The sequence below is a fragment of the Haemaphysalis longicornis genome, unplaced genomic scaffold (genome assembly GCF_048455015.1).
Source record: "Haemaphysalis longicornis isolate Haplotype H1 unplaced genomic scaffold, Haemaphysalis longicornis Haplotype H1 scaffold_7, whole genome shotgun sequence".
NCBI lineage: Eukaryota > Metazoa > Arthropoda > Arachnida > Ixodida > Ixodidae > Haemaphysalis > Haemaphysalis longicornis.
Genome location: NW_027526422.1, coordinates 135300256 through 135363124, shown reverse-complemented (window position 1 = coordinate 135363124; position 62869 = coordinate 135300256). Strand labels below are relative to the sequence as shown.

Sequence of the window (62869 nt, the reverse complement as noted above, 5' to 3'; positions counted from 1 at the left end):
CACTTTGTCGCCCTACTAAAACTTGTCGCCTTACTAAACAACTTGAGAACAAGCTTAGGTTGGCTCACCTGGCCATGGAACAAATACTGATCGGAGAAACACTTAATGACGGTAAATGAGCTTCCTGGATCACAGATCAAACTGTAGTAGAAGATACCATAGTTCAAATAAAGAAAAAAAAGGGGGGGTTGGTCTAACCAAGCACTTAGCCGAAGTGACAATCGGTGGACGACCAGGGTGCAGAGTGGACGACGAGAGACGGGTATAGCAAAAAAGGAATGCGAAATATTCAACGGAGGGACGAAATAAGGAAATTCGGAGGCAAAGACTGGACTCGATCGGTGCGAGGAAGGACCGGTTGGAGGTTGATGGGAGAGGCCTTCGTCCTGTAGTGGATCTAGAGGGCTGCTGATGAAGATAGAGATGCAAAAGTCGTGTCTCCGACGACGGGAAAGGGGCAGCCAGCTCTGCTGTTCCTCCAGCCTTGCATCCCTAGTACAAGCTGCGACATCTTTTTTTAAGTATATTTTTGTAATGAAGGCGCAATGTTTGAAAAATAACGTATAAAACAGGTTGGAACGCGCCAAGCGCAAGGCAAAAAGTCCTCGTGCTTGTCACACAGGAAAATAGCGTACTTCACCAAGCTTTATCACAGTAACATTCTCAGGTACATGTTAAACTGAATTGAAAACGATGAAGACATAGCGGTTATCGCGACGGCTTTTGACAACTGACCAAAGCACGCGAAGCCATCCCTGAACTAGCTGTCTGGTAGATGCATCCTGTCAAGTCAAATTAATCATTACATCGGTACATGCTATGCGTTATAATTAGTAAACATCAGGCAGTCGGTGTGTGATAGACACCCGCTAACTGATGGCATCTTTCAAAGTTCATCCGACCAGTTTTTCAGACACCTTTTTATAACTCCACTTTTCTGAAATCCTCGGCAAATTGCACCTTATGCGCATACGTACATAAAATCATAAATAGTGTAACGTTTTCATCCAGCCGTGTTTACACATCAAAGCCGATTTTAACAGGTATAGATATAATTAAAATTTATTTTGCTCTAAATGCGTAAACTCAATAACGAGATCTATTCAGATTCAGCGATCTGTTCAGATCTCTTCAGGATTCAGATATATGCGCTTCTATGGCAGACACACAGGCGAGTTGTAAACTTATCAGAAAAAAGTAGTTCAGAATAGTATTGGCTTCAACTCAAGCAGCATCCACTGTAAAAATGCAGTACTGCCCATTATAACGTGCTTATTTTACACGTTACGACATAAAATGAGTCACCAGTGCTGGCTTAATGAAGTACCGGATATTTAACACATGTGGTATTTTCTGAACGGCTGGATAGAAAGAGTACTGGTTGTTCCTCCATCCTTTGCCGGCAACCCTTAGACGCCTGCAAAACATATCTAGTTATTTTTTTTATTTGGGGATAATATGAAAAAAAGCAACTTCAAAAAAATTCCAATAATGGGATATTGAGTGACGTTGGAGCAGTTGTAAGCGACTATAGCGCAAGTTGGAGGCAAGGCAACGAGCAAACCGTTTTAACATTAACAAAATCCACGTATTCCAGTTAACCTGGACAGTGAGCGAAGAAGAATCCAACTATACAATTGTTTCATTTAGTGCCAAGTATATTACAGTGGTTTATATGCTTCAATAGGCTTGCGTTCCAAAAAAAAAAGCAAAAGCATTTCCCGTTTTTCAATTATGTAATAATTTCTAAGCACGGTTTCCGCTGCTTACTACCTTAGTGAACAAGATAGGCCGACAAAAAAAAATTGACTCCAATCCACGCTGTGAAGGTGGTTGGAAAGCAAAGCTTGAAAGGACACCCAGAAGAAGTCCCCATGCAACGTCACTTAAATTGACACATGTGGCTCTACAAAGAATGAAACCAGAGATTCTGCCAGCCGTTCCGAACGCAGCAGCAGCGTCGGCCACGGCCGGGCTAGAGTGGCGGACGCCGCCGCTGTAGCCCGGCAGTGAGTCGGGAGAAAGAAAACGGAAAGGAGCTTCTTTCGAAGGGTGAGACAGCGCAATGTAGCGATCCTGATGTGCTAGCTTGGGGCTACACCACCGCGCGACACAAGCGCAGACACTGAAACAATGCGGAATTTCAGCGTAGTGATTCCCATTTATACCGATTTAAACAATTTATTATAGTAAGTTTGAAAATTGTGAGAAAGCTGAGGGAACTCTTATAATCGCTCTTGATCAGATCCAGTTGCTACTTTCCCCTTTTGTAATAACTCTTAAAAAACAACCGAATTGGTAATCACCAATTGAGAAAACGGAGTACCGTTCGTGGCAAGCAGTGCGCAAACTGCACTGTTTCTCTAGCGGCCAGATGTCTGTATGGGGTTTGTACATTTTGTTTTTCCACCCTGCAAACCAATCTGTAACGTAATATATGTTTGCCGTACGAGCACTTAATTCCGTCGAGTGCGCTACCGTGGAGGTGCCTTCGATCAAGTTAATCCCGTCGCGTGAAGGCACCGCGCAATTAACGCGAAGATTCACCGAAACAGGGCCAAACAACCGCCGCTGAAGCAGACGACAAAGTGGTACCACGGATGCCGCCGCCGGCGGGCAGGCACTCCCGCGCGCGGAACGCTGGGAAAATTCGCTGCGCGATCTCTAGTGTGCTCTGTGAGTGAAACCCTACGACCCCCTCCCCTCCTTCCCCCGCCACTGCCTGCGACGATTTAAGAGTTTCTTGTACCGCACGCCTCGAAAGAACCGTTGGCGGGTAGAGCTAGAATGCTGTGCTTTGAAACACTTGAAAAGTCCTTAAAGCTCCCCTCCTATATCTACAATGACATCTATCCTTTAATACTACCGATCATCCCGATGCACATATTCCCTTCCCTGCAGACCGTCACATCTGACAGTGACATAGCTCTACCTCTACCGCATTCCTCCTAACTCATACCCACTCATCTGCACCCAGTACAATGCGCCCATCAGTACCCCTAATCTTCTCTGGATATGCCCGGCCAACCCGCCCCCACCTACCTCTACTTCCGTTCAGCAGCGGAATTGCGCGTAGGGCAGTGGGAGCTCACCGGAAAGTTACCCAAGATAAAATTGTTCTCCCTGGTCAGCTCCAAATAGGTACGCCGGGGAAGCATTCAAGAGGCGGGAGGAGGTAAATGAGGAATCCCCAGTTGACTTCTGTATTAGGTTCTTTTCGCTTAAAACTGTTTCATTGCGCCTTGGCGAGTCGCGTGTGTGTAGTTAATGCTCCAATTTCACGCCCCATGACGCTCTGCCTTCACTATATCTACAACCTATATCCTGCAAACGAACCCAGCCATTATATTGCTGAGGCCATTCTAAAGCGACCCAACACAGCAATTCTATTGTGTTGAGGCGCCCCGTAGAGGAGTGCTCAGGAGTAATTTTGACCACCTGGGGACATTTAGTGTGCTCTTAAATCTCGAAAACAAAGGCGTTTCCGCTTTTTAACTTATCAGAAGAGCGGCTGCAATATCTTACTTGTTACGTAACACAGGGAAAGTAAACCTTGTCTGCTATCGCTTCCCGCGGATAAAAATTGCGTAACGTGTTCATATCACACGCAATAAACAACGCGTTACGACCATTTTTTGAGCTGCCCTACTCATGTAAAGTCCCAGAAATATTGCACTTAAAGTATCTGTATTTTCTACAAGATTGCTGCAACCTGGAGGTTGAGTAGAAATGCGCCACACTATGCCCGGTATAAGGTACTGCAAGCCACCACACGCAGTGTCATTTGTCGTGAGTTACGAGAAAAAGGTGCAGACATCTAAGTTTGGATCCGATTATGTAAGGTGCGAGAGCGATACTTCAAATTCCCCGGAGCGTTTTCGTACGCAGGTGCTGGATTTTCAATCTATGCTACACCAGAACCAAAGGTCATCAAAACGTGAAGAAAAGCAATGAGGGTTTTTAATCACCGTGGCCCAGAAGAGACAGTCTCTGCGCTTCTGTAGCTTAAAGGAGTACTGACAATAAATTTCTCGCTTTCAGTTTTTATGCTGTAAAGAATACCTGTCGGCCCAGTAATTACGAAAATCGAACCGAAAGCCGTCAGCCGCCAACACAGGATTAATTATAGCACGCTAATTGCAACCAGTTTTTAACTTAGGTAGCCGCGCGGGAAAATGGCCGTTCGAAGGCCAGCCTGCAAACGGGCCAGTCTGACGTAACGGTCTCACCCGTGACGTCAGGGACGTTCGCCGCATCGTCTGGTACGATTGCACATGGTCCGCACTCGCCGGAGCAGTCGACGTATCGTATGAATCGTCAGACTCGGATGAGTCGCTTCCACCCGACAGACAGAGCAACTTTATTTAGCCAGGCGATTAGGCCGCCGATGTCTTCGCCGTCGTCCGTTTTTTAATATCACTGCGGGTCGAACCGGCGCAAACCGTGATAGCAACAGCTTGTCGCCACTCTTATAATCAATCTGATCGCGAAAAAGAAGTTCCACATGCGAGAAAGTAGATGTTAGTGTGGTGAAACATTGCGCAAGGGGTTGTAATCAGAGCTGAATTTAAAAGCGGCGTTCCGATATTTGCCGCGATGGTAAGCCTGCCCTGACCGGCAACAGAGGTTCGGCGCTCGGACCCACCACTGCCGGCACCGCGGTGTGGCGAACGGCCGAAAGATGGCGCCACCTGCGCGCTAGAATCAAACAGGTCACGGCAGATGTCTTGGTCACCAATCGCTGAAACGGCAATTATCGCCCAAAATAAAGCTCAGTATGCGAAAAAGGTGATGATAGTGTGGTGAAAAGTTGTGTAAGGGATGGTCATTCTAGGTTGTACAGATACCGGCGATCAAATATTCGCCACGATACTAAGCGTGAAGTTCCCAACACCCAAGCTGACCCGAGCAACGCCGAGCCTGCTGGCTTGGGCGACAGTTCTTGCGGCCGTTTGGCGCTGCAGGTCGTCGCGTGGAAAATATTGCATCTTGGCGTCGTCGTCGATTTGCTCGGACAGCCTTCCACGGGCAGTACTTCGCATTCCGCGAGCTTTCCATAGCACAACTTGGGCGAGCTCGGCGACGCACACCGCCGCGTCGCCGCGGTACGTGATGTCAACGCGCACCGCGCGTCGACATCGCGCACGCGCATCGACGACGCGCACGCGCGGTGCCGGCACCGCGCAGTTTTTGGCACCAGTGCAAGGAACACCATGCGCCGGCCACCAACTGAAGAGCAAAGACGTCGAACACGCAAAGTGCGCAAAGTTTACTAGCATTGCTCACACAGCTGCACCCATACGTCTCCTGCCCAAACCAATACCACTGACAACAGCAGGGCAGGATATCGTTTCCGCTTCCGAAAACGACTATATGACGTCACACTGAACCGGCCAGACATGCCGGCCGGTGTTTCGTCACGCCGAAAGCGATTTCGCTAGTGCTGCCGCTTTGTGGAAGCTCGCGGCCGGGACAATCAAAATCGATTTTAGAGGTGATTCCGGCATCGGATCGCTGCAAAAATTTCCGTGAGGCATCTGTACTAACTAATGAAGCGAATTATAACATTTTTAGGCGTCAAAATCTGGTGTCAGTTCTACTTTAAAATGTGAGCGTGAAAGATTGCGGAGGCGCGGTGTTGGTAAGTTTTTGCGAGGAGGCGTGAGTGTCAGTGTATGAAAATGTTTATTCTGTGATGTCTAAGCCAGGCTGATTAATTTTGATTTTTTCGAAGAGAGAGAGAGAAATATAGAGAATATCTTTGTGAAGAGAGAGGGAGAGAAAGATAGAGAATATCTTTGTTCAGGAAGAAATAGTTGTGGTAGGGAAATGGTGTAAACAAATGGCGGGGAGCTGAAACTTGGAACCTGAGCCTCTGGCATCAGATGCAGCAGCTCCTTCTCTTGCCCTCTCAATCAGATCGCACTGATCTTGAGGAAGCGAGCTGGCCAAATCTACCTCCCAAGTCTCGAAGAGGTGAAATATGTTTTTTGTTAGCGTTGTTCTCCCCTAACCATACATACCCTTGCACTTGGCTAAGTTGCATGCTAGAGGGTGGATGTTTCTCCTATATTGACAGTTTTAAGGTAATGTCTCATGCTTCCACAGAACACCTTAACACACATAGATTTTAAGATACTTGTGTCGGTTTTTCGCCCACTGAGTTCGTGATTCTTCGGCACTGAGACCTCGTAGGAGCAAGGGGGAAGATCGTGTTTCTACGCATAGGATGAGGATTCGCTAACGTTTTTTGAGGAAGCCAGTATGGTGGTCGTAGTCACAAGGAGCACGGTATTTGAGTTCATGTGCCTTTGGGTCAGTGCGTCGTTCTCTTCCAGACCACTGCGTCCGGATGTCCAGTGACGTTTCTAACTTTTTCTATTGTGGGTGGGAATAATGAACCGAAGATCTTTGGTATTATTCTGCAGTGTCCTTTGAGAGTCTGTAATGATGTTGCGGTTCTTTTTGATACTTGAACTATTCGCATTGCCAATTGGATGGCTCCACTTTCCCATTGCTTCTTCTTGTATATTGTAGGGTTATGCAGTCACAAGGATTGCCAGAGTAGTTAACTACCAATATTCGGACCTTGTGCTTTTGTACATCCACGAGTCGGTGTATACTGTGGTCTTATGATATTGAAACTTTCCCCGAATGAACTTGATTCTGCCATATCGCCTCTTCTTGTGTATGATTGGATCTGTGTTATTGGTACAGCAAAATTTTAAAGCAAAACGTTCTACCTCTACCAGCCAACGGTTCCTTCGTGGAGTGCGGTGCAAGAAACTCCCTACGTGGCTGCGTAGGCGGAGTACAGTTTTCACTCGCGGAGCACAGTGTAGATGGCGCGGCGAATGGTTACCCAGCGTTCCCCGCGCGCAGGCACCTGATCACACCAGCGGGTGCGCCGGCGGGAGGACGATTTTGTCGTTTGCTTTAGCGACGGTTGCTTTGGGCGTGCTTTGGCGCAGCCTCACGACCATTGCGCGCTTCCTTCACACGGCTTGATTAACGTTTTCGACAGCACCTCCTAGGTAACCCGGACCCGAAGGAATTAAGTGGTCGTACGGCAAAGATACGTTAAGGAGTCATTTGCAGGGCGGGAAAACAAAATGTAGAGACCACATACACACATCTGGCAGCTAAAGAAACGCGGCCTTTTGCGCACTGCTGGCGAGGAATGGGACTGCATTCTCAAAATTGGTGAATACCAATTCGGTTGTGTTTGAACAGGTATTACGAAAGGCGAAAGGAGCAACTGATTCTGATGAATAGTGGTTATAGACGTTCACTCAGCTTTCTCGCAATTTTCAAGCTTACTAATCTAAATAGCTTAAATCGGTATAAATGGGAATCACTAAGCTGACATGACGAATTCTTTCGGTGTCCGCGCTTGAGTTGCGCGGTGGTGTAGTCCCTAGCTAGCACACCAGGATGGCTAGCTTCCGCTGCCTCACCCTTCGAAAGACGCTCCTCGCCGTTTTCTTTCTACCGACGTACGGCCGTGCTAGAGCGGAGGCGTCTGCCGCTTCAGCCCAGTCGTGCCAGACGCTGCTGCGTTCGGGACAGCGCCCCCGCGAATCTCAGGTAACGGCTGGCAAAATCTATGGTTTCACTCTTTGTGGAGCCATGTGTGGAATTTAAGTGACGTCGCATGGACCATTGTTGGGGCTGTCGTTTAAAGCTTTGCTTTCTAACCACCTTTACAGCGTGGATTGGAGATATTTCATTTTTTATGATGGGTCGCTGGCACGGTGTGATGTCTACCATGGCGTGCTGCAGTTTGTTTTCAAAGGGAGGGCTGGCGGTAGGGGGTACGATGGCCCCTCCCGATTTTTTTCCATCCTCCTTATTGTCGCTAGGAGAGTGGTTTCTTCGATTTTTTGGAATGCGTTAGGAAGACAAGTTGAGGACATATTCAGCATCCTTATAACGAACATCCTATTTAGGACGACTGCAGGGTGAATGACCGTCCCATTGACCTTCACCCGATCTTGTCCTGTGCTCCCCGAGTGCATCACTGCAAATAAAAACTAGCCGGAAATTGTGTTTTTAATAAGCGATGTGCCATAAAAACTTCCTGCAGAAAAGCATTTACTTCCTAGGTATGGCCTAAAAATGTAGATTAATCACATTTTTATTCCAGTAACCACTATGAGGAGTATAAAAGCGAATTAAAAACTTAATTATATACTTTTTCCTGATGACATTTCAGGGCTGTGTTTGCTCCCGAGCCAGCAAAAAACTCCCCAGGTGTGGTAATCATGTGAAGCGGACGGGCGCCATGTTAGTCTTGGGTTCTTTCCGTGTATCGGCACATCAACGGTGGCCTAATGCTAATTAGAACGAGTGAGCAAGATGCAATGGCTAAATGCAGGTACAAAACCGATAGCGTACGTTTACCCTGATAGATTCTTCAGCCAGCGCGATCACAGGCAGATAGCGTAGCCGTGCGTTTCAATGTGTTTATTTGGTTTCAATTCTTTTCAATCTGTTTATTTGACAGCAGCAGCTGTTGCTAAACACTGCTGCTCGTCGTTGCAACAATTGCAATGTTCATCTGCTCCACTTGCTTCCGCGCTTATAGCTGATTCAAATTGTCGTGCCAGCGCGCCAATGCAGCCGACTGCAGCGACTCAATTTGCCCTGCCGGCACGACTGGACTGTGAAGCCCGGATGTAAACAACGAAGAGCGGTTGGTGACGCGGTGGTGCCCGAGCTTCAAGCCTCGCCTTGGGCCATAGTCTTTTTTCGGGTTTTAGAGGGATGAGTAATGCCAATTGGTGGAAACATTTCTATGTGCCCTTGTCACACGAGGAACGGCTGCTAACAGCCTCGGATACGGCGACAGCAAGCATGCTTTAGTACTTGCAAGTACTGATGTGGGAAGAACGTACACATCAGTCGGGCAGTTGCTTTTTATGGCTATAAAATGATTGTACATAATTTTAAAAATCACCGTAATGTTGGTTACGCTTTGTTTTAACTTATTACCTTATATGCTTTTGTGTAAAACTACAATTTTGTCCAGTTGGTATTTGGCCATTACCAAAAAATAAATCTGTGTTAGGAATGTCACAACCATTTTCATTCTTGCATGATAATTTGTACTTTTCATGAGATATGAAAGTACAAGGGTAGCAATAAAGCTTCTATTTATTTTTTATTTAAGCCGCATCCATGCTGCAGGCCTATTAAAAAAATACAGAAACCAAGTACTCCATTCCAAGCTTTGAGAAAGCGACCATTGTACTTCAAAATACCCCCCCAAATGTCAACCTGTCATTAAAGCTCTTTAATTGTAATTAACATACTGTTCTTTCTTTAAGTAACGGCTCCAAAACGTTTTGCGAGTGCAAAAAGAAATTTTTTGGCACGACTAATTTCTGCCTCGGGGGACAAAAACTCCCTTCTGGGTTTCTAAAAGCTACCCAAGAAAGCGTAAAACACTACCATAAGGTCCCTAAACCTCGGTAAAAACTCCATTAAAAAGAATAAAATGCTCCCTGAAACACTCCTGAAAACAAACCCCAAAGTTGTATATATGTTCCCCCTAGGGAGGGAGAATATCCTTCTCAACCACCTGAAAACTCCATAAATATCACTTAAAACCCCTCTCAGGATGTTATAAATGTTCCATTTTAACCTCCTTAAATTTCCCTAAGCATTTCTTAAAACTCCCTAAATACCACCTATCTATGTCCTAAAAAGCACCCTGTTTTGGGGGAGTAAACAAAACCTCCGAATCCCATGTTTTAAAAACCCTAGAAGGAGGATCACTAGAGGACAAGTGATATAGAACCTCTAGGGAGTATATATATTTTAGAGGGATTCTTTGCTCCGAATATTCTTATTTTATTCCTGCATCGAGAGCATTACCTTGACGTTCTTCTAGGCGCGTCTCTGTGTGTCCATGCGCTTACCCTGGCGGTCACCCCCTTCGTTAGTTCGTCTCGCGGTCAAAACTGCGATGTTGAGAAGTGCCTTATATGCAGTCTTGAAGATGGTGTTTCTTGCCCTTTCTTCGGAGCAGGTAAGTTTTGGGGCACGGTAGGCGCTGCAATATTTGGGTCATAATTAGTAATTGCTTGAGTCGTATGATTGCTGTTTCTCTTTTTTCTTGCTCTGCTCTCGGTTGGACGTTGTGTTTGTGGGCAATTGATTGAAGTTTTGTTTTTGCCGATTGTGAGTTTTGCACTACCGCTTGTCTTTAGAGCAACGCAGAGCATTCGTACGCGACTGTTGTCTGGGAGGACGTAACTACCTATTTAAAAAGTGATTTTTAGCTTGCCGGGTGGCGCCGTCTGAAGTTTGCCAAACCGAGCTTGCAGCGTAGACGGAACCGTGGAAATATTGAGAAGTATATAGAAAGCATATGTGATTAAACTCAATATAGTGGGCTTTATTTTAGTTTTTTTTTATCCTTATAACATATGCCTTTCTTTTTCCCTGAGAGACCAGAGTTAATCCTTTCCTCGTGCTTTAGTTAGGTCACGTAATGTTGGTCCCGGCATAAGCCCCGCTGGAAAACGCGCCGAGGTGGCCCAGTGGATAAGGCGTTGAGCTACTGATCCCAAAAACGCGGGTTCAATTCCCGGCCGCAGCGACCGGTTTTCTGATGGAGGCCGAAAATAAGAACATCAGTGTGTCCAGATTTCGGAGCTCCTTAAAGCTCCTAAAGCCGTATAAATTCTTCCGGATACATCCTCTATGGCATGCCTCGTAGGCCACGTGCAGCTTGGGGGCATGAATTACCGGAAATCTGTATTTTTATCTTGTGTTGTAAACACGCTTTGGTGTGATGCTGTAAGCTGCGGACACGGCTAGCGGCCGTGTCTGGCAGGCATACTACCACCGACTGTGCATAGAACAAACTTCACCGCGCAGGTGCGGGTTCGGCACCTGCTAAAAAACTCCCGCCATCTCCACGAAGTGAATGATGATGAGAGGGGCGAAGCTAAAACGCTAATCGGTAAAACCGGGAAACATTTACCCACACATCATATAAAGACTCGACACGTCAAGCTTTCCACCGCTCCGTTGACAAGCCGGTCGACGACGTCGATGTTTGTACTGATTATGTAGCGCTTGTTTGGGACGATAAGAATCTCCATGGGTAAGTGGGCGAATTAGGTGTGTGACATTTTAGCCACCTTGGCCGTCGCCTTCTGCAGAGCGTCTTGTGTCGCGTACCCCCGGTACGAGTCTTCAGCTCGCACGCGACGAACGACAACCTCTTCTTCTTCCTCTCCTTCTTTTTGGATAGCAACGAACGCGTTGAACGTTATGACCTCTTCGGCCAATCTTTGGTTGGCCAATTCCTAGGGGGATCCTGCCACAATCATCATCAATGTGCCGTGTACAATGTGCCTTTTACGGCCGGGACAGAGCCTGAGCAAGAGGAGCTTCGCCCCTAAAACGCGAGTCCCTTCCTCTGTATCCGACTTTGTATCATTGTCCTCCTTTCCAAACTAATGTTACCATTGCGCCGCTTTACACGTTCAGTGCATGCCTCGAATCTTGCTGCCTCAGTCGTAGCTTGCGGGTGACAGCGGTGAATTTTATTCCATGGACGCCGGGTGGGCACGGATAATAGCGGACGGCTATGAGCCACGGGGAAATAAAAAAATAAGCCTAATAACGCTATTGCGTTACAAGAATGCTAGGTTCATGTGTTTTTAAGCACAATACTTGTATTAGAGCCACACTTGCCTGAATGTGGCGAGTGATGGGAAAAATGTTTGTTTACGAACGAAAGGAGAAATTTACAAAGCCATAAAGTTTTGCTATGAGACCTGCTATTGGAAGAAAGCGTGATGACTGTTTCAAAGATAATCGTTTTGCCTGATAGTTAACGTAAGAAAGATATGTGTCTCAGAGGCTATGTTATCTTTCGTTTTGAAAGGGGCCTCTAAAACCAGCTTCACTACACGAGGTCGTCGAATGTGGGAAAACGGGCGCTAGAACATGCAAAGCTTGTATTAGCGGCTGCATTACTCCATTACACTCATTTCTGAATTGCCCCTGAATGAAGCGTAGTGCTTTTGTAAACAGAAGGACTAAAACTACATCACAAGGTACAGGAAGCAAAAACGAGACATTGAGTCCTCATTCCATTCAGATGCTTCAGCCAGTTGTCGAGCCCTGCCGAGATAACTCTTATTCCGTCTACAGTTTTAAATCGTGTTTACCCAATTTTTCTCATAATTACTGAAATTAAAGTTTGCAGGGCAATTCTTTTTTCTATTGTTGAACAATATGGAGAGTTTTTTTCAAGAACACAGCGTTCCCAGTACCTTCAGCGGCGATTTCACAAACTATGTCTTGATGCAGAAAAGGCCGTGCCCTAAATAGGGCCGCTTTAGTAGTTATATAAATATTTCGCGCTGAATTTTGTGCATAACAACATTATTCACCGGCGCTATTTAAATCGCGTTCACACACGTTGTAATGCGGCGGCTCAACGAACTGGTCCAGCTCTAAATGGCCTCCCTGTGGTCAACACGCAGAGTTGTGCGGAAATGTTTCATAGATACCGATTGTGGGACCATTTGTATAAGCAAAAAGGAATATCTTCAATAGGTGTTCGTATAAATTGCTCACTTTCTTTACGCTGTGCAGTCTCTTTCAAACCAAATGAGCAGCCTGAAAAACAATATATATCGGGTTGAACCTAACACCTTTACAATACGTTTGCCTCTCTCTCTCGCAGCAGGAGTAAAGCAAAAATAAATTCAGCACTGAAAATGGCAACTATTTCCCACAGGCCCCACGCTCTAGAACGTTCTTTAAATCTTTACAGTAGCCCCGAGGTCCTTTAAATTCTCGTCAGAAACGTCGGACCTCGCGAGTGATGATGGCATTCACGTATACTGTGCCAAGGACAGGGTGGATCTCCTCTTCCTTCTTGCCCGCTCTAAGCCTTGTTTGACGCGGCGCTTAGTTCCTTGTTATCATGCAAGGGGCTGCCGATGGCGCTCACTCAATCGTCAGTTTATTGCCTACCATTTCACCAATTACGCATTCCTTATTCTTATCCAATCCCTATATCTGAATTCAATCTCGGCCTATCGTTCCATCTCGATACTAGATTTCTCGTATAAAAGGGGGCCAGAAATGTCCGAGGATCAGCAGTTGGACCAACATCAGCTGAAGAGACCATGGTAAGCAGCTTTCGTGCTGTTCTCGCAAAACGTTTCGATGTTAATGTGGGGGAGGGGGGAGAGCTCCTGGAGGTACCACACTTTAAGTTACGACCCCCAACCTTCTGCCCGCTTTTTGCAGTATTGTATAGGGATTAATTGTATAATAAAGCAGAACCAAAGCTTTTCTTGATGTAAATGGGTAGTTATTAAACCTGTCAAAATTGCGTTTAGGAACACATCAAAGGATTGAAAACTTCAAGAAGGAGTTCGGAATTAAACTGCTGGGCTACCTATATTACGCCCAATCTGTTTTCTAGTATAGGAAGAAATGATAGTTATTCCGTCCTTTCATTAGAGGCTATTTACTGGTAGAGTTTGAACTGAGTGATCCTATTCTAAATCCAATTCAAATCCTACACTATTGCGATTTCTGAAATTTGGAGGTCGGCCTCCCCAAATACATGCGTCTAAATGATACAGAACAATTTTTCGGCTGATTCTGGCTGTGGCCAATGTGAAAGTTGTTTACAGTGGGTTTGAAAGCAATTTATACTTCGTTACATGCTTTCTATTGGTATTCTTTTTTCATCGCGTGCGATGTGTGCTTGTTTTGAACGCAGTTAGCGTGCCTTTAGCTTGTCAAGTAAAGGCACGCATTTATGTAAAACTTTCAACAGAAAACGAAATCAGCAAGTGATCGCGTGAACGAGTGCAACGTTGAGGGTTAGGTTAAAACGCTACGAAGCAGTAACGCAGTACAGTATCTACCGCTTTAAAATACAGAAAAAAATTTCTGAAATTGCCCCTATATTACACATCAGTTCTCATAGTTTCGACTTAGTGCAACTATTTATTTTGCTGCCCAACTGCATGATGTCGATAACACGACCAATCAAGAATATACTTTGACACTCCCTAAGCCTCCCTCGGCAGTGTACATGTATCACCGCTTCGCTGATATTTTTATAGGGGATAAGAAATGTGGACATATCATTTGAATACCATGCGCTTTGGAAATGCTCGAAAGGTATCTGAATAAAGGAAGGAAAATAGCAAGTAGGCTGAAATACAGTGCGTCTTCTTAACCAATCCTCAACAATCTGGCACTACAGATCCGCGCCTGCCTCGTCCTGGCTCTGGCCACCAGCGCCTTCGCTGGCTACACCGGATTTGGTGGTTACGGTCTTGGCTACGGCCTCGGCTACGGCCTCGGCTACGGTGGCCTTGGCTACGGTGGATTCGGCTACGGTGGATTCGGCTACGGGCTCTCCCACTACGGCCTCGCCCATGGCATCGGCTACTCTGGTCTTGGCCTCGGCTACAGCTACGCCCCAGTCGCCAGCTACGCCGTCGCTGCCCCAGCTGTCGCTAAGACTGTGTCCACCTACCACGCTGCTCCTGCCGTGACCACCGTCCACCACGCCCCAGCTGTGGCCACTGTCGCTCACGCTACCCCCGTCGCTACCTATGCTGCTGCCCCCGTTGCCACCTACCACGCTGCCCCAGTCGCCACCTACCACGCCGCCCCAGTCGCCACCTACGCCGCTGTGCACCACGCCCCAGCTGTGACCACCGTTGCCCACGCTGCCCCAGTCGTCGCTTCCTACGGCGTGGCTCATGCTGCCCCAGTCTACGGCTACGGTGTTGGCACCCTCGGCTACGGTGTTGGCCACTACGGTTTCGGCTACGGTCTCGGATCCTACGGCCTGAACTACGGCTATGGCCTTGGCTCTCCATTCAACTACGCCACCCTTCTCCGCAAGAAGAAGTGTAAGTACTTCCCAATATACTTCTTTCTCAAATATGCTCTGAAAGTGGGAGAAAGAAATTATTGTGCATTACGGCGTCCTCAATTTTCCACAGTTGTAACTTCCCATCACGAGTGCTTCGGCGTTTTCATAAATGGTCACAGAGCAAACTGCTGATGCCTGCGTTGTAATGTTTAGTATGCCTACCGAGAAAGAAATGGTGATGTGCGTGATTGGCCAAAATGTTTCTTCTTGCTACCTAAAAAGAATATACTTTTTTGGATCATATAACGTATTGCTTTAGGAATGCCGTACACGATATAGTAGACGCTGTGTGCTCCCAGTAGCCCAAACAAACGTCTTTCACATTGCACAGCTTGCGAGTATGCGGTATTTCTTTCTTGTCGTAAAGATGGAGATTTTAACTTTTGTCTGTTTGCTCTTTCCAGAAACGCCTCCAGGAAGTGTCTCTGCATTCATCGTCGTAACCTAGAACATCTAAAAAATTTAGGCAGAGAGTTGTCTTCTGCGTTCTTACTAGAACACCAGGTCGATGCCACAATAAATAAACGATTCCTTTTATTTCCAGTTTCGCGACCCTTCATTTCTTTGCAGTGAACCAGCTGTGAGACTAATTGCGCCATTTGTATTGATGCCACGTATGGACTGACACTTGTGTGCTTTGTTGTTTCACACCATGTCTTAGACTACACTGTAGCCTCAAATTGATCTGTCCCACTGCACAGCAGTGCATTCACAGTTCTTTCATACACCCTGTTCGCGTTTTAAAAGCAGAGCTGTTTGAAAGCAACTGTCAGTCCATGCCACGAATGAACTGACAGTTTGGTGATTCCCTCTGGCGCGCCATATTTTGAACTGGACTATCGCGCAAAATTCACCAGGCCCACTGCACATTAGTTGTACATGCGCAGTCTTTTCATATGCCCTGTTCGCGTTTTACCCACAGACCTGTTTAAGCGCTTGGTTATGCCTTCCCTTGCGGTATAAGAATACTCCTTGCTATGGTGAGAATTTATAAGAAAAAGTAATGATTCACTTTAATTCTACACAGCACGGAAACACGTAAAAATACGTAAGTGGTGACATGGAAATTGCACGTTGATACTAACTCCCAGTCCCAGAAAACAGCTCAGAAATTCGAAGTTTTGGCATAAAAATGGCGGTCACGAAGAACGTTGATACATGCTACGACATTCCCTGAGCAGCAAGTGCAAAACCAGAGAACCACCGCGTGTTTAAAGTGTCGATGAGACGCCTGCGTAGGAAACTTCACGTTGAACTTTCCACCTACATTGCAGACATTAAAGATGACACCATGAAAGCTAGAGAGAAGTAAGAAACAAAAGAGAGCCACAAAGTAGCCGCCATGACAGCGAAGTCGACCCTCGTTGTGGTGGGAATACCTTGTGCGTGAGCTCGGCAAGTATCTATATTTAGATATTACGTTGCTCACATGCACAGTTCCGCACCGCCGCAAATGAAATACAGAAATAGCACCTTGTTCCGTATTGAATCAGCTTTACTTTGAAGATTAAAATTAAGCTATCTGTTAAAGATTAGCTTCTGACAGTGACCCGGTCAGTCGGCCTTCAGTAATCCGGTGTAGTCGGCCTTAAGCATCTTCCTGTTCTTTAATTACGCAAACGAGTGTGTTGACCCAGGAACAACAGTTTTAAAACCCGCAAAGTTGTTCTAGGTTCGTGAAAATAATCAGATTAAGGCAGAGCGCCAGGTCTCCCGCAAACATGATGGTGCGCGATTGACCACGTGTTTGCCGGGGCGATTCATTGAACAAGCGTTTCTCGTTACGTCTTTTATTCTCCAACTAAGTAGCCGGTGCTTCACTTTACGTGGATTCCGACCTATGCTCGAGATCACTCAATAATTATTTGAGCATGTTACTGGGACGCGTAGATAGTGACTAGGAACGAACGTATTTGTGTGAGACGCGAACTTTTCGATCAAACATTCGGTGACGTGCTTTATTACAAGTGCAAGTTGAAAGCGAGCATCCACTGGCAGGGTACTCATTTATCCAAGCGAACATCCAAGGCGATCTTAGATACCAAGGTCCGCACGGCATCCGGCTATGCAAACTAATAAGCACATTTGGGGAGACTTTTCACATATCCACCAGTGGTCAATAATCCTATATATCCTTCGTGAAGGCAACTTTGCGGGCCTCTTTGTGACGCCGTGTGTGCGGGAAGTGCAGACTGCCGCCTGATGTCATGCGGGAACCGTAGAGACCCACACCACCGCCGTGAAATATGCGAGGCCACCGCTTGCAAACTGATCTGGCGGGATTAAAAGCTCAATGTAGGGCATACAGAAGCTGTTGAGAAACCTTTTCCCGGAATCTTTTCTGCTTGTAAGACCCAACTGGCGAGCAGACTGTGAAGAGATTTACTGTATTTAAATCTTTTTGGCAACGCAGTGTCTAGAGTGCCATTCGACGACGCTCTAGCAAGCGCTGCAGGCATAAGTAGTGAATCTGTGATGACATTTGAATATTTATACTTGGCTAGCACCGCCCCTAGAGTCTGTAATTATGGTTTAGGGTTCCGTCATTGCTTCTTGAGGCCAATGCCGGTGGTTCAAGACCAGATGTTACCTCGCTTATTTTTCTCACATCTAAATTGAATTATAATTTTATGTCGTAGGTTATGTTTCGGTGTTTTAAACGGTGGCTTTGTGTCCGTTACTTTATGTTAAGTTAGTATGTGTTAAGCTACCTTAATTTACCTTGGGTAGACCAATGTAGTCCCAGACAGAGCATGTTTTTTACAAAACGCCGGTGGATGTCGATATAGCGGAGTGCTTATAGTACTGATAGACGGCACTCTTGACACAGCCTTTTAGCAAACATGTAGGGTCTTTTAAATGTTTCCCAATTTTAGCTCGCTAACATCTTGAATAAAAAACGTATATTTAATCAAATTCCATACGTCTCATTTTTGCGCATTCAACCAGAGAAATTACACAGCAACCAATTCTGGGAGCCATACACGTAGTTCGAGTTCCTCTAAAAAATGCGCTTAGAGGAAGATTGGAAATAATAGTCGCAGTTGTAAACTGTATGTTTAAAAGTGGGATACGTCGCAGAATGAAGTATGTTTGGTGTTTTCATCTAATGCAAATAACAAATAGGCGTTAGTCCTCTCTCCCAATCAAGACTGAAGATGCTGTTCGTTTCTCCGAAGTCCGGTGCCCACCAGGAACCCAATCGCCCGGGCTCCGGTTGATTTGGCAGGAGGCTCGCAGGGCGCTGGTAAGATCTCGGAGATGGCAGTCGAATTGACGAACTCGAGGTGTTTGGATTTGATGAAGGGAAATGAAGAAATGATTACAACTATTTTCATTAGAATAACTGAGTACATGAGTAATATAGTAGAACCGGACAATTGGGGTAGTTGGTAGCTGGTCATCTTGAAGGTGGAAGCGCTCACACAACAGGGACGGAACTAGGAAAAAGGAGTTAGCGCCGTGTAGTCCCTGTTTTTTCTACTTTCACCCCTGTTGTGTGAGCGCTTCCCCCTTCAAGGTGAAGATGAGTAATAATAAGGGAAATACTTCAAACTGCAGTTAAACGCTATAGCTCCAATTGCGTACAAGTCACTCGAGCTTCAAGTCACAAACCGCACGAGAAATGACGGCCGGGTTTCTGTTTTCGCCGCAGGACCCGTCTAGTTGCCCGGTACACTGCTGCACCCTAAACATCCGCCACGATCCTCCAGTCTACCTCTCGCTTAGGGGGCTCACAAATCCCAACCTAGCTTAAGCGGTCGAGACTCCTTCTCTCGCCGGGAACTGGCTAGCTGAGAGCTCAGACAAGAACGCTGTTTAACGGCCAACATTCGGCCTTATAACACCTCAATATTACTCTCTCTCGGCAACGCCCCTCTAGCTTTCATACACGTGTCAGGAAAGGCCCAAATTCACGTAGACAGCTGTCACTCAGCCATTTCTCGAATATTCGGTAAGGCGCCGCCACCTTCGGGTCAAAAGCCGGTGCGCGGGCGAGCAACCACGGGGCGGGGAGTACACATGCCTCAGAAGGGAGGAGTTCAAAAGGGCGATGACTCCGCGCCGGTGCCGGTGCCCGCGGAGGCCGCAGACGCGGCCACGGAGACGCCAGCGCCATCTCTCGCCCCCGCCGCGGATCCCCCCTCGGCGAAGTGCGAGGAGGTGGCGCCGCTCATCGGCACCCCAGCAAAGAAAGAACTGAAACTAAAGCGTGGCAAACTGTTCGCTTGGCGACGCAGTGAAACATCCCCCTCGCGAGGGGCACGATCAAATGCAGAGTATTTCCGGAGCGCACGACGTTAAGTAGTTTGCGTTACGTTAATGTTGTTGCACTTGTGGCAACTGCTGACGAGAGAGCGCTCGTCAGCAGTAATTTCAATGAGTCAAGGATATAAGGCGCGTTCGTAGCCTTCCATTCTGTGTCGGCTTTGTGGCGCAGTGGGTAGAGCACCATGTACATTGCGTTCCGCCCGCAGGGTCGAGGGATCGAAACCAGGCGCCGGATAGTATTTTCTTTTATATAGTGTAGGGGGAGGGGTGCGGACAACGACGGTGCGAACTACGACGGGACAACGCAGGTGACATCGTGAGTTACTGAAATGCTCTGCATTTAAAAGCGGCGTCTGCCGAAAGGTAGCCATTCCGACGGTGGTGCGTGACGATGCGATCTTGCTGAAAAGCCGCCGCTGCCATGCGGTCAGACAACGATAATTACCCCTTCGTTGTTCGCTACGTCAATAATAGCCCCGTTTACATTGACCCTACGAGGGCGCGTTGAGTCGAAATAAACAGGTTTTTTTTACTTAACCCCCCATGCATAAGCGGACGGGTTGGGTCGGACAGCAGTCCCGGCGAGTATAGTCGACTCGGAGGCAGGGGGTGGGTAGGCTCACTCGTCGGATTGAGTCGGCGGGCAGTAGGGAGCAGCATACTGCACTTGCGCGGTTCTAACGCGCCCCCAAACGTGACGTGCAGGTAAATCCGTCCACAAAAATTCAAAAAAAAAATAATTTGACACTGACGGTACTGCGCAGATGGAAAAGACATGACACCACGCACTTCGAGGAGGAAGATTTTATTTGGCGTATGCAGCTGTGGAAGCGAAAAATGATTGTGCTGCATAAGATTGCTTATCCAGCTCCTGCTGGAAATAAAGTTATAGCTGTAAACACTGAATCTATTTGCGGTTTCAAGTGCCTTGACCTTCATAATTCTAAGCACCACGGGCTAATTGCAGCAGCACAAAAAAATGTGCAACAGTTCACCAAGGTATGCGATATGTCATTGAGGAATTAGTGCGCCGAAAGTTACTGACGTGGTGTTGACTCATTGCATTTATTTGATTGGCTTACATTTTGCGGGGACTCCATGTCCGTTCCGCATGGCAATGCTGCCGGCCGCTTTAAAGCCTATTTAGGTTTTGAGCCCGATTGTAACGAGCACACAATAATTAAAGGAGTACTGACACTAAATTTGTCCCTTTCGGTTTTTATGCTTTAAAAGATACCTAGTGGTCCAGTAATTACAAAAATCGAACCAAAAGTGGTCAGCCGCAAGCGCAGAATTAATTATAACGCATTTATTCCAATCAGTCTCAAATTCGGTCGTCGGGCTCCAAACAGCCGTTCAAATGCACGACGCAGAGTTTGACATCACGGTTTCTGTGACGTCAGGGACGTTTTCCGCATCGTCTGCTACGATTGCACATGGTCCGCACTCACCCGCGCAGTCTACACGTCGTGTTAATCATCATACTGCGATGAGTCGATGCCAGCCGAGAGACAGACGGACAGAACAACTTTAGTTGGCCAGGCGATTAGGCCGCCGACGTCTTCGCAGTCGTCCGTTTTTATATGTAAAACATCTCTTGCTCGGGGCTATGACCGTCCGTCGGCGTCCGTACGCCAGCTGTGCGATAGCGTGCGCCCTGCTCTTCCTCTCTCCCTCTCCCCACCAGCTGTGCAATAGCGCGCGCGCTGCTCCTCCTCTCCTCTCCTCCTCTCCGCGCGCCGCTCCCTCTGTTGCTGCATGTCCGATGAACTGAATGGACGCCAACAATTCTGTCAGCGAACTGGCGAAAGTGAAGCCGCTTCGAAACGCCAGCGTCGAGCAGCGGATCCCACACTGCGAGAAAGCGAAGCCGATTCGGCACGCCAACGTCGCCAAGCGGATCCGGATGCGGTTCGCCAATGAGAAGCCGCTTCGAAACGCCAGCGCCGCCAAGCGGATCCGGATGCTGCTCGTCAACGTGACCGCGCCGCGAAAGCTGCCGCGCGTGCGACTGGGGATTGGGGAACTCCGAGATGCTTTGCATCACCACATATTCTCTTCGGGGAGATGGTGTAATTTTTTAATATCGCTGGGGCTCGCACCGGCGCAGACCGTGATAGCAACAGCTTGTCGCCACTCTTCCAATCAATCTGATCGCGGAAAAGAAGTTCCACATGCGAGAAAGTAGATGTTAGTGTGGGGAAAAATTGTGCTAAGGGTTGTTATGAGCGCGGAATTCAAAAGCGGCGATCAAGTATTTGCCGCGATGGTAAACCTACGCTGACCGGCATCGGAGGTTCGGCGCTCCGACCCAGCACTGCCGGCACCGCGTTGCGGTGAGCGGCCGAAATATGGCGCCACCTGCGCGGCAGAATCAAAACAGACCACGGCAGATGTCTTGGCCGTATTGGTCACCGATCGCTCAAAGGGCAATTATCGCCAAAATAAAGTTCGCACCTGCGAAAAAGGGGATGATAGTGTGGTTGAAAATTGTGTGAGGGATGCTAATTCGCAGTTGTACCGATAGCGGCGATCAAATATTCGCTCCGATACTAAGCCTAAAGTCCCCAACACCCAAGCTGAGCTGACCCGAGCAACGCCGAGCCCGCTGGCTTGAGCGACAGTTTTTGTGGCCGCCGCCGCGCATGAACTCAGTTCAGGTTTCGCGCTGCATGTCGTCGCGTCGAAAATAATGTATCTTGGCGTCGTCGTCGATTTGCTTGGACAGTCTTCCACTGAGCAGTACTTCGCATTCCGCGAGCTTGCCATAGCACAACTGGCACAACTTTCGCGAGCTCGGCTACGTGCACAGGCCGCTCAGGTAAGACACCGCGCAGTTTTCGGCACCGGTACAAAGGAACACCATGCGCCGGCCACGAACTGAAGAGTAAAGACTTCGAACACGCAATGTGCGCAAAGTTTACAAGCATTGCTCACAGAGGTACACCCAGGTCTCCTGCTCAAACTAAGACCACCGACAGCAGCAGCGCAGGATATCGTTTCCGGTTCCGAAAACGACTATACGACTTCACCCTGAACCAGCCAGACACGCCGGCCAATGTTTCTTCACGCTGAAAGCGATTTCGCTAGTGCTGCCGATTTGTGGAAGCTCGCGGCCGGGACAATCAAATTCGATTTTCGATGTGATTCCGGCCTCGGATCGCTGAAAAAAATGTCTGTGAGGCATCTGTACAAGCTACTGAAGCCAATTATATTATTTTTAGCCTCAAAATTTTGGTCTCAGTTCTCCTTTAAGGCTACCTTTTAGCAAAAGAGGGTGCGCGTTGGAATCGTGAAAATACGGTAACTCCTTTTCTGGGACCCCTCCGCTCCCCTCACCTCGATTTTTTGGCCAGGGTTCATACAAACGCGGGAGGGGTCGAGGTAGCTGAACCCGCCAGTCGACTCGACCTTTTCTCGGCGAGTCCATAGCCCCGGATACATGGACTCGACGAAAAAGGGTCAAGTTGACTGGCGGGTTCAGCTTCCTCGACCCCTCCCGAGTTTATATGAACCCCGGACAAAGAATGAAGTTGAGGGGAGCGGAGGGCTCCCGGAAAAATAGTTACGTATTTGCACATTTCTAATGCCCACCCTTTTTTGCTAAAAGGTAGCCTAAATATTTGTGTGCGCATTATAACCGGGCTCAAAACCGAAATAGGCTTTAAAGCGGCCAGCAACCTTGCCATGCGGCGGACACGAAGTCCCCCCAAAATCCAACTCAATCCAATAAAAACAATCCGTCAACCCCACGTGAATGACTTTTGGCGCAATAATTCCTCAATGGCATGCCACGTACCTTGGTCAACTGTTGCACATTTTTTTGTGCTTCTGAAATTAGCCCGTAACACCTAGAATTATGAAGATCAAAACACTTGAAATCGCAAATGGTTTCAATGCTCCTCGGTATAACTATTTTCAGCAGGAGCTCGATGAGCAATCTTCTGAAGCACAAGCATTTTTTGCTTCCACAGCTGCGTACGCCAAACAAAATCTCCCTCTTCCAGGTACGTGGTGTCATGTCTTTTTCATCGGCGCAGTACCGTCAGTGTCAATTTTTTTTTCGAATTTTCCTTCGCGATCTTACCCGCGCGTTACGATGGGGGGTGCGTTACAACCGCGCAAATACGGTATTCTGCTCCCCGCAGCCCGTCGACTCAGCCCGACGAAGCAGCCAACCCACCCCCTGCCTCCGGGTCGACTGGACTCGCCGCGACAGCTCTCGGAACTAACCCGTCTGCTAATAAATGAGTGTGTCGAGTTCAAAAAACATGTTTATTTCAACTCAACGCGCCCTCGTCGGGTCAATGTAAACGGGGCTCATGTATCTGGGGCTAATACTCGGTACTTGGCGGAGCCGCCTGCATTCTTAACGGGGATTATTTTTGCGGCATTCCTCTGTTAAGACAAGCCAAATTGGCGACGGCCGCCGCGAAGTACCGGCAGTGCTTTGCCGCTAGACCGAGCGGCGGGGAGTTATCCTTCCACGCGCCAGGCTGGGGCGCCTGGCCTCTGACCTCTTGAGTGGACCTTAAACTCCCCATCGTCTGATTTTCACGCGCTATGAGAAACATAATCAACAAAAATATGGTTCGTTAGAGTGCTTGCAAAACACAACTGATGCACCGAACATTATTCCCGCAATCATTGGCAAAATGTCGAAGAAACAATCCGCCTTGTGCCGGGCATCTCCTGCTTGCCGCCAAGTCACGCTAAGTGGAAAACAAATGCAGTGCTCTGCCGGCATTAGAAATATCAGTAAATGTCCAACTCCATGTTAAACGTTCCTGGATCATCAATCACTGCATAACATAGAAACTCTGATGTCATCAACTACGACCGTTCATCCACCCAGAAGACTCGTAGCGAATCAGGACAGCTTTCGTTTTTTTACTAGAGTCCCATGGTGTAAGGTCCACTTATGAGTTAGCGGCCAGGTGCCCGGGCTGCGCGTGAGAACGCGCCGCTCTGTCTGGCGACGTAGCACTGCCGACACTGCGCTGCAGCCACCGCTAATTCGTCGCGGCGTGCGCGGGAGACGGATTGTCTGGCCCTTCGCATTCCTCAAGGATAATCCCCCATTGAGAGGGCAGACGGCGGCGCCGGATTCCAGGAACGCCTGCCGGACCTGCTGGGATTACCGGCGTCTCCATTGTTGTCGCGCCCTGGTCAGCATGACGCACTGTCGCCGTCTTTCGTTTTTCGCCCCGCGGGGTCGCTCGAACTTGCTCGTCTACGAGCGTGCCGTTGACCCGAAGGTGGCGGCGCCTCAATGAATATTCCGTGGCGTGCTGAGTGACAGCTGTCTACATGTATTTGGGCACGCCCATACGCGTGTACGAACGCTACAGGGGCGTTCCCGAGAGAGTGTGATCTCGAGGTTATATAAGACCCAACTTGGCCGTTGGAAATCGTTCTGGTCTGAGCGCTGAGCTGGCAGTTCCCGGCGAGACAAGGAGTCTCGACCGTTAGCGCTAGGTTGGGATTTGTGAGCCCCCTAGTCGAGGTTAAGATCGCGTCGGAGGTTAAGGGTGCAGCGCCGCACCGGGCAACTAGACGGATCTTGCGGCGAGACAGGGTCTCGGCCGTTGTTTCTCGAGCGGTTTGTGTACGCTCCGAGAATAGGAAGAGTTAGACGGAGTTGAGGAGCTCGAGTGATTTGTGCGCACTCGGAGCTAGCGTCTAGCTGAAGTTTGCAGTTTTTCTTTTATTATTCATGTAACCAGTTTTCCCACTGTAAATAGCTGCATATAAACCATTCGTCTCATTTAATCAACCCCAACGCCTTGAGTTCGTCAATTGGACCGCCGCCTCCAAGAACTTCAACACCATCACCCAGCCAGCCTCCTGCCAAATCAACCGAAGTCCGGTGTCGATCAGGAACCCAATCGCCCGGGCTCCGGTTGATTTGGCAGGAGGCTGGCTGGGTGATGGTGTTGAAGTTCTTGGAGGCGGCGGTCCAATTGACGAACTCAAGGCGTTGGGGTTGATTAAATGAGACGAATGGTTTATATGCAGCTATTTACAGTGGGAAAACTGGTTACATGAATAATAAAAGAAAAACTGCAAACTTCAGCTAGACGCTAGCTCCGAGTGCGCACAAATCACTCGAGCTCCTCAACTCCGTCTAACTCTTCCTATTCTCGGAGCGTACACAAACCGCTCGACAAACAACGGCCGAGACCCTGTCTCGCCGCAAGATCCGTCTAGTTGCCCGGTGCGGCGCTGCACCCTTAACCTCCGACGCGATCTTAACCTCGACTAGGGGGCTCACAAATCCCAACCTAGCGTTAACGGTCGAGACTCCTTGTCTCGCCGGGAACTGCCAGCTCAGCGCTCAGACCAGAACGATTTCCAACGGCGAAGTTGGGTCTTATATAACCTCGAGATCACACTCTCTCGGGAACGCCCCTGTAGCGTTCGTACACGCGTATGGGCGTGCCCAAATACATGTAGACAGCTGTCACTCAGCACGCCACGGAATATTCATTGAGGCGCCGCCACCTTCGGGTCAACGGCACGCTCGTAGACGAGCAAGTTCGAGCGACCCCGCGGGGCGAAAAACGAAAGACGGCGACAGTGCGTCATGCTGACCAGGGCGCGACAACAATGGAGACGCCGGTAATCCCAGCAGGTCCGGCAGGCGTTCCTGGAATCCGGCGCCGCCGTCTGCCCTCTCAATGGGGGATTATCCTTGAGGAATGCGAAGGGCCAGACAATCCGTCTCCCGCGCACGCCGCGACGAATTAGCGGTGGCTGCAGCGCAGTGTCGGCAGTGCTACGTCGCCAGACAGAGCGGCGCGTTCTCACGCGCAGCCCGGGCACCTGGCCGCTAACTCATAAGTGGACCTTACAACTCCCCCCTTTAAGAGGGTTACTGGGCCTCTTGGTTCAGTCAATCCGAAAAGAATTTAAAAGGGCCACTCGTTTCATCTCTCCTTCCGCAATAACAGCGGCATAAAAAAAAAAAAACACGTGGAAGGAGCTGGGTAAAACCACGAATGAGCCCCCTGCTATTTCTGCAGTTCAGCTGATCCGAACTCTGTCTCCCCTAATCTACAAACACAACCTATTCACTAGCCGTCAACAGGGCCGGAATACTCTAGCAAACCGGAAACACAAGGAAAAAAAAATGCTAACAACACTAAGTGCGAGTAAAAAGAAATGGGGTCGTGTCTCCGGAGCGCGTAAACGCCACGAACAACGAGACAACTCAACCTAAAACACTGATGCGCGCTATAACTGCAAACACGCACAATAATTCCGGCACTCGACAACAAGAACAAAAGGAATAAGAACTGGTTAAGAACACGGGCAACTTTGCAGTCAACAAAAATAAAACGTTAAGAAAGTTTGCATTGCCACTATGCGCACGCGCGCAAATGTTCTCCGTGACGGCGTAGCATGATAACGTTCCTTCAAGAATGTTCAGCTGCGTTTTCGCTCACTTGCGGTGCACAGAAAGTTCAGTTCGGTGCGCGGGTCGATCAATTCGGTGCACGGATCGAGCACTCAGGCATCTCGTCGCGCACAACCGCGGCACACACACACAGACACACCACCAACGAAAAAGGACGGGTGAACGGGAACGTTCACGTCCGTCGTGGCGGTGTTAAGGCTGGGAGGCAATTCAATGGTGGCCCCCCCAAGCAACATTGTGAAGGCGCGACAGAGCGTCCGCGTTCGCGTTGTTTGCTCCCTTCCTGTGAGAAACCACAACGTTGTAGCGTTGCAAGGCTAATGCCCACCTTGACAATTTAGCCCCATGAGGCGTACAGGTCGTCAGGTAAGACAGAGGATTATGGTCAGACACGACATTGACTTCTGCCCCAAAAACCCAATAATCAAACTTTTTCAATGCCCAAATGATGGCAAACGCCTCGCGCTCGATGGTTGACCAGCGGGTTTGGGTTGGAGTGAAACGGTGGCTGGCAAAAGCGATGGGCTTCTCGCGGCCCTCTTTCCCCATCTGCGCCAGACATGCCCCGGCTCCCACCTCAGACGCGTCAGTAAACAGCCAATAAGGCTGGTTCGGGTCAGGGGTGTTTAGCGCCGCGGCTGAGCAAAGGGACTCCTTTAGCTGCTCGAACGCCCGCTCGGCCTTGCTACTCCAAGGAATCGGGTTCGGTACACCCCGCTTTGTCAGGGACGTTAGCGGCTCAGCTACCTCCGCGTAGTTGTTGACGTACTCTCTGTAATATCCGCAAAGGCCAAGGAGGCTTCGAAGCTCCTTCTTAGTCTTTGGTTGTACGAGACCTCTGATTGCGGCCAGCTTTTCCGGATCAGGACCGTGCGTTCCGCTGCCCACTACGTGGCCGAGGTACTTAATGTGGCCCTGAGCTACCTGGCACTTCTCAACGCTCGCCTTTAACCTTGCGTCCGTCAACAAGCCGAGGATAGTGTCCACGTGCCTAAGGTGTTCCTGCCATGAAGAGGAGAAGACGGCAATGTCATCCAGATAGGCCGTGGCGTAGGACCGGTGTTTGGCGAGCAACGTGTTCATCATCCTCTGAAATGTTGCTGCCGCATTTCTGAGACCAAACGGCATGACGCGCCACGCGTACTGCCCGTCGTGCGTGACGAAGGCGGTTAGGTGCTGGCTCTCCGGCGCTACCGGCACCTGCCAGTAGCCCCTCCGCAAGTCTATGACTGTGATAAACCTCGAGTGACCCACTTTCAGGATCAGCTCCTGCGGTGGAGTCATAGGAAATGCATCGGCGCGAGTCATGGCATTTAGCCTGCGGTAGTCAATACACATTCTCCACGACCCATCTTTCTTTCCGACGCAAACGACCGGGTGAGCATGCTCACTTTCCACGGGGTAAACGAGGCCCAATTCTAACAGTTCGTCTACCTGGTGGGTGACTTCTTTCCTGAGCAGCTCCGGAACACGGTAAGGAAAAGCCCTCTTTGGCTCATAACTTCCCTGCAGCTCGATTCGGTGTTGCCCCACCGCGGCGAGTCCTGGCGTTCCATCGAACAGGTCGGCGTGTTTTGCAAATACGCTTGCAATTTCGGAGCCCTCTCGCTCGCTTAAGTGTGACAACTTCTCGATCGGTAAGGGGAGGGCACTTCGACACGGCGGCATAAAGCGCGGGGCGCACTCTACGTACCCAAACTCGCTATCTTCATCGAACACTACCCCCACGTGACTGACGCGACAGTAGTAAGGCCGCAGGCGGTTCGCGTGCACCACCGAAGTTCTCTTTTCCCCCATGTCGAGACGGTATGAATGCTGCCTCTCCTGTGCAACAACCGTGAATGGGCCCAACCATCTCGGGGCCGTCTTACGTTTACCCTCCGTGTCGAACAAAAGGACCTGTTCGCCCACGCTGAACGTTTTGTTACGCGCGGTCCTATTGTACGCCTGTGCGTAGCTGCCCTGGCGCGCGCTCGCCGTGAGCCCCGCCACTTCCGCCGCTACTTCTAGCTGCTCGCGCAGCTGCCGTAGGTATTTCGCTGGCTCCTCTTTTAATGTGCCCGGTACGGGCAGTTCCCCTGTCCAACTGTGCTGGAGGATCGCAAGCGGTCCTGTGGGGTTCCTGCCATATAGCATGCGAAACGGGGCGACTCCGGTAGTGTCGTGCGGGACCTCTCGGTAGGCCCACAACACGAACGGTACTAGTCTATCCCAGTTCCTTGGATCCTTCTCGATGACGTGGAACAGCATGTTCTTAAGTACCCTATTCCAACGCTCCACCGTGCCATTGCTCTCCGGGTGTTCCGGTGTCGAGAAGCGTGGCGCGCAGCCCAACCTTTCCAAAAAGCTTTGTGTCAGTTGGGACGTGAAGTTAGTACCCTGGTCAGAGCATATTAACTCAGGGATGCCAGTCCTGCTGAATATTGTCAGGAGAGCCTCGCAAGTTGCTTTCGCCGTAAGTGACCGCAAGCACACGACTTCGGGCCAGCGTGTGCAGAGGTCGACCAGACAAAGCGCATACTTGTGGCCCCGACCCGACGGTACGTCCAGGGGACCGATGATGTCCACGTTTACTACCTGGAATGGGTGGTCGGGCCTTGTTAGGGGAACAATAGGGACCCGGTCGCTGAGCCGTCTATCTGCCCGGATTTGGCAGCCATGACATGTTTGGCAGTGATGGGATACGTCTGCCTCTAGGCCGGGCCAGAAAAAGCTATATTTTATCCTAGCCTTCGTCTTTTTGGGGCCTAAATGGCCTCCCCATAGTGACTCGTGGGCCAGCAAAAGTACCTCCGCGCGTCTCTCTGAGGGCAGCACAAGTTGCGTTACCTTCGCGCCGGCTATAGTGTCCCTATGAAACAGCAACCCGTCAGAGACAAACATGCCCGCTTTCCCTCTTTTCGCGTCGGCCCAAGCTTTCTTTAGGCTGTCATCAGTCAGCTGAGACGCCAGTAGCCTTGCCCGTGGGCCCTCAACTTCGCCTGCCTCATCAATCTCCTCGGCCGGAGCTTCGGGTGCCGTCTCTCCCGTAATCTCACACACGGCAGCCGCCGGTTCCGAGATCGCCCCGGTGCCGACCTCGCAGTCCCCTCTTGAGGAGGCGAAAGTTTCAGCCGTGCTGTTCGCCTCCCGGTTGGGGTGACATTTCGTCAGCAGCTCCCAATCCTCTCTCGAAAGCAAACAGTCTAGTCCCTCGGCGAGATTGTTGGTGACAGCACAGATTAGCTGCACCTTGGGGCTCCCGACCACCGACACGGCCTGCCTCAAACTCACAGGCAGGCTGACCACTCTCGCGCTAACCGACTCGCCAAATGCTGGAACTAGCCTGATGGTGCCCGATGGCTGCATAGCGTCCTGCGGGACTAGACTTTCTCGTACCACCGTAACTTCGCTTCCCGTATCGATCGTCGCGGTAACTGTCTTGCCTGCACAGTCGAGTTCCACGTGCTGTAGTCTAGACTTTCTCAGCTCATCAATGCTTCCGAGCGCATTTACCTCGGCCACGAGAATTCGCTGCCCCCCGCTCGTGAAGCCGGCATCCTGAGCCTGCACTGCACTTGCGTCCTCTACTATCACCCTCTGCACGTGCGCGCTTCGCCCTGGGTTTCCTGGCTTCTCAGCAATTTTCGGGCACAGCCGGAAGTGTTGGCCCTCTCCCTTACAGACGCTACAAATCCACATTCGCTTGCCACTGTTGGTATTGCGCGGGGGCACTTGATCTCTGCGCCCAACAGCGGAGCCTCTCCCCTTGGCCTGCTCGAAGGTTTGCAGCACGTTAGCTATCTCTGGCGGCTTCAGCCACGTCTCTGCTTCGCGCAGGCGAACGTACTCCAGTCCCTCAGCGCTCAAACTGTTCTTCATTCTATCGGCCACCATGAGGGCCACTACCTCCTCTTTTGTTTCGACCTTCCTCGATTTCAGGTAGTAGTCAAACTGGGTGCCGACGCGGGAGGCAAATTGCGACCAGGTTTCGTCGTTACGTTTCGCTGCCTTTGCAAATCGGTCTAGGTATTCTGCGGGGCTTAGCCTAAGCTCCTGCAGCACGGCCTTTTTTACCGCTTCGTAGTCATTGCACTCACTGTCCCCGAGTCCACGTAACATGTACCTCACCCGTTCCGACAACGCCGGTACCACTAAATGGACCCGACTCGACTCCGGCACCCCGTACGTCACGAACAACCTTTCAACTTCGTCGAACCACAACGGAATGTCCGCATCGCACGGCAGCTTAAGCCCTTTCGGGACCTTTGCGCACTGAGTGACCGGGTCTAAGCCCGGCCGTCTACCCTCGTCTGAGACCGAGCCCGTAGGGGTTTGCGTGCCCGCCCTCGTCTCCAGCTCCAACCTTCGCAGCCGCTCATCGGATTCGAGCTTCAGTTTTTGCATGCGTTCTTCCGATTCTCGCGCCTCTCTTCTCTCTCGCTCCGCCGCCTCTCGCGCTCTTTCCTCCGCCTCGCGCGCTTCTTTTCTCTCTCGCTCCGCCGCCTCTCGCGCTCTTTCCTCCGCCTGGCGCGCTTCTTTTCTCTCTCGCTCCTGAAACTCCAACTCCATTCGTTTAAGGATTATTGTTTCAGACTCCACTTGGACCACCCCTCCTGCCGCCGTTCCCCCTTGAGGTGGCGCCTCATGTGTTTGACGATTTCCGTCTCCTTCCGCCATGTTCGTCTGCATGCTCCGCGTGACTACCATGCAACCCCAGACTCAGCCTACACCGCCACAACGAAGCGCAAGAAATCCCACTCACCCGCACATTCGGTGGTCGGCTGCCGCGTCGCTGGCTCCGGGCGCTGGCTTGGCTCTGCCGCTCCACTCCGCGCGGAGCTCGGCTGCTGCCGATGAAGGCGGGCTTGCGTCCGCTTGCTGCCCGTGGTTGTGGCCTGGTGGTTTCTTCTGCCAAATCCTGTCGGCTGCGCCAGTGAAGATCGTTTCCCCGAAGTCCGGTGTCGATCAGGAACCCAATCGCCCGGGCTCCGGTTGATTTGGCAGGAGGCTGGCTGGGTGATGGTGTTGAAGTTCTTGGAGGCGGCGGTCCAATTGACGAACTCAAGGCGTTGGGGTTGATTAAATGAGACGAATGGTTTATATGCAGCTATTTACAGTGGGAAAACTGGTTACATGAATAATAAAAGAAAAACTGCAAACTTCAGCTAGACGCTAGCTCCGAGTGCGCACAAATCACTCGAGCTCCTCAACTCCGTCTAACTCTTCCTATTCTCGGAGCGTACACAAACCGCTCGAGAAACAACGGCCGAGACCCTGTCTCGCCGCAAGATCCGTCTAGTTGCCCGGTGCGGCGCTGCACCCTTAACCTCCGACGCGATCTTAACCTCGACTAGGGGGCTCACAAATCCCAACCTAGCGCTAACGGTCGAGACTCCTTGTCTCGCCGGGAACTGCCAGCTCAGCGCTCAGACCAGAACGATTTCCAACGGCCAAGTTGGGTCTTATATAACCTCGAGATCACACTCTCTCGGGAACGCCCCTGTAGCGTTCGTACACGCGTATGGGCGTGCCCAAATACATGTAGACAGCTGTCACTCAGCACGCCACGGAATATTCATTGAGGCGCCGCCACCTTCGGGTCAACGGCACGCTCGTAGACGAGCAAGTTCGAGCGACCCCGCGGGGCGAAAAACGAAAGACGGCGACAGTGCGTCATGCTGACCAGGGCGCGACAACAATGGAGACGCCGGTAATCCCAGCAGGTCCGGCAGGCGTTCCTGGAATCCGGCGCCGCCGTCTGCCCTCTCAATGGGGGATTATCCTTGAGGAATGCGAAGGGCCAGACAATCCGTCTCCCGCGCACGCCGCGACGAATTAGCGGTGGCTGCAGCGCAGTGTCGGCAGTGCTACGTCGCCAGACAGAGCGGCGCGTTCTCACGCGCAGCCCGGGCACCTGGCCGCTAACTCATAAGTGGACCTTACACATGGCTCCATATAGGCCAGCTATACAGTGAAATGTCGTTACTTCCAAATTCAATACTTCAAATTTATGGATAACTCGTGTACGATTTGGTCCCGCTAAGTCTCCACAAAAGTCTGGGTATATAGAAACCCTTAATTTAATTCGAAGCCGAGTAGGTTCCGCCACAATTTGAGCCATTATTCCGGGACCTATTCCTGCTTAATGCACATCATCTGCTAAACTACCGATTATTGTCTGCGTATCGCAAATAAAAAAAATGGAACAACTTTATCGCTTCAATGTAAAATCTGAAAGCAAACGTCTTACCCTACAACACACCGCCACCGAAATTCTGGCACGTACCCTGCCCAAGAACAAACCACGGTACTCACATAATAAGCTTTACCCTTCCTACCTTCCTGAATACACTTCACTTAAACAGTATAGACGTCACATCCACATCCTTATCAGCTCTACGTACGTACTGCTTTCTGTAGCGACACGCCTTAACAACCGCCAACACTTCTTTTTTTCATACCTGCCTGAAGATTGTAATGCGTTTCCTTAGCGCACAAACCCTTTGACTTCTCTGCTTCTTTGATGCTCATGTCGTTTCATATCTTGTACTCCCACAACGCCAAAACCGAATTTGTAATTTAATCCTCTAGTAATGCGCATCACTGTATCAGTGAACATCGATGCCTTTAGAATGTACTTTTCTTTTTCTTCTGGTAGTGTTTGTCACCTCGAGTTCGTATTGCCCCAAGATTTAGCGTTTTACTTGTCACTAGCTTCAACACTGTCCTGCTCGAGCTGTTATAGTTGTGACATTGAAATAGATTACCCGTGTCTTGAATTGGACATGTCTGGCGCCGGTTTCTTCTTCTTTTCTTTTCTTTGGTTGTTGTTGTTGTTGTTTCTTCTTTGAGGGGGTAGTCTCTCTCCTCTTTCTCTGTTTTTTTTTCTTTTTTGTTTCTCTATCGAAAAGCTTTCTTTCTTTGTTTGTCTTTTCTTTCTCCCTCTACCCCTGCTGCTCTACCCCTGCAACAAGGCTTTTTCCAGTGGCGTGTCCAGTTGCAACTTGACAAGTTCGCAGGGTTCTGCCGCCTACCAGCTGCATCACGTCGTCTCATACAGTGCACCGGCAAACGACGTCCCCTGTTGAAACCTGGCAAAGTTGAAAAGAGGCTTCAGTATAATACTTACATACTGATGCGTTCGCACTATCATACAACACGCAAACTTCTGCCGCGATGTGCAGAACAAACGCGCACATTTTTATTGTAGCCTTCAGTGGTGGTTTTGTAGAACGGGACACAATTTTCAACGCTTCGTAATGTGCGCGTCGACTGTGTGAATTTGAGGTATACGATAGTTTTCGTCGTTTTCGAGGTGTTCTTTGCAGGACGCAGAGGGCAGGCTCGCTCTTTCACCGACGGTGGCCCTAGTCCGAATAGCAAGGGACGTCTCTGACTCCCTTGGGGTCGGGTGAGCCAATGCAAGAAAGAAGAAACAATACCAGTCTTCTCATTTGGGCCCAATAAAGTCTTTTCTCTCTCTCTCTCTCTCCCCTCGCCCTAGAACGGCCACCGACGTGCGAGCGGGGCCACAAAGTTGAACGCCAACGAGCCAAAGATCCCGAGCGAGAGACGCCGAGACCGACGGAAACCGGACGGCGAACGAGAGAAACGAATCACAGCCACAACAACTACAAACACAATCCTTCCTTCTTTTTTCTTAGCTTCCCCGGTCGACCACATGACCCGTGTCAACCAGAAGTTACACGAAGAACTAGGCTTGACACTAATGCGAAGTTTCGAAGTCGATAGGTAAATCTACACAATACACTAAAAACGTCGTTATTCAGAAATTAGTTCGACAATATATTATGAGCAAAGACATTAGGAAATAATTTGCTTACCTGAATATTCCAAGCGACCGTGCATGACAGCTGACTGCCCACTGTAAGAATGCCGCCCGGCCGGGAAAGTGGAGTTCGTAGAAACGACGTCCCGTCGCATGAAAATTCCCCGCAGTGGACACTGGGTGTTCTCGCACCTACTACACGGGCCTGTCGATATCAACTTACTAATCAGGTTGTTCCTTCTTCGCCACTTTTTAGCACAAGAAAGCGCGCACTCCGCACAGTACACACTTGAATGGCAGGAAGACGCGACACACATATCGCCTGCTTCTGTCGATTCCTCCAACGGCTTTAAAGGAGCCATGAAGAGAAAATACAACTTTGTTTAATTTGAAAGAACTAGGATTCAGTATCTCACTCAGCTCCATTGCAGCCACAAAAGATGTTTTTATAACGAAAAAAAGCAAAAGTATTTAAAAACATTCAAATCTTGCGCCACAATGACGTATTATGAGCAAGAATGACGTCATACGGGCCAACAATAAAACATAATTTTCAGTCCGTTAACTACACGTTAGCATTGAAGTGATAGGGTCAAATGGAACTACAGGCCCCATTACAGACGTCCAGTCATGTGTCGTCGCGACAGGTCAGTTAAGCGGCCGCCAATCGCACAAACAAGGTTCTGTGACGTCATAGAAAAGTTGCGGGAAATTGGCTAGTGGGTCGCGACTGCTTCACACGTTTTCTTTAATATCTCCGCTATTTGTTCCAAGATTGCGATTATATTGGTATCATTGTTATCGGGACTAAGCAGTCTTTCTAATAAACCCAACTTGTATTTTGTCTTCATGGTTCCTTTAAGTCCGTTTTCCCACCAAACCGCTGAAGCGAGCACCACCTTTCCATCCCTTCGCATGACAAAACAGAAAAAAGAAGCGCAAGTTGCAGCAACATGCCGCATCGCGCCCGACGGCTCCATTGTGGATGTGTATTAGGGTATGTATATGCGTGATTAAGAAAGGTGCGATTGCTGGCGCGAGACTTTTGTTAGCGTGATTTTTTCGCTTTACACGCATGCGATCTTGCATCACGCGTACAAGAAAGCGAATGTGTGTTTTTCCGATTCGCTTCGCGCGTATACGGAAAAAAACCACGCATATTTTGAGTCACGTGGTGCTCAAAACGAAGCTTAGGGCGTCAAATAGCGTGCTTGACGCTTACTACGAGGGAAACATTTTAGAGAGGAGGCACGCGCCGTTGATTGTATTTTAGGGAGGATAATGAACAGATGCAACAGGCCATCAAGCTATCAGGGTATGCGCCGTACCGGCATCAACCATGTGGAAGAGCACGGCAGGATTATATCCATTCCAGACACGGGGATATGGAGCGAAAGCCGCCTATAAGTCATCGCAAAGGGGGTCAGTCACCAGACGACTGAACAACCAATGCACAACACTTTTCGAGATAAAAACGGGCTCGACATTCCTCCTTTGCTTAAAGGGACACTGAAGTGATATGTAAACATTGCGGGATTACTTGCGCAAATTGTAGTCCGGAGTCCCCAGGCCATGTTACGACCACTCTGGGCGCGTTTACGCGATTTTATTTAGTAGAAAAATTAATTCGAAAATGCTGTCCTCCTCTCTTTATGCTCGCCCATTTTCTGCGGCGTTTTCGTGTGACGTCAGCAGGAGAGGAGCTGGCAATTGGCTGCGCTACTGCACGGCTCGCCGACCTTCCGCGACCGAGTCAGTCGGCCCGACGTTTAGTCCGCCGGCCGCCAACGGGTCATGGCAATTCGCTCGATCAGTTGAAACGAAGCCGCAACACGTTTGTGAATGGAAGAATGTGCCTTTCTTTTTTTCGTTAATTTGTACTCCGTATCTAGCTCCAAGTCAAGGTCGCTTCACACAAGCGCTGCCCAAGCGCACATGCGACGCTTCGCTGACTGTACGGTACGCCAGTAAGAAAATATAAGGTCTCTTGAAGGCGGGAGAAGAGTCAGCGAAGTCAATAAAGGTACTCAGGAAATAAAATCAACTGATATTTTTACTGTACAGCGTAAAAATAGGGTGCGGGAAGCACTTTTTTGCGCTGGGCGAACAAGCACAGCGGTCATCAGCACGACTACGCATCTGCGAACGCTTTTCCGTCTACGAAATGCAATTGCTAGACGTGAGCTATTGTGGAAACTCGGGGGACGCGTACTGCACGAGCGCAATACAACAAATAGTTACCTAAGCTGCTTGAAATGCCAAAACTAAATAAAAGTGTAAACTTGTTGTACAATATATACCTTATATTACGAAGGTCGCCGGAGCCCGTTCCGTGGCCGAGTGGTCTGGGGCGCTAGGTATGTCGCCGCAAGTGTTTTGCAAGTCACGGTTCGAGTCGCCGCGGGTACGTGCGTTTTTTTTTTTTTTTTTGTAAGTTGACTTATTTGTTTTCTGCCGATGTTTTCTACATTGAGTTCACCTTTTTCGGGCGCGCAACGTTCACGGCTCTACGAACTAGTTCACAGAACGCGCGCAGGCTGGCACTGGCGCGCTAGCGAGTTCTCGTTGGCGTGCTGTTGCCATAAGCACCGACTGCTTGCGCGCAGTGGGCACAGGCCAGAATGAACAGACCCTTGGCCTGGTGCGAACACGCTTTTTACGGTACAGGCATGAGTGAGGCAAGCTCCAATAATGGGGGAAAAGCGCATGACATTTGGGCGTCTGCGGGTACGCGGAGGGCGTCCATGCACTGCGTAGGCCTCGGCTAGTGAATGCTACGATTCCAAGCCGTCCTAGGAGGCTTATCTTTATGCATTTTTACAGCTGACAACATGGCAGAAGTGCGATACAATGATTACTGAGTTATTGAGAATGCCCATCCAACAACGCCACCGGTTGTGTTTTACGGAACCGAAACCGAAACCGAAACTTGTTTGGTTGCTCACCTTGGGCATCGTCCAATCACGGTGCCCGCTCCTCCTAACGTCACAGCTTTAGTTGGTGCGGCCGCCGCAAACCGCGCATGGTAGTTTTTCTTCTTTCGCGCTTTGCAAAATAATTACCGATTTGTCAACCGGATAAACGATGAAAAGTGTGCTAATTTGAGCCAGTCTACGCAGTGCAAGCAAAAACGGGAGCTTGACAAATTTACTTCAGTGTCCCTTTAAAAGACCAATCGGGGTACAAATATACCTGCTACGCCGACCATAAAAATAAACTACGCCGCCGAACCGCCCACCACAGGCGTCCCGAGTTCAACTCGGCCATGAAAAACCATGCCCGAGTTTCCTCCGAGTCCTAACGTCAAACACATCCTGCCTATTTGTTAGCGCAACGTAATAACCGAAGCCACACCCACCCATGGCATCCACTTTGTGTGAGCGTAGCGTCGTAGCCAAGAAGTCGTCACTTGATGCCCGCTAGCAGCGACAAGAACTTAGCACAAAACAAAAATGAAGTCCCCAGGGCACCTTCAGGCAATGTTGCCTCAGTCGCGGGGGTGTTCGGTCCGAACTGAAGTTCACTATTGTACGAGCCAAGAGCAAGGCCAAGACGACACGATTTTCCCACGGGAGCACTCTTAATGCACCGGGGAAACATGGTCGATAACAAATGACACAGCTTCCACATCTGAAATGCACTCGCCAATGCTCAAAAACGCTCTTGACGAGGTACGATTTCTGATAAACGCCCGCCATGCACACTCAAGCGAGCCGTAAAGAAAAGCCATATTTGATGGTCGGTAGCATGGTTCGTTCCGTTTGCTACAGTGGACCTCTTTGATTACTTGGTTTGTGCTTGCGCAGAGCTGCACTGGGACTTCCCTCAGGCCACGCAGCCAACATAATTCAGGGGAAGAACCGAACACCGAGGAAAATGGACTGCCCCGCAATGGGCGTGGCCAACAGCCAGGTTGAGTTTTTCACTGGAGAATGAGAACTGCAATGCGATTTCATGTGGGGCTACACGCAGAAGATAGCACAAGGCGTACTTCATCAACGTAAGCGCCCCGGTACAGCGCGCTGAATATGCCAGGTGTCCCGCGCGCGATTCCGCCGGTTTCGCTCCTGGTGTATCGAATGCTCCACTATCCCTACATTCACAACCTAGGCAGCTGGAAACTCGGTAGAAGGCGGAACTCAGGCCTTCTGGAATACCGCCCCAGAAATCTAAGGGTGTCACCTCGATCAGCTTCGATTGTAAAAACGCTATAATGACCGTTACAATGAGCCTAATGTGAACACGTTACGACATAACATGAGTCAACAGTTCTGGCTTAATTAGGTACCGGATATTTAACACATGTTGTGTTTTCTAAAGGGCTAGATTGATAGGATACGGGTAATTTATCCATCACTTGCCGGCAATCATAATGGTCCTGCAAAAATACGTAGTCATTTCTTTTTATTTGATGAGAATATGAGGAAAATCAACTTCTAAAAACTTTTATTATTGGTACATAGAGCTATCCTGGAGCAGCTGTAACCTACAATAGCGCAAGTTGAAGGCAAAGCACCGTGCAAACCGTTTTATCATTTCCACCTATTACAATCAACCTGAAGATAAGACAAGAAGAATCCAACTGCACAATTGTTTCCTTTAGTCCAAATATGTTGCAGTGCTTTATATGCTTCAAGGAGCATGAGTTCCAAACACGCTAAGGAATTCATCATACTAGCGAACATTAAGACAGGGACACAGCTAAAGAGAAGACGAAACACACGCTAGAAGAAACACATGCTAGAGGGTGTTTCGTATTCTCTTTAGCTGTGTCCCTGTCCTAATGTTCGCTAGTATGATGAATTTCTTAGTATACAGTAACCAACTCGCCCAACTTAGCGCTTTAGTATTCCAAAAAATAGCCAACGCATTTTTAGTTTTTCAACCATATAATAATTTCTAAGCACGGATTTCGCTCCCGTCTAGCCGAGTGAAAAAGAGAGGCCGACAACAAAACTGTTGAACCGTTTTAAAAGTTCCCCTCCCATATCTACACTGACATCTATCCTTTGCCACTACTGATAATCCGATGCACCTATTCTGTCCCCTACACTTGCCTACCTGCCGAGACACCAGGATCTGACGCTGACTTCAAACTAACGCCAATTTATATAGCTCTACCTCTACCGCATTCCTCCAAACTCATACCCACTCATCTGCACCCAGTACAATGAGCTTAACAGTACCCCTAATTTCCTCTAGATATGCCCGGCCAAACCACTTCCTTTACTTCCGTACAACCTTCCGTACTTACTCACTTCCGTACAACCTTTACTTCCGTAGAGCAGCGGAATTGCGCATAGTGCTGTGTGGGCTCCCGGCAAAGTTACACAAGATGAAATTGGTGTGCCCGGTCCGCTCCAAATAGGTACACCGGGGAAGTAATCAAGAAGGGGGAGCGGGTGCATGAAGAAGCCCAACATTATTTGTGTAGTGCGGTCTCTTCGCTCAAAGCTGGTGTCGTCACGGCAAGGGAGATCGCGCCCTTGAACGGTTCCCATTACGTTTTGTATTTCTTGACGCATTCTCCCCTGCTCACCGCCACGAAAAATCGGACATTACATCAAACAAAATGCAACTCGAAAAATGACCCGTGAAAGTCTATTTCAACCCGGGTATGCCCCAATAAAACTTCGCTTTACGTGGATTGCCATGTTATTTAGTTGCGAAATTGACTGGCCTTGTTGGTATTCAATTAACAACAGTTCTGCACAACAATAGACCGGTACAAGAAAAGACACAACACAAGAGCGCCCCTGTGTTGTGTCTTTTCTAGTCCCTGTCTGTTTTTGCGCTGAACTGTACATAGAAGATTGCCACCTATGCGTTTAATGTGCTCATTGTTTGTATTATTTTTGCAGCACATTTTCCGCCCTCGCAGCGCTGGCATTTAAGGTAAGGAGCCCACATAGTGCTCTCCAGGCCAGGCACAGCAGTGAATCTGCGCAACAGCGACTTTATTTCTCCTGGAGGATGAGTGCTGAAATTATCAAGACTATTTAAATGCACTTTAGTAAGCGGCGTGTATATAGTTAATATACCATTGTGGCGACCCATGGCACTCTGCCCAAGCCATATCTTGAACCTAGATCCTGCAAACGAACCCAAACCAATTCTATTGCTTGCGCAAGATGCTCCGCATTTAAAATTTCCCGCCATAAATTTACACACAAATTGGCTGTTTATATTCCAGCATTACGTGCAAAGGGTAAGAGATGCAGTCGGTCCCGGATAAATTGAACTCCAAGGGGATCGCGGAATAGTTCGACAGATCGATAATTCAAAATATAAGATATGCCCATGGGAAGCTTATCCGAAAACTACACACATCACGGGGAACTTTCCGAGATAGCGACAAGCGGTAGCTTCCCTATGTATTCCTGAAAGCACAGAAAATACGAAGCACAGAGCAACGACCACCGCACTTTTATTTTAGTTATTTATTCATTCAAAATCCCTACAGCGCCCGTTGGCCATTTTTCTAGGGGTTAGTTAATATTCACAAAAACAACAAGTAATCATACAAATGCAAGCTATAGAATGGGAATACAGGTTTGTCTCGGTAATCAGATCACACCAGAACATAGCAACAGAACATAATTTACAACTAAACTTACAACTTACAAACTTACAACTAAAACTTAAAACTACAAATACTTAAAACTAATTCGTCATAGTTTAAACCACGTTTTCCAAAGTATTTACCTAAGTACTGCAGTAAGACTTTGCGATTTTTTTTACTTTGTTGAACAAATACGCAGGTGTTTTTCAAGAGTACGGCGTTCCCAGGACGTTCAGTAGAGATTTTCGAAATTATGTGTTGTCCCAGAAAATTACCCGAAGAAGTAGTTAACGCTAATTCAACAGAATCGTTCATTCAGCTTGCAAACAACCTTTCCTTTGACCAATAATTGTTTTTGTTTTTTGCCGCAATGAAGGCAGCTGCTTCCTGCGTTCGTTTTTCATTTTATGTGTAGTACGTAATTTCTTTATGTATTCCATCGCTGTATGTACATGTTTATTACTGTCATATTACTCTTGTGTATTGTGTTGCATTGATGTGTGTGCATACTTAATTACTGCTGCATAACTGTCGTGTTCCGATTCGCGAAGCATTTTTTTTTATTCTAATCAAATATATGTTAGCGGTAGTTGCATATAATGTATCTGTACTATGTATGTACCCACTCCTACTTTGGATCGAATAGGGCCTGCAGTATTTGTACATAAATACCCGCCGCGGTGGTTCAGTGGCTAAGGCGTTGCGCTGCTGAGCACGAGGTCGCGGGTTCGATTCCCGGCTGCGGCGGCCGCTTTTCTGATGGAGGCGAAAAGCAAAAACGCCCGTGTGTTCGAGATTTCGGCGCACATTAAAGATCCCCAGGTGGTCAAAATTAATCCGGAGCCCTCAACTACAGCGCGCCTCATCGCCTGCGTTGCGCCGCGCGTTAAACCCTACAATCAATCAATTTGTAAATAAATAAAAAGGGCCGTGTACTGTGTGTGATTTAAGGTTAGATATATAGTTTGTATTGAAGTTTCAGTATAACAACACTATTCAATAGGCGCTGTTTATATCGCGCTGGACACGTGTTGTAGTCAAGAGGCAGAGTGGTCGGCAACCTTTCGTAGACACCTATTGTGTCAATATTTGTATGAGAAAAAAGAAATGTGTTTTTAATCGGTGTCTCTAGTTACTGTTTAATTGCTTTATGCCCTGCAGCCTCTTTCAAACGAAAAAATGAGCCAGTAAAAAAAATGTACAGCTGCGATCAAAATTTTACGAACTAGGGAAGAGGCAATTTTAGGTTATTTCTCCTCCTAGAGCAGCCCGAAAAACTGTGGATTGCATGCGAGATGTCGTATAAGTACTGAAATAATGAAAACTACCACACATAATACTCCGGGCTGCCGTGCGGCAGAGAAATAACTCAAAATTGCTCCTTTCGTGGTCCGTATAAACTTCTAGTCATGGGTGCACATCGGGTTAAACCTAACACCTTTCCAATACGTTTGCCTATCTCTCTCCCAGCAGGAGCAGCAAAAATAAGCCTAGTACTGGAAATGGCTGGAAATTATTTAGTACTGGAAACTATTTCCCATAGGCCGCACGCTCTAGAACGTTCCTTCAATCTTTACAGTAGCCCCACGATCCTTTAAATTCTCGTCAGAAACGTCGGGCCTCCCGAGTGATGATTGCATTCACGTAAACTGTGCCAAGGTCAGGGTGGATCTCTTCCTCAGTTTTTGCCCGGCCGAAGCCTTGTTTGCCGCAGAGCATAGTTCCTTGTTATCATGCAAGGGGCGGCTGACGCCGTTCACTCAATCGTCAGTTTATTGCCTACAATTTCTGCAATTAGGCATTCCTTATTCCTATCCTATCGCTATCTCTGAATTCAATCTCGGCCTATCGTTCCATCTCGATACTACATTTCTCGTATAAAAGGAGGCCAGAAATGTCCGAGAATCAGCAGTTGGACCAACAGCAGCTGAAGAGACCATGGTAAGTAGGTTTCTTGGTGCTCCCGCAAAAACTTTCGATGTTAGAGGGGGTTGCGACCTAAAAGTTTGGCCCGCGTTAGGTAGTGTATCACAAAGATAAATTATGTGCTAGAGCAAAACCAAACCTTTCCTAAACGTAAATGATAGTTCGAGCAGAACCAAACATTTCCTAAACATAAATGAGAGTTCGAAACCCTGTTGTAATTATTTTTAGCAACGTACAAAAGCTTTGAAGTCTGCAAGTGGTAGTTCATATTCGAAATACCGGGATAACTGTAATATACCGAAGGTGTTTGTTACTATAGGATAGAAACATACTTATTCCGACTTTTCGTTGCAGGCTGTATACAGGTAGAGCGTGAACTAAGTGATCCTATTCAAAATCGTTTTCATATCGCTCAATAGTGCGACTTCTGACAGTTTGAGGCTACCCTCCACAAATGCTTTGCGCCAAAGTAAATGATAATGGGAATTGTTTTCATATAAACCTGGCTGGGGCCAACCAGCAAGTTGTTTAAAATACGTTTCAAAGAATTTTATACTTCTTTCTCGGCTTTCTAAAGTTTTCTATTTTTCCTCTCCAGGAATGTGGCTTCTGTAAGTAATAGAACATTGCAGTGCGATGTGTGCTTGTTTTGTACGCTGTCAGCGTGCCTTTAGTTTGCCAAGAAGAGGCGAATATATTTATGTAAAACCTTCAACAGAAAAAAAATGAAAATTCTCGCTTAAAATAATGCAACGTTGAACGTTAGATCAAAACGCTACGAAGCAGTAACCTAGTAGAGAATCCACCGTTTTTATTACAAATTACATTGTTGACATTCACCCTCATTTTACTCACCCCTTGTCATAGGTTCTACTTCGTCAAACTACGTTGTTTTCTGTCCACCTACAAGATCACCATAATACGAAAAATTATGAGTACGCTTCGATACTCCCGAAGCCTCGCTTGGTAGTGTACATCTGTCCCTTCAGATTTTTTTATCTGGGTTGAGAAAAGGGGGGGTATCGTTTGAACACCACGAGCTTTGAAAACGACATAAATAAAGTGATTTGAATGAAGGAAGAAACATAGCAAGTAGGCCAAATACGGTGCGTCTTCTCAACCCATAGTTCACAATCTGGCTTTACAGATCCGCGCCTGCCTTGTCCTGGCCCTGGCCACCAGCGTCTTTGCTGGCTACACCGGCTTTGGTGGTTACGGTCTTGGCTATGGCCTTGGTTACGGCCTTGGCTACGGTGGCTTTGGCTATGGTGGATTTGGCTATGGTCTCTCCAACTACGGCCTCGCCCATGGCATCGGCTACTCTGGTCTTGGCCTCGGCTACAGCTACGCCCCAGTCGCCAGCTACGCCGTCGCTGCCCCAGCTGTCGCTAAGACTGTGTCCACCTACCACGCTGCTCCAGCCGTAACCACCGTCCACCACGCCCCAGCTGTGGCCACTGTCGCTCACGCTACCCCCGTCGCTACCTATGCTGCTGCCCCAGTTGCCACTTACCACGCCGCCCCAGTCGCCACCTACGCCGCTGTGCACCACGCCCCAGCTGTGGCCACCGTTGCCCACGCTGCCCCAGTCGTCGCTTCGTACGGCGTCGCTCACGCTGCTCCAGTCTACGGCTACGGTGTCGGCACCCTCGGCTACGGTGTTGGCCACTACGGTTTCGGCTACGGTCTCGGATCCTATGGCCTGAACTACGGCTATGGCCTTGGCTCTCCCTTCGACTACACCACCCTCCTCCGCAAGAAGAAGTGTAAGCACCTCTTATATACTTCTTTCCCAAATAGACTGTGAAAGTGGGAGAAAGAAAATATTATGTTTTATCGCGTCGTCAGTTTACCATATTTGTGACCACATCATGAATGCTTTGGCATTTTCATAAAGCGGCACATTGCGAAGCGGTGATGGCTAAATTGTAATGTTTAGTATGCCTTTCGAGAAATCGTGATGTGCGCCAATGGTACCTACTTTTATTTTGATCACCTAGAATGAATGCTTAATTTTTTAGATCATAGTATAACGTATTGTGTTACGGCTCGCATGAAGCCACACACTATATAATAGGCGCCGTATGCTCCCAGAAACCCAAAGAAACTTCTTTCACATTGCTCTGCTTGCGAGATGGCGGTGTTAATAGCTGGTCCTAAAATGGAATTTTTAGTATTATTCTTGTTTTCTCTTTCCAGAAACGCCTCCAGGAACTTTCGCTACATTCATCGCCGTAACCTAGGACATTTAAAAAATTTAGGAAGAGCATTGTCTTCTGCGTTCTTACTAGAATACGAGGTCGATGCCACAATAAATTTACAAACTGTTCCCTTCATTTCTTGTTTCACGACCCTTCGGTTTTCTGCAGTCAACCAAGTGATATTCACATGAAAATGGCGCTATTGGTATTGTTGCCACGAATGAACTGACAGTTTGGTGATTCCTTGTGGCAGGCCATATTTGAAGTGGACTATCGCCCAAAAATCGCCTGGCCCACTGCACATTAGGTTACATGCGCAGTCCTTTCATATGCCCTGTACGAGTTCTGTACGAGTTTCTGTACGAGTTTCATATACCTGTCTAAGCCCTTCGTTCTGCCGTCCATGAACAGAAATATACCAAGTAAATACTTAGCGCGCGTGAACCTTCACCTCCTGACGAGCACCCGGAGTCGTCCCCCTCCACCTTCAAGAACACTCTGCCCAGCGTTCCTTGCGTGATCTCTTGCGTGTTCTTGTCTTCGCCGGTTCACGCAGAGTTCGCCAATTTGGTTGCCGTCCGTTCTAGCATTTGCAAACGCGGCCCACTTGGTGAGAGATGTGAAAGCCTGCGGACGAAACGATTCGGGCCTGTCAGTCATGGAGACCTTTCAGCAGCAACTTCGGAACAGCAGGGTATCAGGTGAAACGGCTGGGTATCCAACGAACGGCAAGAGGCCGCCAGCTTTGCTTTTTTTTCCCTCTTGCACCCCTACTGCGAATTGCGCCAATTATTTTTGCGTTCACAGTTTAATTAACTATTTCTGTAAGGGTAGACGTTAATTGGCGGTCGTAATTTCGATTATGTAGTTAGACTGGCTACGTTATATAGATATTTGACATGCGTAAGTGGGAAACAACGCGAGAAACGCGGAAAGACAAACGATGGAACACGGGCGGGGCGTTCGAGAATGAGGCAATTTTAAGTAGCACCGCGACTGATAACGTTTCATCAGTAGCCTGGGACCTCGCGAGTGGTACTGACGTTCATTTATACTATGTCAAGGTTAGGATGGATCTTTGTTTCTTACTTACCCACCCGAAAACTGTCCGTGGGCTCTGATCTGTCTACTCATGTTTCTCAAGCAACTTGACACTCATGCATGTACTAAATGGCCCGCCTACAATCCCTTTTAAAGTTAATTCTGATATTTGACATACTCACATAGATGTCTGTTCAAGACAACGCGATTTCTTAAATATGAAGTATCCACGTTAGCTCTTCAGATTGTTCTCGGAGAAATGTTTTGGAAAATTGTTGTGAGAACACATTCAAATGTTTTCTCAGAGTCAATTTAATTGAACCTCATATTTTTTTTTTCAGTATACAGTCCCTTCTTTGCGAATTCGATCGTGTTCATACGCAATCCTGTAGTTTCTGTTAACAGGTCAATCTTACGTACAACATGTGACATCAGCTCAAAGTAAATTCCGAACGCAATAGAGGCCGTATGTGTATGGTAGGAAACCTAAGTCCAGGCCACGACAAGTAGTAGAACTAACGCTTCATGAACCGAAGATATCTGTAGAAGGCACCTGCTAATCCGTCAGCGGTGTGTGGACACTCACTGCGGATACTAACCGTAGTAATGCAATCTGCCAACATTCCACGTTTCATTGCTAACATAGCGATGCACGACAGAGCTTTCGGCGTGCTTCCATGCTTAACGGAAAACCCCGTCATGAAACCTAAGTGATATTTTTAAAAGACTTACGGTACACCTAGAGAATTCTGGGAAGCCGCCAGAACCTAGGAAAGGTAGCCCGTCTAAACCCAGGCCAAGAAGCCAGGCGGGCCACTCTTATTGAAGTTTCCTTGCGCAGCTGGTGCGCTTCGAACTTCGCGCACTTGTGCAGATACGACAAAAATAGGGAAGTTAAAGAACTTCGACCATACCATTCGTTTTGAGGACAATTTTTCCGTAAATATCATTAGCCTTGTACGGAGAGTAGGCGGTACGTATTGGGAGATGCTATACTTCCATTCCCGTCCGAGGTAAGACCGCTTTACATCCAGTAGCCAAACTAATTAGCGTGAGCAATGCACTCATTGTTGGTGCCGATCGGCAGGTCGCGCTGCGTGATTACTAGATTGAGTAAAGTGGCATAGGCATCTGCCGGTACCACCTCAGTGTGTGATTTGTGCAGTCTCCCGCCCTCCAACAGGACACCCAAACACAGGGGTTTTTCCATTATGCGACATAATATCACCAAAGATGCGCCACTAGGGCGTGGCGCATCTTTCAGTGCTTTCTCTCGCTCTTCTGCTGCACTGGTTGCTACTGGGGGCAAGCACATACAACTACTTCATTTTATTGTACTTTTACTTTATTAATCTGTATTTCACTGCAAAGTTCATTTTATTTTTTATTTCATGCATTCATGTGAGCTTTTTGTTTGGAATTTTTCGCCCTAAGAAGTAGTTTTTGATGTAGGTGGCACATACAGCAAGCACGTGACTATGGTCGACTGGCAAAAAAGAAAGCGGGTTATGAAAGCACGCCACATTCAAAACATTTGCTGCTCGTATTACTTTATCGAAACCCTCGATTTTCGACACAAAATTTCCTCGGCACGGTCCAGTCTGCTTACGTGCTGTTGAGGCGAAACCCTGGTAAGACGTATTAGCAACTTCTTTTTTAATTTATTGTACTTGTGCCTTTTTTCTCGTTTTCATTTCTTTTTCTTTTGGCACGGATTACTTTAAACGGATTTTTTCTGCTGTTGCGTGTTTTCGTCCCTTTCTTCTCTTTCATTTGTTCGTCTTAGTGTGCAAGCCGTCTGGAACACTCCACATCCTCCCTAGAATCGGGGTTCTGCTGGGGTGGTGTACACCTGTCCTACTCCCGTGACATTACGTTCAGGCTTTACGCTGCAAGCACTATTCTACAACTGTTAGTGTTCTAATCCACACCGTTACGAATTTTGCGAACCGGGCATGTTAGTTCCTCAAAGGTACAAATTCTGGGCCCATCCCCCAAGTGGCCATGTGTTACGAAGGAAGGAATAGCAGCAAGGCAAACGACATTTCAGGTTTGCTTTATTTCATTTCGCTCTTCACCGCTCTTGTTCGAAGAAGCTCTCCACAGTCGTTTTTTTTATAGAGCTCAATCTCCTCATAACACTCTCTTCTTCCGCGCCCTTCCCCTTCTCGCTTACCCTCCCTCGGGCGTCACTCGGTTGCTTTAATTTTTAGCTCTCCCCTTTACTCGCTTTCCATGCTCTGCTTCCTACCACACGACGGTGACGCCGAAGAAAACCCGTTGAAAGGTGTTAAGATCGCTTCTCGCAATAGGCACGCGCCGTTCATTGTATTGTGGAGAGGATAATGAAGAGATGCAATAGGCCATCAAGCTATCGGAGTATTCGCAGTAACAGCGTCGACCATGTGGAAGAGGAAGGCAGGATTATGTCCAATTCAGACACGGGTATATGCACCGAAGACGTGCCAGGGGAAGAAGATGAACCCCAGAAGGTACATGCGCGAAAAACAAGCTGGGTTTGTTCAACGCTCGGACCTGCGTTCCTATCGGCTTCACCCATGCGAATACACCACCTCAACCGACTATCGGTGCGTCGACTGTCTCGTTGACAGCATATGTAATACGTATAAGCTATCCTGTCAGTAACATTTTCACAAGACATGAGCGCTACGCAACCCCTCGAGGGATACTGTCCGCCACGCTGATGATAAACAAAACACACGGTCATGCAACGCTTCGTTCGAAGCTGTTTTGCGAGCAGACGATAACTGAAGCGCACGCTCTGGATGCAGACGGATAGACGTGCGGTAGGAACCTGCGGAAGCCACGTCTGCCAAACCACCTAATAGAAAGGCGAGGTCTGCAGAACACGTCTCTACTGATTAGATTGCGCACACACCCGTTGACAATCGACTGGTGGCGGTCGATGGCACGATCGCCACTAACGCTTCTGTAAAACCTGCCCGTCGCGTAAAACCGCAGCGCACACTACACTTGCTCCTCGACGGTCATAGAGCTAAAGCCACCTCTAAGTCATCACAAACGGGGGTCTGTCGCAAAACGACTGCACAACCAATGCAAAGCACTTTTCGAGAGAACGAAACGGGCTCGAAATTTGTATTTCGTTTAAAAGACCGGTCGCGGAAGAAATATGCGTGCTACGGAGACCATAAATATAATCCACGCCGCAGCAGCAGCCACCACGGGCGTCCAGAGTTCAACTCGGCTGTGCAAAACCATGCCCGAGTTTCCTCCGAGTTCTAATGTAAGTCAAACACATCCATCCCTTTCGGGGGCGCGGCGTAACAACCGAAGCCACACCCACCCATGGCATCCGCTTTGTGGGGGCGTAGCGTTGTAGCCAGTAAGTCGTCACTTGATGCCCCCTAGCAGTGACAAGAACTTAGCACAAAACAAAAATGAAGTCCCCAAGCCACCGTCAGCTAACGGTGTCACAGTCGCTGGTGTGTTCGGTCCAAAGTGGAGTTCACTATTGTACAAGCCTACAGGAGAGGCAAAAACGACAAGATTTTCCCATGTGAGCCTTCTTCATACCCCGTGAAAACATTGACTAATGACCACTTCAACGCCTAAAACGCACTCGCCAATGCTCAAACACGCTCTTCGATTGACACGGGACGATTTCTGATAAGCGGCCGCCGTGCAGACTCAAGCAAGCCGTAAACAAAAGGCATATTTGATGATCGGGAGCAGGGCGCGTTCCATTCGCTACACCGGACCAGCTTGATTAATTGGTTTGCGCTTGCGCAGAGGTCCACTGAGACTGCCCTCAGTGCACATTGCAAATATAATTCAGTTGAACAAAACACCGAGAAAAACGGACCTCCCCTTACCGGGCGTGGCCAACAGCCACGCTGGGGATTTCAAAGTAGCAGTGGGTTATCTAGTTTATTCTCGGGAATGAGTATTGGAGAGCGATTTCACAAGGTGCTTCATGCGGAAGATAGCACACGCCATACTTTATCAACGTAAGCGGCCCCAACACAGCGCGCTGTATATGCCAGGCGTGCTGCACGCGATTCCGGTGGTTTTGCTCAAGGTGTCCCAAGCAGCTGGAAACTCGCGAGTAGGCAAAACTCGAGCCTCCTGGAATAGCGCCTCTGTTCTCTAACAAACAGTCCGCCGGCACGTTGCCTCGCCTGAAATGTGCCAGCGCCAGAAAACGCCCACAACGCTTCCTCCCGGAAAGCTTCAGCCTGTCGACATTCTTCATTAACCGTTGTTTTTGGTTTTTGGAAGGCCTTGGTCAGCTCGGTTCCTTTCCACGAACCTCCGCAGGCCGAAGCTCGTCGCTGTTCGAAAAGATTAAACGAAGCCAAACATAATCAGTAGCTTCCTAGCAACGATTTCCTGAGCCGACGTAGCCGACTCCCTTTTGTACGACGTCCTTCTGCACCACGGCGCTCCCCGCCAGCTTCGAACAGCCCAAGGTCCGAACCTATTGGCGGTGAGATGTTTGAGTGGCGCCCCCTGGCTCTGACGTCGGCTTAGGGACTCGCTCCGCTGTCGTCTGCTACATTCGCGCCGCTGCTGTACCCGTGCCGTAGTTGTCCGCTTGTGACTGGCAGCAGTGCCTGTGCTAGGAATCGCCCGCTTTGATGCTATGGTGCTTTAAAAAGCGTATTGTCAGACAGCTTCTGACAGCTCTGACCACTTTCAAGCTTTATCCCGCACAAGTTTACAACACACGAGGAGAGAGAGAAGGACTTTCTTAGAGCATCGCTAAGACTATCGTGTGTACCTCGTCCTATCTAACGTATTTGAGACTTTCAGTATTAAGAGATCCTCGATAAGTATTCAAAATGCGTAGGCGTAAAGTATTTCTGAGATGCTCTTATGAAGACTCAACAGTCTAATGCTACGCACCAAGCAGCGAGACCGTGAGATAACTTACGTCCAGGATGCCTTGAGCTCGGGCCGCGTCATCTTTAGCAAAAAATGAAACGGTTGTCTTCTATTTCTTTCGTTGTTGTTGACTTGTATTAGATTATTTTTTTCTTTGCCCAAGGCAATAATTTTTCTGCACCGTCCCAAACGGCCTAGGAGGTGTGGGGATGTTCGTGAGGTTCACAAAGTTCCTGTGGATATTTTCTCCAGGCTGTAAGACACACAGAACCTTCTTCAGAAAGGGGTTTCCTTATGGCTGCGTACAAAAGTACATACCCACAGCGTGCGTTGTTTATTCACATGCAGATGCAATAAGACGGTTTGTGCTACATACACCACCGCGAACCAGCGCAGATAACGTTGTCCACAATACTCAAAGGCGGCTTTTGGGCATCGAATTTCTATCGTAACCATCGTTATCGCAACGAACTCAATCTCAACCCCAACAGTTATGACATGATTACGGTGCTGAAGGATTGATGTACTTGCTAACGAACGCAATAAATAGTATTGCCGTTTTCAGTATAACACGTTTCGAAACCGGTGAATATGTCCAAACAACTTTTTATTGTTTTCCAACCCCTTCAGTAGCAAAGAACAAATCCTGGCCTACCCGGGATGACGTTTTATGAATTGAAGAAAATTACTCTTACTATCTCGTCTTGGACTAAGAAGCCTGCCTACTAACCAGTTCGATTTTGCTGTTAAAGTTTCCTCCTCCTCAGCGTCCTCATCCTCTTGAGTGCAGTTTTACTATGTTTGCCACACAGGTAACTCGGTTTGCACAATAAGCCTCCATACTGGTTAGAATCCTGATATAAAACCAGCACGCACCTGTGCACACAATGGGGTCTTTGGAAATCAACCTACATTATTTGTGCCCCATAGTGCATGTCGGTACACTTTCATGCCGTGACTAAGTAAAGCGAAGTGATACAATAGTCTTCAGCGTTAGGAAAGGTTTCCAAATCTGTTCTACCTCACATACGATTAGCTGAAATCGTAATGCCTACTGCCAAAGCCGATAGCCCCGAAAGCCTGGAATTTGTTTTGGTCTTCCATTTTCGCTGTTGCCGGTTGTTAGACTCCGGCTGTTACCTTTGTTCGAAAGATTGCTGAATACGGACGCTGACGCCTAGTTCCGACTGTTCGCACTCCGTACAGGACCAGCTTCGCAGTAATGGGGAGACGCCGGCAATGTTTCTTCCCCATCGGTATGCTAGTTTATGCGATTTGAAGTCTTTAGTTACGGAAAAAAAGTTTCGCATACGCGAGATCTGGTGCGAACAAGCACCAAAAGTCCACTGCACGCAAACAAACAGCAGAGAGAGGGAGCCCGAGTGAAACAGACGACAAATGCGACAATACCTAAGCCGACGTCACGGAGGCGCGCTTCGCAGCGCCGCCCGTAGTCGCGCTCACCGCAAATAACGCGTAGCGTCAAGGTTACCACCTCCTGGAAAAGCCGGCGTGCATGTAGGAAGGGAAATGTCACGCCGCGCGTCGGCACCTCTTTTGAGTACGGTGACGTCAGCGCAAGTGTGTTATGCGTCGTAGGGTGTTAGCTTTGATACACATATCATGGATTCGTGGCCGTATGTCTGTGCTGGGCGCTCTACATATTCTTCCTTGTCGCCGAGTACAATAACGCTGTCGGGTTCCACTCCTAAAGGCAAACCTTCAGGGTCCCCAAATTTTTTGGAAAGTTACCAACGAAATTCTCGTCTCCTGCTCAACGCCACATAGCTTGCCTCCGCCTTTCACCCACAGACTAATGGGCTAGATAACAAATGGCTTGCGATGACGCTGGCACACATGCTGTTCAGATACTTTAGGTGACCACCATTTTGGCATCCGGCGGTGCCATTTGTCACTCGAGCTTGCAACATCGCGCGCCATGACACATCTGCTTTCTCCCCATTATAACTGCTCGTTGGCCGGGACCCGTCTTTGCCTCCTCGTCTGATTAAGATCGCGATGCCACTGGTCGGGCTTATCGAGCTCGTCAACTGGCTCACGACCCCCTTGTTGCATTACCACTCTCGCAGAAGGCTGCCTGTGATGAATGCAATCGCATGGTAAACTTTCCTCCGGTCCCGTGCTCGCCTTCTGGGCCTCCCAGAAAAAAATCACTTCCACTTCATTCAACACCACAAAGTGTGTTGCTTCGTGCCACACATGTGATACACAGCATTGCCCCTATTAGCTTGTACAGTTGTATAATTTTAACACGAAAGTGTTTTATTCCGAGATTCACGAAGAGTTTACTTACATCATATCCGTCACGGAAGTGACGCCAGTACAACGGAGCAGGCGGCCTGTGAACGCTGCACACCTGCACAACAGGGTCCTCTTGCGGTAAAGCAACCTTTAGTACTACAGAGTACGTTATACTTCGGGTTGTTCGTTTTCGGGTTTTCTATTTTAACGCGACAGCGTTTTATTCTGGGATACACCAAGATTTCACTAAAATGACGCCAGTACACGTTTGCCGAAGTGACCCGCCACCAGGACGTCGTTCGCCAAAACACCTACAATACAGCTGCCTACTCGCAAACGATGCTCATCTGCAGATTGCGCTGCACCTTTCACTTTTGCCTTTTTCCGATTCCTATGACACAGGAATCAACCCCAGTGTTTTGTGTAGCTTTTGTTTACAAACAAATTTTAGTCGTTACAATCACACCTTGTCGTGTGCAAATCCAGAATTTCGGGAAAAAATACTGCAGCCGCCGGACACCGCTCATCCTTTGCGCAACGTTTGAAATTTTTTTCTCGCCAAATATGCACGCTTGAGGAAAATGGAATTGTACTTTTGAGCTTTTCCCTGGCTTGCGCATAAGTCATGAAAAATGAGAAAAAAAATCAGCGTTACATGCATGTTCGATCTGTCCTGGAATCAGCACTTCGAATGAGGCGTGACCGACTTTTCTTTCTACGACGGCTTGCACTACGGCGCTTCCCGCCATCTTTAACGTACCGCGGATGGAACTTCTAACATGTAACGTGAAGGGTTCCGGGTTGTGCAAAAACCAGGGTGCGAGAAGAAATAGAAAGCTCACACCGCTCGCCGGAGCCGGTTCATGGTACGATGACGTCAGTACTAGGGTTTTCACATAGTTAGAGGTGGTTTAGTGGCCGATACCTCGGACTGGAGGAGCGACAAACAACTCCCCCCTACGTGCGTATCAGATGATGTAGTTGGGACCTTAGAACCGGCGATCGGTTCACGCCTGATTAGCCGCTGGCGTGATGCACGAGTCGGGGTACGGGATGGCTCTTTAAACAAAGCCCATTCGCTTTCTCAACACGCACAGGAAGTGCAAAACAGACCATCACTGAGGGTAACGCAGACTAAGCAACACAGTTCAGTCGACACCCCGTTGGGATCAGAGCTGAAAATAGACTGACAGAGAGTACACCGAAGTAAAGCAGAACGGGACTCGCCCATACGAGCCCAAGAACGATGCGACAGTAAGAGGAATGTGTACAACAGGCGGGTGGGGGGCTTCCCCCAACTGCTAACGAAGGCCCGCGAGGAACACATGCAGCATGGTGCACTGAAGGAGGAGGAATATAGAAGCTCGTACAGTCCACTTAAAGAAGCAGGGATGACAGGATGTCGCAAACCAACGCGCCAAATTTTCGAGCCACATACCCCAAAAGCAGCCAAATGTAGACCCACAGAAATAGCCCAAATAGCCAAAAAAAAATTCACAAATACATTTCAAACGTTTATTCAGACACCCGCTGCAAACAGCTGGATATATTTAGAGAATTGTGGCAAGTTTTATGACAAACATCGCTGCTTTGCAGCACAAACAGCTGCACTTGAGTACATTGCAGTCGTACGGTTGTCACTTTCTGCCCCCCCCCCCTACAAAAAAAAAAACTGGCCCTTTGGGAGAAGGGGAGGGCAGTTTGGAAGGTTGAGTTTGTGTTGACTAAAGACGACGTGTTTTTCTGGCATGCAATCTCATTTATTGTAGCGTTTTGCTAGAGAGATCAACACACCATTTTTAATGAAATTGAATGCAATATTGATTATTGCTCTGAACGTGCTGTACTGAAAAGTAAGCGCGCATACTTCCAATATTAGAAGGTCTTTGCATCTGAATCCACCAAACGAAGGTTAAACAATACGCACTGCATGTGACACAATGGATTTGATATTCATATACACTACATACATACAGGGTGTCCCAGCTATCATGCACCAAGTTTTAAAAAAAGAGTAATGGCGTAACTCGAAGAAAAACTAGTGGATAATGTTTGCAGTACTGTGAAGAAGCGGTGACTAATTTTTTCGTTAATGAGACTTAACTAATTATTTGTAATTAATTATCTAACTCGATAATTACTGTCCTAATCACTGAAGTGTCAATGAGGCATTTGTAGGTATCGACGAGGGGCACCTAACTGCGGTATTTTCAGCGACGAACTAATTGCGTACACATTTATTCTGACTGATAAAGAAAACCCGCGAAATATGAAAAATACCACGTGACGGCGCATCCGCGCGCATCCGCGCGCATGGTAAAGCAGCGTCCCCAAATAAGCTGATTGAAAGCAACTGCTTCGCGTGTTACCCGCCCGAAGAGACAGCGCATCACCTTGATAAGGCGCGTGTGCAGATAAGGCACAAACTCGGTGGCGATTTCTTCTTTCTTTCTTTTGTTTATTTCATTCTGGCTAAATCAGAGGCAGCCTGTTTGAGGGCGTTGCTTTACGATGCGCGCGGACGCGCCGTCACGTGGTATTTTTCATATTTCGCGGGTTTTCTTTATCAGTCAGAATAAATGTGTACGCAATTAGTTCGTCGCTGAAAATACCGCAGTTAGATGCCCCTCGTCGACACCTACAAATGCCTCATTGACACTTCAGTGATTAGGACAGTAATTATGGAGTTAGATCATTAATTACAAATAATTAGTTAAGTCTCATTAACGAAAAAATTAGTCACCGCTTCTTCACAGTGCTGCAAACATTATCCACTAGGTTTTCTTCGAGTTACGCCATTACTCTCTTTTTAAAACTTGGTGCATGATAGCTGGGACACCCTGTATATACATATTTATGTAGTATACATACATATATGTATATATGTGTATATATGTATGTAGTATATATTGTATTCATATATACTACATACATATATACATATGCACGCAGCAGTATGGATACATAAAAACTACACATATACATACACGCGCAATACTACGCAATACATCAACAACACAGCACGACAACGGCGGCGGCACTTGCTGGCCGCGATGGCGGCTTTTCATTTGTTCTTCCTCCGCTTGGCCTCCCTCCATTTCAGGAAGCGCGTTCGCCTGCGTATTTTCTGTGCTCGTGGGTGGTTGCTGAGCTTGACGAAACTTGTTTACACGTCGTGGTTGCTGAATTGACGCTTATAAAACGCGAAAGAAAAAAGCGGCCCAGAAAAAACGAAAAACGGCCAATTACTACCGGTATTTAGTACGAATCAGCGACTGACCGCTGTCTAAAAAACAAGTCGGGCGTGTCAAAAACCGGGCATGTGGCTACCCTATGCGGGCGGGTTGTACCGCTCCAAAAATATTTTGAGTGGTGTGAAGTCCTTACAACACCTGCCGTTTGGCGTTACTCTAAACATTACATTCAAGATGTTTTCAAACGTATCTAGCGGCATCCTCACCGGCAAGTTTGTTTTCCTTGGAGTTACTTGACTAAAAACTCGTTCAACCGCATTTGGTACCGGGGGCATACTTCCAGAAAATGGTGTAGGGGTTGTCAGAGGTCAGCAAGCCTACTTGCAGAAAGCAACATTCTGACTCCATTGCATAAATATTGGACGCTGGAAAGAACTCCCTGAAAGCCTTCAACAGCGCATGGAAAGTGAATTTACTTGGTTGTTGCAATGCAACAGGTGGAGGTCACCTAACAATTCCAGATCGGATGACCCGCCGTGGTTGCTCAGTAGCTAACGCGTTGCGCTGCTGAGCATGAGTTCGCGGGTTCCATTCCCGGCCGCGGCGTCCGCTTTTCTGATGGAGGCGAAAAACAAAAACGCCCGTGTGTACAAGATTTCGGCGCATGTTGAAGATCCCCAGGTGGTCCAAATTGATCCGGAGCCCTCCACTACGGCGTGCCTCATCGCCTGCGTTGCGTTGGCGCATTAAACCCTAGAATCAATCAATCAAATAATTTCAAACCGGATGGAAGGCTCTTCAAGGTGCGTTTCACAGACACGATCATAAATGAACGCCACTGCTCAAGTATAATGGTTGTCTTGTCCTCGCAGTGGAAGGCTTATCCAAGGCACCGCGGAAAACACTTTCCAGTTGACATGCATGAAATGGCTTCTGCAATCGGCTCACCTAACAGGTAAAAAATAGCCAAATAGCCAACGAACAATTTTCCACGCCGGCCACAAAAATAAGTAGCCCGATTTGGCTATTCACAGCCCAACCGGGCTACCCTGTAAAGAAGCAAGACAAATAAGACGATTAGGAAGAATCCGAAGAAGAGTGGTGAAGGGGAGAACAGCTTAGCTGCGGTCCGGCTGATGGTCTCGCCGGACCGCAGAGAAGGCGGCTGGCCTTCTGGGCTGTGGCTCCGGTCATTAGCGACGCAATCAGGGCGAACTTCGGCCACGCACTTTCACCTCCTCGAAGCGATCTTGGAGGGGCCCGGACTTCACCGCTGTCGTCGCTCGGCCGCCACAGCACAGCCCGCCGGGGCCGACGCCGCGTCCCGGCCGCTCATGCGGCCAGCGCCAGGGCTCTCTCCATTCTCGCCGCAAACCCCGCGCTGCACCATGCACCATATTTCGGGCTGCGCGTCTCCAGAGAAACCACCGGGTGTAGGCTTCCGTCGGCTGCAACACTCTCGCCTACTTCTCTCCCCGAAACGCATGGCCAGCCGACCCGGGTGCGGCAATAAAGACTAAACATAGTTTTCGTACTCTGTACGCCTTTTCTTCCCCCAAAATGGCCAGGGGCGAGAAAATAGCTGAACGAGAATATGAATTTCGTGACCAGGGTGCACTGCACTGTAGCATGCGGGCGATCTTGATACACGTGTCATGGATTCGCGGCAGCATGGCTGTGCTTGACGAACTACAGAGTAGTAGTAGTAGTAGTAGTAGTAGTAGTAGTAGTAGTAGTAGTAGTAGTAGTAGTAGTAGTAGTAGTAGTAGTAGTAGTAGTAATAGTAGTAGTAGTAGTTGTAGTAGTAGCAGTAGTAGCTTTATTTTTTCCCTAAAGTTGTGGTGATTGTACTATGTGAGGTGAGCCTCCCGTTATGACGACGTTGTGAGGTGTTCAGTCAGTCATCTAGACAGCGGGTCTCCCCATGTTTTGGGAGCAATCTGTCCTCCACCAACTGGGCGAGGGCTTGTGGCACGAGGGGAACTAGGCTAGAGATCGCTGCCTCCCACTCAGGGAAGGATATGTTATGACGGACAGGATGAGTTCTACGTGATGCTGACGAACTACAGTCTCGCTCATCACTGAGTACGAATACGCGGTAGCGTTCCCCGCCTGAAGGCGAAGCTTAAACGACCCCCAGTTTTTGGGGAGACTTAAAAAAACCTCCACCTCTCTGCTCAGTGAATGATAGCTTGCCTCAGCCTATCATCCACAGACTAATGGGCTGGCTCACAGAATGTTTGAACTGACGTGGGCACACCTGCTGTGTAGATACCTTGGCTGACTACCACTACGGGTACCTGCCGCTACCATTCGTCACTTTAGCGTATGACACATCCCGCCATGAGACATCCATTTTCAATTTTCGCTGCTAATTGGCCGTGACCCGGCTTTGTCTTTGGAAGCACTACTTTTCCCTCCTCGCACAATTACGATCGCGATGCTGTTGCTCGGCCTGATCGAGATAGTCAACTTCGTCGCGACCGCCTTGTTCCATCACAGCTATCACAGAAGGGTCCATATCCCTCAGGGATTACTACTCCTGCTCTTGTCTTCTGCTAGCCACGTGGGCCTGTCTCGAAAACTATGGAGATATGTTGGCCTACTATCGGCAAAGCAGAAGAATATTCCCGGCTCCCCATCCCGAGTTATCGAGACAAGAAGCCACCAGCCTCCGAAGAATACAAACGCCTATTCTTATCGCACTCTTCTTCATGCCATCTTCCCCACCCTATACCCGACCACCAATAATTTCTGTCCCTTGACTGGCACCTTATACCACCAAGTATTGGAGTGTGGGAAATCCCCAGGCCTAGCCCCGCTCGGTGGGAAGGAGGTCCAGTATACCGAATGCAGCTCTCCGCCGGTGACAGCGTTATTTTCTAGTTCCTCCACAGCGTCAGCTCTAGCGCGGATCATCGGTAAAAGGACCGCGGCGCCTGCCGGCTGCGGAAGCTGCTTTGATGCGCTCTGAGGTACCCACGTAGACGAACGGAAGTAGTTGGTAACATCGTAATTTTCGAAATTATGCGATGGTTCCTGAGCGTCGCAGAATAATCGGCATTTTCAAAGTAGACACAGCACTGCATTTCTAATTCCCTTAGCAATGAAGACGTCCCGAACTGGGCGGTTTCAGATGCAAAGCATCTCTTGCTCAGGGCTATGTCTGGCGTCCGTACGTTGTCTCCACCTCTCCCGCTACACTATAAAAAAAGGAAATAGTTAGCGGCGGCTGGTTTCGATCCTCCGACTCTCTGGCCGCAACGGGAGGTACGCGGTACTCTTCCCACTGCGCTACAATACCGAGACAGGAGCAAGTGCTACGAACGCGCCTTATGTCCTTGACTCTTTCAAACTACGTCAAGAAGCTACTGATACAACGAAGACATGCGAAGCTGAAGGTCAATAGAAACGACGAACTGAAAACTATAGAGGAGGATGTTAGCGTCTCTTGCTCGGGGCGATGTCCCACGTCCGTGCCTCGTCCGCAGCGCCTCTGATGATGATTGTGGCAGGATGCCCGTAGGAATTGGCCAACCAAAGAATCCATCACGAGATATCTTCACGTTCAACCACCGTCCTCATCTTCCCGTAGGGGAACCACTGAAGAAGGAGAAGACAAAGCTGCGAAGACGAGGGCGTGTGCGTTGTTCTCAGCCGGTGCACTAACGTCAACAACCTTTACCTCACCAACGCTGACGGAGACTACCGATTCTACCACAGAGACGACAAAATCGACAAGAACATGATGGACGAGTTTCGGCGCCTCGAGCACCACCACCTACTCACCGTAACGCACCAGTAATAGCGTGCCTTTCCAACCGGTGTGGACCAGGACTTGGAATTCCCTCTGGCGCTACTAAACAACAGATCACTCAACATAACGGCAACACGCCAGCTGCGCGATAAACGCGCATGCGCGTCTCCTCTCTCATCTCCTCATCTCCACTCCATCTGCTCTTTTTAATAAACCCGGTCCGCGCACCGCTTCCTTAGTTGCCGCTTTCGTTGAGGCACGCTGCACCGTCCGATGAGCTGAATGGGCGCCAACAATTCTGCTTTCCATCACCACATAGTTCCCTTCGGGGAGATGGTGTAATTTTTTTATCTTTAACTTTTTTCCGTAGACTATGCGTGTGATGTTAGGCGCGTGATGGTGTTATGTTTATGAGAGCTCTCACGAACCGTTTTTTGATATTTCCCAAACAGCGCGATTATCAGAAAATGAATAGGGAAGACAACAGCCTCTTTGTTATTTGTGGGATGCAAAAAAAGGTTAGATGCTGCCGTGTATTGCCCACTTCTTACGGCGTGTTTTGCAACTGTGACTCAATTATTTACCTTCGTTTATTCGCATTGTTTTTTTTTTTCATTCCGCTAACTACCCCTCGGATTCCTTCTTTGTTGACTACCCCAAATTAGTCCGCAAGGAATATACTATAGTTAAATTACTGCAAAACATTAACGGGTAACAATTAGGCAACTTTCGAACGGGTTGTTAATCGCGTGCTGCATTGTACTTGTACCAGGCGCACTTGTGATTATGTAGACAACTGACAAATGAAGGTTTCCGTGTTATAGGTGGTATTCATTGGAAAGTTTAGCGGGCGATTTATTCGCTTGGCAACACTGAAATCCGCCATGTCAATGGCCACTGTGACAGCGCGTGCGCTTTGCGCCCTCATCTCGCAGGAAAAAAAAACACCAGCGTTCATCCTCTGCTGCGTTTCAACCCGATTCGGTACTGACGTCAACAAATATATTATTAGCGCACTCACATTAAGTGATGATGCTCTACCTGTTCTCCAGCACTTCGCAACACCGGAGCATGATACCGCGGCTGCGAAGGGCGCGCGTAAGTCCGACGCTGCAGCTGGCTGCCACCGCGGATATCGACGCAAACTTTGTGCCTGGTAAGAGCCCTCTAATGCGTGGTTGAATACAAAAAACCTAATAACCTAGTTGGAGAATTGTTTCACGCGTACGGCGATTTAGCGCTGGCTTTCTCGTGCGCTAAATGTTTCACACTCAGCCAAACAACTCACCTCTGACATTCTAGCGCGGCGGCTGCCTGGAAATCAGCTGATCTGCGGCGGCCAATACATACGCACCTGGCGATAGGTATATCGTGGTGTACAGCACTAAGCAGTACTTGGAGTCGAGGTATTACTTTGCGTTCAGTGGGCAACAGTTTTGGGAATGATGCAATTCCTACTGTCAAACGAAGCACTGCGCTCACGTTCCCACATTTGTGCCACGACCGACTCGCACTCGCTCGTACGTGCGCGCAGAGGCTGGGCTTCAATTGCAGATAAGGTTGTCGCACTCATGGGCGGAACTATGACTTTTCGCGTAACCAACGCTATCGCGGTACAACTGGCTATTGAATCACTCGTACACGCCTTCCATGAAAACCCCGCACGGGGCACCTTGAGTAATCGTAGTGACGGTATTGGCGACACCGTGGACCCCTAGCCCCCTAACATAAACTGTATTCTACCCTGGCGATGTGTTTATAGGTGGAGGGCGAGAAACCACGAACGGTGGCCGTAGAAGCCCAAGTCAAGCTCCGGCGGATAGGCTCCCTGTCTGTTTACCAGGCAGCGAGCTCCGAGACCTCTCCAGCTATCAGGGTAAGGCTGACTAAGAAAGTACCCTCATCCTCTGCTTTTTTCTATGCCGTATGGATAAAATCAAAACCCCCGTCAAACCGTGATCGGTCCCTGAAAAGGGGCCGCACCGAAGTTTCCTTCCCATCCCTACCTACCATCAACATTCCAAAACCTGGCCACTATCCCCATTTTTTGGTCCTTGAATCAGTTGATCAATCGAAATCCGTCTCCTTCTCGTCTGCATTCTTCGTCTCAAAGTTCCTTGAAAGAATCATTGACAGATCTTTCGAGGCAAAAAAACTACGAACAGGCGAAGTGCTAGTTGAAGTAAAAACTCAGAAGCAATCCACAATCCTCCTGAAACAAACCGGAACGGCAGATCTGGAGATCAGGGTCACACCCCACCGGAGCCTCAACAGCTCTCAGGGTGTGATCTTTGGGGAAGATCTGATTTCCGAAACCGATGACAATCTTTTGGAAGGCTTAAGGGATCAGGGCGTCACGGCTCTAAAGCGCATATTCACACGCCGCGATGACAAAAAGATAGCAACAAAACACATTATCCTGACCTTTGATCGCTCCACCCTTCCCGAATCTATAAATGTCGGTATTTTACATTGTTCTGTCCGTCCGTACATCCCGAACCCACGGCGCTGCTTCAAGTGCCAGCGGTTCGCGCATGACACAAACTCTGGCCGTGGCCGACTTACCTGGGCTAAGTGCGGCCAGCATGACCATCCCTCACAAAACTGTGAATCCGAAACCTTCACCTGTGCCAACTGCCAGGGAACCCATGCAGCGTAC

The 62869-nt window shown here is 48.7% G+C and overlaps 2 protein-coding genes across 2 annotated transcripts; one reads left to right on the top strand and one right to left on the bottom strand.

The window, feature by feature from the left end:
• The first annotated feature begins 13135 nt into the window (after positions 1–13135).
• LOC144146548 (uncharacterized) lies at positions 13136–45225 on the top strand. Its single transcript, XM_077678491.1, has 6 exons — positions 13136–13163; positions 14258–14915; positions 38231–38313; positions 42848–42904; positions 44037–44655; positions 45089–45225. Coding segments are annotated over exons 1-6 (1422 nt in total). The 5' UTR covers positions 13136–13160; the 3' UTR covers positions 45091–45225.
• On the bottom strand, positions 26785–32554 carry LOC144147046 (uncharacterized). The gene is made up of 3 exons (XM_077679075.1): positions 31171–32554; positions 28911–31044; positions 26785–27482 (listed from the first exon to the last, which is right to left on the bottom strand). Exons 1-3 carry the CDS (start codon positions 31317–31319, stop codon positions 26841–26843), a joined length of 2925 nt encoding a protein of 974 aa, XP_077535201.1. The 5' UTR covers positions 31320–32554; the 3' UTR covers positions 26785–26840.
• Positions 45226–62869: the final 17644 nt, after the last annotated feature.

What these genes read in the sequence shown, in the direction of transcription:
- LOC144146548 (XM_077678491.1), top strand. An exon ending in CCTTCTCCGCAAGAAGAAGT is followed by an intron (nt 14,916 to 38,230) that starts GTAAGTACTTCC and finishes GACTTCCCTCAG; the next exon opens with GCCACGCAGCCAACATAATT. An exon ending in CAGCAGCTGAAGAGACCATG is followed by an intron (nt 42,905 to 44,036) that starts GTAAGTAGGTTT and finishes CTGGCTTTACAG; the next exon opens with ATCCGCGCCTGCCTTGTCCT.
- LOC144147046 (XM_077679075.1), bottom strand. Translation starts at nt 31,319, where the DNA reads ATGGTAGTCACGCGGAGCATGCAGACGAACATGGCGGAAGGAGACGGA. An exon ending in CTTAAACGAATGGAGTTGGA is followed by an intron (nt 31,045 to 31,170) that starts GTTTCAGGAGCG and finishes GGAGCGAGAGAG; the next exon opens with AAGAGAGGCGCGAGAATCGG. An exon ending in ACCCGGAGAGCAATGGCACG is followed by an intron (nt 27,483 to 28,910) that starts GTGGAGCGTTGG and finishes GATCCGGAAAAG; the next exon opens with CTGGCCGCAATCAGAGGTCT.